The 62,465-nt window shown below is 46.7% G+C and overlaps 1 protein-coding gene across 1 annotated transcript; it reads right to left on the bottom strand.

Annotated features, from left to right (window-relative positions):
- Positions 1 to 24,611: 24,611 nt before the first annotated feature.
- LOC102104421 (heparan sulfate glucosamine 3-O-sulfotransferase 3B1) lies at positions 24,612 to 54,757 on the bottom strand. The gene is made up of 2 exons (XM_014259692.2): positions 54,179 to 54,757; positions 24,612 to 28,800 (listed from the first exon to the last, which is right to left on the bottom strand). The coding sequence occupies exons 1-2, from the start codon at positions 54,619 to 54,621 to the stop codon at positions 28,182 to 28,184; spliced, it is 1,062 nt and encodes a 353-aa protein (XP_014115167.1). The 5' UTR covers positions 54,622 to 54,757; the 3' UTR covers positions 24,612 to 28,181.
- Positions 54,758 to 62,465: the final 7,708 nt, after the last annotated feature.

Here is a 62,465-nt window from a genome sequence, read left to right on the forward strand (position 1 = left end):
TTGGAGGAATTGTTGGTCTTACTGATGGTGAAAAGGTGATCTAGATCCATGGGCCCTCTGGAACAAGGCAGCAAGAGAGTGACAAGATCGTGGATGGAAGAGGAACATATTTAAATTTAGCTGCCAATAATATCCAATGGGGAACTTTTGATGTCTTTCTCCATTTCATAAGGACATATTAAAGAATGACTTGAAAAATTATCATATTCCTAATTCCTATCAAAGTTCATATGCTATCATCTCTGCTTTGCAGATAAATCTAACACATCCTAAGCCAGGGCTGTGTCTCTGACTTGACTGGAGGTGGCAGAACCAGCTCCAGAGTGTTCTTGGACTGGGTGAGGAGCATTCAGGCTCCCAGGGAGTCACACTGCTGCAGAGAAGCCCGTTCACAGTGTCTGAGCAGCATTCAGATTCTTGGGGCTTGCATTTATTAACATGTTGATTTCTTGGTTAAGATGAAGGGGGAAGGAAATCTTTCAAACAAGCTTGTAAATGGGATTTTTTTTCCTCGGTAGAATGACAGCTTTGGATGTTAAGTGTACTCCTTCTGGCTACAGTGCACACACAAGGAAATTTTGAGCAGCATAATACCATGTGTATAGGTTACTGATTTAGAAAAGACCTCTCCCCAAAACAAAGTCTAACAGCAGAGACACAACCCAAAACCTGAGCTAGCTGTAGTTAGCACACTCCTCAGTCTTCCATGGCCTTGCATTTCACCCAGCTCCTCTTAGAATCAATCCAGCAGAATGGAACAGCTTGTCCTTATGAGTGTCCATCATGGACGCATGGATTAGAGAACTTCAAAGTTACAAAAGTATTTTGTGCTCCTTTGGAGACGGTAGCCAGGACCGCAGTATCTAGTGAACAGTGTTTCTTTAGATTTTCTTTTAGATTTTAGAGTTTCTTTTCATAGTGAGTACTGGAAGAATGTATCAGTCACACAAGACCTCCCTGGCTTCCAGAGGTAGAAAAGCTCCAAGGTTTCCCAGTAATTTCCAAAAAAAAGTATTTGTCATTTTTCCAAAAGAGGTATCGTAACAGCTGGAAACAGCTGCTCCCTCCAAAAACCTGTGTTGGAGCATCCACCAGCCTCATGAGAACTTTACCAGTTACACCTAAAACTACCTCAGGACTGAAAACAGCGAAAGCAAAGAGCTGGGTCTGAAAGTTGGCTGTGACTGGGGTAGGGTAAACCAGGACATCATTACCACCCGGTTGCTGGCAGAGCTGTTCCACTGAGAACTCCATGAGCAGCTGCTCAAACCCACAGAATGCCCCAGTGCTATCTTGGGGCCAAGCCTTTCACATCACAATATCACATATCATAAGTGTCACAGCAGGGACATGTCCCCTTCTACTAACACCATTATTCACACTGTTTCTTGTCACTGAGCTCCTTTTACAGATGAAGCAATATCTGTGTCGTGAGATGAAGGGAACTTGGCTTTAGCCTCCGAGGAGCGAGGGTTGAGGGTAATCCAGGTGAGCTCAGATTGCTGGTTGCAGTGCTCTACCTCAAGCAGGATCACTTATCCAGTGAAGCCCTGTACCTTGCACTGAATGAAGGAGGCAGTCACAACACTACTGTACATTAATTTCCATGATGCATTCACTAGAAAAATCTTGAAACTTTCATGAAACTCCAAGCACAGAAAAACAAATGTGATGACAACATGATAACCCTGAAACACTTTTCAGGGTGGCTAAAAGGCTCAAATTTGGCAGTCTTCAAGTCTGCAAACATGTCTCTGCACTGTTTCTCTACACTATGTCAGAGCATTCAATGCCACCTTTACATTAATTTTGAGATTAGATCACTTTACTTATCATGATGTGATGTTTCCATAGAGAATGGAGGAGCTGACATGTCACTGACATGATGCACTGCTGAAAGCTGAAGAGATGGCGAAGAGGCATCCTGATTCAGGCAGACCTCAGGAGGAGCCAAGGAGGAACTGTCTGAATTGTAAGCCATGGTGGGAGCCCAGGGCTGTGTCTGTGAGGGAGAGCTGGCTGGTGCCCTGGTGCCCATCCATCCCTGGCCACTGACCAGGATCATACCTGACGCTGCACCAACCTCGCCATTCATTTCCTTTGCACCACGGCCCTGGCCTCCCTTCTCCTGGAGCAGCTCCAGACCCACAAGGTTGTTTGTTCCCACATTCAGCAAGCAGGAATGTGATGCTTCACAGCAAAGCATCTCATTTTCACCTAAGATTTCTCCCAAGCAGCAAGGAGAGGTCTGGATATCCCCATCAGCAGTGGGATGACCATGTCCTCTTAGCTGGGCAGAGGAGCACAGGAACACCTCAGGGACACCAGAAGAAGTACAGCAGACACCAGTGGTGGCAACCACTGTGACCAAGAGACACTCATAGGATGTGCTGTGGTGACCACACACCTCTGGCCTTACCTGCCAGCACAAAAGCCACTGGAATCTACTGTCTTGTGTTTCCTATTGATAGGCCTTAAACCTTGGGAGTCAACTGAGCAGCAGGAAACATGGGGTTCAGACATGTCACAGTGATTCAGACTACCTTAAAATGTCCCTATATCTTCATGTCTTGGCCAGTTTTATGGTGTCAACTGCTCCAGCACTTCAGAAGATTCCAACACCCCAAGGCTGGGAGCTGGACCAGTTTGCTGAGAGCTCACAGACATGAGATTAAAACCTAAACCATTAAGAACCTTCTGGGGGTTGAGTTTTCCCCCACTTCTCTCACGGGAATCAGGAAGTGCAAAGAAGCAACTGTGGAAATAAAACTTAATTTATTTTCATAAAGTTACTTGAACTTTTGAAACATTATGTTCATTCCCATTGAGGGCAAAGATCCAAGATAGCTGTTCCCGTGCTTTAAACCAGGTTCAGTCATCCTTAGTAATTAAGGGCTCTAGATCAAAAATTAAATTTATTGTACCAATAGCACAACCACAATGGATCTTCATAAAATTTAACCACAGAGAAGTGGGTTGCCTGAGATCTGCCATTCAAGCAGGCTTTATTGCATTTAAATATAGAATCATAAAAAATAAATTAAGAATGAGGATGACCCTTTGTCTACCTAGAGGCCCAGGAAAGATGTTTGTCTCTGATACAGTTTGCAAATTAGCATTTTATAGGGCCTGGGATGCTGCATGACACACAAAATACTTTAAAATTCTGTAAATAATGTAAGTAAATTAACAAGAGATAGTGACTGCAATGAATAAAACATAAGTTAAGTACCTTTCCATTTCCTCTGAACCCTAGAGGAAAAAAGTGACTAGATTCAGCTCTTTGGGGGAAAAAAAGTGCAAGTACTTGCAATGTTTGATAAGAACATACAGATAATTCAGAGAAACACTGAAAAGTCAGTCTGAAGCATCTTCTATTTAACTAGGGAAAAGCCAGGGGTCTGTGGCAAAGACGAGTCCCTTGGGTTGAGTTTTAGCCTTGTCCAGGCAGTCCAACCCTCATCAAGTGCTTGGGAAAATCATCAGGGATCAATTTTTCTCCTTTCTTGCTTCCTCTGCGCTGCCTTCACTCACCAGATTCCTCAGAGAAGGCTGGTCATGGGCACAGCTCAGGGGCTTTGTCCTTCTAGCAGGGGCTACAGAGCCCAGTCAAAAACCACACTGCTCTTTGCAAAGCAAGTCAGAGCCCAGAGAGATGAGGAAGAACAAGGAAATCCAAGTCTGAAGCTGTGAATTGTGGATGCAGTATGAAGTGCATGAACATCACCAGCCCCAAACAATTCCTACATTAGCACAGGGTTCTCCCTTCTTCCTTAAGCCCATCTGGAAGCCTATTGCACAGCTGAAATGTCCTAGCATGGCTTTGTCAACAAGGTAGCATGTGGCTGTCAGGTAGATTTGTCTGGGGACAGAAGTGAGCTTGGACCTCCTTTAGATCAACTGTTATTGCTCTGTTCCTTGCATAGCCTTTAAAACAGAGAAGACTGCCATGAGGATTTGACAGGACACTGGACAAGAAAATAAGTTGTCCATCCGTGGAAAAAGCACATGTCCCAAAGGTGAGTTCTTAGGTCAAAGGCTCATAACCAGTGAGGCATTTGGTCGACAAAACCTCTATTTTTCTATTACAGTTTGGATCTGGCTTCGAAGTCCTAAGCCGGCTAGGGCAGAGTGGGAGTCTTGCAGCAGCATGCCGGAGTGAAGGCAAGAGTCTTATCAGATGGGCTGGAAATATGACAGCAAGAGCATCTCCCAGGATGTTTTGGCTTGTGATCCAGGATGAACACCTGGAAGCCAAGAGGATCCTGGAACAGATTGTGTTGGACAGACTTTCTCATCTTGTTAACATGCTGCAGGCTTCATCTGTGCTTTGGGCAGGGATTCAGAGTGATTCTTTATTTGTTTCAAACCAGATAGTCCATCACAAATCCCAAACTCCTGCTCATATCAGCACCCAGACACCGTCTCTGCAGAAAGCAGTCTTTGTGACAAGAGACAAAGTCAAACAGCACACACACATTGGGGTTTGGTTGCAGACAAAATTTAGCACATTTAAAATTTAGAGTCACTTTGTCTCTCCTTTTCCACCTTTCATCCCCCCTTTTCACTCCACTACATTTAGTTTCACTGCCCCAGATCACAGGAAGATTCAAACCATGCATCAGGAAGTTTGGCTGCCAGCTCTACAAGGACAAATACCTTCTTGAAGAACCCGACCCAGTGCCACAACACATGCCATGGCCAGGATGTGGCTGGGACATTGCGTCCCACCAGCCCATAAGTAAGCTTCTCTTACTTTTCCTTCTGAACAATGTTTTTCTCTCAAATGCATGGAATAGACTCCAAAGTCTTATAGAGGTCATGTTTCTGTAACCATCTCATGCCTTCAGGATATGTGGGGCCAGGACAAGTTGGCCCAGATGACACCAGTGAGGGGACACACACCCACCCACCCACCAAGCCACAGCACTGTCCTCTGACCCACATCCCTATTTCACCCAGCACTCATTAAAACTTTCTCTCAGGGAATACAGTGTCCCATAAGATAGAAATTAATTTAAATTTAGCCGAGCAGCAATATTCAACTAAGAATAGCATAATGTGGTGGGGACCCAAGACAGCAAGACCACAGGCATGAAAAAAGGTCTCTATGCTGTACCTAAACCAAGTGGTTTCTGACCAGGGAAGTCCCAGTATGACTGTTTGCATTTACAGGTAGCAAATAAAAGCCAGATTCTTCAAGACAAAGGCAGCTTTTGCCCCTTCTCCTGCCATAGACCCAAAATCTCATCAATCATTTCCACGTTTCACACTGATGCTCCATGCAAGCATGAAACTGATGACATCAATTACCAAACCAAGAAAATTGAAGGATTTTATCAAGTACTGTTACTGCCAGATCTGCTTGTGTGTAAGGCATTCCAGTGGTGATATAAATCAGTAGCTAAATGGCACAAAGTGAGCTGTATGGCCCTGCTGCTAGAAAAAGGCTTGGCTCATAGGTGAAGGAAATAGTTCTGACCTGCTTCCAGGGAAGCCCTCTTGAGTCTCTGCACAGCCAGCTTGAACCAGGGAAAAAATGTGTTCTTCCCCAAATGTTGTAATTTATCCATTTTATGGATAAATGGGGCAAGGTACAGCCCCATTTTTGCCTCAGTTTCTCTAATTCAGTGAAAGTGAACACAGCCAGCTTCTGAGAACTGCTTTAATGCTCATGGGGAAATAAAAGAAAAAAACAAAAACATTAAACCCTCCCCCAAACAAAAAAGAAAACTAACCCCAAAAAAGCCAAGCAAAGGTTTTACAGGCTCATCTGTATGAGGAACCAACAATTGTTTTTTCCCTTTGCAAAACCAGAGATCTATAAAGATTCATACAGGCTCTTGCAGGTGGTAATGGGAGCACACAAGAAATGCAGGTTTCCCTGTTTAATGATTTTGGTCAAAGTTGTCCCTGCCTTGGGGCTTTTCACTTAGAAGACACAAGGATTTCAAATTCATTGTTTAACAAGCAAACAGAATGGGTTTGTTGTTGTTAAAATCATTTTCCATTGAGAACTGCCCAAATAATTTCCCTTCTCTCTCCTCCTTCCCTGTTCCCCAACCCTTGTATACCAGCACTACAATTTGAGCTCTAGCTTAGCTTAAATGCCATTGAAAGTCAGCAGGAAAACTGTCAGAATTATGTCTGTCAATGTTTCTGGAAAGGCCAGTTTTCTTGTTTTCTTTTGGATCAGGAGAGCAGCTCACAGTTCACTGAACCAGGAAACCTGGGGCTGCTCCTGAGTTCTCATTTAGCATTTCATTATTTGGGAGAGTATTTGTATCCAGGGAAGCTTCTGACATGATCATGGTGCTTTTCTGGAGGACAGAGAGGTCTATTGAACCTCAGACACAGAATCCCAGAATGGTTTGGGTTGGAAAGGGCCCTAATGACCATCTCATTCCAACTCTGCCATGGGCAGGGACACCTCCCACTAGACCAGGTTGCTCAAATTTATGTGTGAATTCCTGGGACAGTTCTTTGAGGAAAATTGCCATTAATTCCCATCCAAAGCTGGCTATTTCAGACTCAGGGACACTTGGACAGTGTCTGGGCAGCCCCAGGCTAGCTGCTGACATTCACATTGCTGCTCCAAGGAATACAGAGCTCAAGGGGGCTGCTCAGCAAAGTCTTCCATATTTTGTTATTCCTGAAGCACAATCAGCCCAGTTGACACCCCGAGCTGCTCCTGGAGGAGATCTTGATTTCAGATGTATCTGAGAAGTGCCCAATGCTGCAGGAGGGGCTGCAGGAGCTGTGCAGCAAACCCCAAGTACAAGATGATGCATGGGACAGAATTAATCAGTCTGCTCTGAAAAAGAAATTCTCCTTGCTAGGGAAGGAAACAGCTTTGCCTGATGAAAAATTGAAGAACACATGACCTGTTGGTTTCCTCCTGGGGTGAGTTAAAGCAGCAGCCTGAAGAAAGAGGCAAACCTTTCCCCTTACATATTAACTGCAGATACACTGCCTACCTCAGAGAGCTTCCTCTACAAATTGGCCTCCTTGTTCCCCTAAAATCCAGGGGGATGTTCATCCCTGCCCTTCTCCAGAACAGAAACAACTAAAAGAGGAATAAATGTCAGTTAATTTTCAGTTAATATTTTTCTGAGACTGAGTTCTTGGAGCTGCACCACCCCAGACTGTGCCAACTCAGCATCTCCCTCCTGCAGCACAAACATTTGCCAACCTGATTTTGGAGGGAAGAGTTTTATGTGGACATTTACTGCTGACTGACCAAGGTTACTCTGTAGTTACTGAGAAGAGAAGCAGCTCCTTTGGGATTTCACCCTTTCCCCAGGAGCAAGGGGGTGGAAGCATTGCCCTCCTCATGACTCAGCTCTCCCAGGAGTAGAACAGGGATGATGGAGACATTGCCCAGATGCAGCACTCATGGCTGGCACCCCACAAGCAGAGCAGTGGCTGTGCTCTCCTAGCCCTCTGTCCCTTCCCAGTGGGAGACCCAGCTGATCTCTCTGCCATCACAGCATATGGAGAGGTCAGGGAGAAAACTTGGCATGAGGGTCTGACTGTCCTTGCTCCATTAACCACCACTAAGCCCCTGAGTAAGCCCAATGGGGCTCCAGCAAATAGGGCAGCAGAGGTGCCTGAAGAACAAGGGAGGCTTTATACAAGCACCCGCAGTTCTGCTCCCAAACAAAAACAAAGGCACGAGTTTTTGGTTTTCTTCTTTTATTACCCACCTTAAAAAAAATAAAACACCACCCCAGCCAGCCACGGGATTCCTGTTTTTATGGAGCCCATCCTGCTGCTGCTGCTCCACAAGGACATTACAAATGCCATTTAGAGGTCAGGTCAAAAACGAACCCTGGCGACTCTGTGAGCAAGGGCTGTGGAGGAGTCATTTCAAAGCTGATCCCCAGCAAAACCTAGATCTGCCTGGCCACATGCTGGTGAGGCCAAAACAGCAATCACTCTGCATCCTGGCCATAAAATCAAATTAAATAAAAGATCCCATTTCACCAAGGGCCTAATACTAATTTGTGTAACATTTCCATTATACAGTGCTGCCTACAGAAAACATACACTAAAGCACTTTGACAATTTAACAGGGAACATTCCAACAGGAAACATTATTAGATTTTCCTATTAAGTTGCTCAGGGCACACACTCTCTTAATAGATGTTAATCACATTAGCAAGGCTGCAAATTCAGTCCTTGTGGAATCCAAGTGACTTTTACAAAATTGACTCAGTCCTGAAATTTCTGTAGGGACACAAGCAAAAACAAAAAACAGATAGAAAATTGGAACAAAGCCACTATGTCACCACTTTCTCAGCAGTGGCTTTAAAACACTTTAATGTACTGGCATGTTTTGCTTTCACATTTCCAGAGTGGAATTTTCACAAATTTCCCAGCTTGGCAAAATAATTGGAGACAGCTCATTATACTAGAATAATGGATTTTTTTTTTTTCTTGCCAGTGGAAAGAAAGGTTGAAACACCAAAAAGGCTGAGTATTTCAGTTCAGTCTTTTTGTGAAAATATTTCATATTTCCTCGGCATGTGCTTGTGCCCTATTACATTCAATGGGGCTTTAAATACACACTTTGAATTAACAAGACATATCCTGATTAGTCTAAATCAAGATCTAATTACAGAAGATTGTTGACAAATCATTTCAGACAACATGTAAATGCAAGCAAAACAGAGTATTGCTTACACCCAACAGAATTACTCTTTTCTAGACGATTAACTTTGGCCTGAACGTATGAGAGCCAATATTTAGGGCTCTGCTTCCACAGACAGCTCACCTGGACCATAGTTTGGGAGTATTCCCAGTTTTCTGCTGACTGCTGAGGGAGCCTACACATGGATTTGAGATTCCACAGCTATAGAAATTTATTTCTGGATCTGTTATTGATATTTCGAAAGTACACTTCCTCTTCAGTTGTGCTGCCCACCCCTATACACAACTCTATTTCCTAGGAAGATGCAAGAACCTTTAACAGCTCGGTGACAGCCTAGAAAATTACCCCCACTTGCAGGCAGGGAATGATAACCCCTGTGCCAAGGGCAGCGGCAGAACGGGGACTCCAGTGTGCTCCCAGGGATGCCAGCCCTTCCTCAGGAAGAGCAGCTGGTCCTGGCTCAGGGAGTGGCACAGACCCAGTGACACACAGGCTGGGCAGGTGAGACTCATCTCTGGGGTTGGGGCCCTTCCTCCTATGTGCAAGCACAGGTAGAACACTATTATATATAGTGCAAGCTCCTAAATCTTATTAGTCACACTGTGTCTTAAATTTAGCAAAGAGCTGATGACTTAGGGTTCTGGGCAAATTTTTCTGTTCATTGAAAGATTTCAGTGTTAGAAATGCTAAGTACAGGAACTTGAAGCATATCCCAAATCCTACCTTATCCCTTACTCCAAGCTGACATGATTTCCAGCAGATGTGTTGCATTAAAAATTAAGATAAATTTAAAGGAAGATCAGGCCTGGATGCAAGTTTCTGGAGAAGTGGAAGGTTACAGAACTCATCACAGTAGCACAGGAATGTTGGACTTGATGATCTTGGTGGTCTTTTCCACTTTTAATGATTCTATGATTCCAAGGTAAAGGACCCACTTGAGCCCATTTGTCACTGTCAGGCTGGGGAACACCAGTTTTATCTCTCCAAGACTTCAGTGCTGTCATTCCCAACTGCTGGGTTATAACCTTGGTGGAGTTTTATCAGCTTTAAGAGGGGGAAATCAGCCCTGAGGTTCCCATTCACTCTCACTTCTGCAGTGCTTGGTAGCTGAAACAGGACTCTCTGGTGCTGAGTCCTGCTTTCTGTTTCTCATCAAAGGGACACAGTGTGTGACATCTTTCTTCCAAAACTGGTGACTACACTGTGGGTGAGCATCCTGAAGAAATGTTTGCGTTCCCTCATAGACTGGTGAACCTCCACAGCTCATTATTTTGAATTAAACACAGCATGGATATACATCTTGGCCTGACTTACCTCCATACACAGTGTAGATGGAGCACCTGGAGCTACTCTGATGCTCCTCCCATCAGTCTGGCAAAACCAAGATCAGTGTTTTCCTCAGATGTCCATCCTTAAGACTTGGAACTCCCAGAGCTTCTCATCTCAGCAGCCAGGGGAGACCTGCTCTCCCAGGACCCCCAGTCCTGCTCCACTCATGGGCTATAACCCACGTCACCTCATTTTGACCTCTTCCAGTGACAAACCAGCAAGGATAAACATCTGAGGAGGAATTTGATCCCTGTGTGCTCTGCCCAGTGAGGCTGTCTCCTGGTGCTCTCCACCACCTGGGCTGAGTGAAGGTAGGAAAAAATGGAAAGGGCAGGTATTTCACCCTGATGTTACTGAGCAGACCCTGAATTTGAATGGGCTTGTGTAACACTGCTCAGCCCCTTGGATCTTTCCCTGACCCTTCACCAGCTGCAGGCCGAGGGCTCTGGCTGTGTTTCCATCCCTGGGGCAGGGATGTGCCTGCACCTCCCGGGACACTCCAGAGAGGAACAGCCATTTCCCAACATCACCCTGAAGAGGCAAATCCAAGAAGCTGCTTGTCTCAACACCAGACTCCTGTCAGCGTTTAGACAGGCTGGCACTGAAAGGCACCATTAGCAACACATGTCCCAGGCAATTGCTCAAGTTCTGTCCTTTGGGCTAAAGTGTCATTTAGACTAACTGGCCTTTTCCAGAGGCCAAATACTACTTGTGAACCCTCCCTTAGAACTACATGAAGCCAATGACATCCCCAGTGTGAAGTCACCTGGGTTCAAAACATCTAAGTACATGATAACATCAACACAACTTCTGCTCCACTCCAGGAGTTGTCATCACAGAGTACTACTGTTTCCTGCAGTTTTTATTAGGAAATCCATTATATTTGGCACTTTCTTCAGTCCCTGCCACAAGGATGCACACTGTTACAATGCAACTCTCAGCTTTCTAATGTAACTCTATTTCTACCAGTAATACTTGGAAGGAAAAAATAAAAAGGTCTCTAGAAATTACTCTAATTTAGGTCTCAGAAGTAGAAGCTAATTCAAAGCAAAACAGGCCACCCTCTCACTGTCATTGTGTCCTCATTTGCAATGTCAGAGCTGGACTTAGAAGCACTTAAGATATTACTCAGCTCAAGTAATGTGTCAGGAAGGCACCTCTAGCTGCAAATAATCCACTGAAATCAGCACTAAACCCCTCAAAGCACAGAGGGACCTTGGACCCTTTCCAACCTCCCACAGGGTGCTGTGACAGCTCAAGGCGCTGAGCTTGGCTTGACAAGACAAAATTGTTTCTTCACAAAAACAGTGTTCCACCAAAGAGAGTGAATGAGTGTAATTATGCCAGGTGTTTTATCCAAAAATAAGCATCATATGGGAAACACAGAGCCTCACTCAGTGCCAGAAAGTCCAAGGGCTGGAAAGAAGAGATAACCAGATAGGAAACCAGCGGTTTCTGGGCTAAGCCCAGTCAATGCTACCTTTCTGGCAAGTTTTCCCAGTGTCCTTTTGCAATGGGAAAGAAATTGTGGATTTGAGGAGCTGATAGCACTAAGGATGGCAAAAAGGCAAATCTCTTTGAAGTGTGGCTCAGCAGCAATGGGCTCTTCTCAGCCCAGGACAGCCAAGCCAGCCAGTCAGTGAGCACTGTGGGGGACAGGGGAGAGACATTCCAGTCTGAAGGACATACTCTGTCTGGGAGAAAAGATTTGTTTCATCCCCCAGCTGAAACCCAGATGCTGTTTTTCACATGGCAAGGGGCCTGCTTTGCTCACAAGGTGCAAAGGGGTGATTGATTGACAGCCGTGGGCCTCCTCCACTGGGCAGCTCCACAGTTCTAATGGCACTGAAGGCACAGCTGAGCCTACTTCTAGGAGGGAGGGGTAAAACTGAAGAAAACCAACATCTCCACCTCAAGAAATGTCTTTGCATCTATTCATATCTATGGTCTAGATAGGAAAACTTAGTTCTCAGAACCAAAACCTCTCCTGCTACAGAAATTAAATGGAATCAGCGCCACATCTGGTCATCTCACGGACTGCTCTCACTGCCAAAGCCTCACTGACATCAGTCAGCACCATGTGAATCTGCTTCATCACTGTGAAAGCATGCCTTTTCTTTCCTGTTTTTTTGCTTTTTATTAAAACTCTTCTGAAATCTTTGGTTCCTTCCTGTGAATAGCTCCAATCAATATTTGTTTGAGTTCTTATGCTCTTTGCTTGCCAAGAAGCAAGTCAGGTGCCCTTCTGACATTCAGCATCACATAAAAACATGAATATATCACAATATTCAGGAACCATCTCTAGCCAGAAGCTTTTCCTTGTCCATGGGCAGCATACACCTGATTTTGTTAGTGTCACACAAAATCACACACCGATTTTGTCAGTGGGTCCAGCATTTCAAGATGATCATCCTAGGAAGGTTGGTGGTCTGCCTGACATTGCCTCTGCTCTCAGGAAGGGCAGGTGCCAGTGAAGAAGCCTACAGGTACCAGCGCACAGCTCCAATAGCACTGCAGACCCATGCTGACCCTCATCCAAAAGCTGAACTTGGCTGACCTTGCTTGGCTGATGATATCACAGCCCAGGAAGGGACAGTTGCAGGCCAGTGAGAAAACAGATGTTTGCCATAGACGCCACTCATCGATACTTTCTTCACATTTTTTATTTAATACACACTGTGTATCGCTCAGGTTTCTGTTCTTATGAACTCTGTACTAACATTTTTGTAAGCGAAATCTGAGAATAACTGGAGACACAAAACCTCTGCGGTTCATGGAAGAGAAAGATTGTCTCGGTGATGCTTTTTTATTTCCCCACTCCTGCTTTGTGCTGTGTTTGTTTAGGCTGACGAAGAGGACGCTGAGGGGAGACCTCAGAGAAGCCCCAGGTCTCCCTCCCAAGGAACAGCAGAGGGACAGTCTGATCTCTGCTCTCTGTGATCAGGGACAGAACCTCAGGGAATGGCTGGAGCTGTCTCAGGGAAGGTTTAGGCTGGATATTGGAAACAGGCACTCACCTCAGAGGCACTGACCAGGCTCTCCAGGGAACAGGCACCACCCCAAGTCTGCCAGAGCTCTAGAAATGTTTGGACAATGCTCCCAGGGATGCCCAGGGTAGGATTGTTGAGGTGTTTGTGCAGGAACAGGAGGTGTACCTGATGATCCTTGTGGGTCCCTTCCAGCTCAGGATATTCTGTGATTCTGTGATGGAGAATTTCCTATCCTCTGGTAGGAAACACTTCAAAAGTTTATTGGGTGAGCAGCTCAGCATCTTCGCCAGCCCACTGACACCTTCCCTGAGTCAGAGTTCCATGTGAGCCCAACCTCCAGGATCTAGAGAAGTTTACAGACAGATGAACTTCTCCAGTACCAGTTTTCCTGGCACTGCACAAGGCTACTCCAAGCAGAGACAGCCACAAGACACTTCAGATGGTTTGCAACTATTTCTAACCCAGCCCTGCCACCTTTATGCAGATTTCACAAACAAGATTTCTTCAATTACAATTAAGGGACATGGGACAAAAAAATAAAATATATGATGAAAGAAATCATTGTACACTTTTTCATCACAAAACAGCTCAGTGAAGAAATTGACCTGTGAATATCAATACAATTGGGGGTGAAAATGGAAGGGAAAAAATCCTCAATCCATGGGAGCAGGGGAGATTTCTACCACTGTTGAGAGCCACTTCCTGGGAAAAAGCAGGCTGGAGACTAAATGAGAGGGAGAGGGAGATGTTGCATTGGCTGTGGTCCTCTGCTGAACAGAGAAATGGCTGCTCATGGACAGGCATCAGCGCAGCTCAAGTTACTGCTGATTTGCTGCAGAGAAAACATCCTCTGCCCAGTTTATCAGATCTGCCCAGGAGTAGAGATCAGCCCAGTGCTTGTTTTGGTCCAGACTCACCTCAACCCCACAAGGTGCCCATTCAGAGATATAACTGACCCAGATCCCTTCCACCCTTATGAGTCAGAACAAGGAACTGGACTTATCTACACCCATTTCATTTGCTGGGGAGGTCTAGGTGTGAGGATACAGGGGGCATTTTATTCTCCTTGTGCTTCAGGGCAGCACAGGAACATAACCAAACCCACCATGATCTGTAGCACCTTCTGAACAATCCCCTGTGGAAACCAAAACTCAGTACAGGTGTGTCTCAGATCCTTCCCTAGCATGGCATTCTAGGGGTAAGGGTGCAGCCTAAGGAAACAAAGCCAAGGAGACATTATCAAATCACTTTTTCCTTTATCCAGTGATAATTGATGATCAGGCAGTTAGAACTGAGATTAATGTCAGAGAGTCACAGAAGATAGGCTAGAAGGGACCTTGAGGTCATCTAAATCCATCCAACCCCTCCTCAAAACACTAATTTCTGGCAGATATTTGATCTCTTTGGAATAAGAGGAAAGTTTCTGACCAATATTTTAAACAAAAAATTTTCTTTGTCTAACTAAAAATAATTGATTCATTTCTCTTATATATTAAAAATATCTGAAGGCATTTTTCTTCAGGTAATTTCCAAGTGGAATCAAAGCCTTGATGAAAAGAGGTACTTCTGAACTTCTGCATTGTTTTTATCAATAATTCATCTTGGAGCAACAAAAACTCCAGGGGCTCATTCTTCTCTTGTTTTTAACCTTTGTGGTCAGCCAAGTTATTGTTGTTTTCATTTAAAAATATTTTGAGTTTCCAGCAAAAATAAATGATTCCTACTTCCACGTGTGATTCCAGATGTGACATACTGGGGAGCAGTAAGGGCACAAGGGATTTGCTCTGAAGAGTTTTGGTGCAATGAACTCTTTCCACATTTTTCCCTCCCCTGGTTTCCTCCTGAGTTCTTGCTTGTGTTGAACCAGGATAGGGGGGCCGGTAGGAAGGGAATAGGGGAAGGAAGCATCTTCACTAAATACTTCAGTGAACTTGTCTGAGAGTTGCCAGCAAAGCGTGAAGCTCTGGGGTGACTGATATGGAAGTGTTATGCCATGTTTCCCTCCCATAATTACAATTTCACTATGTAATAATAAAAGATTGTGATTGACTGTGATCCTTCACTACTGCAGGACATTGGTCATTAGGAAGAACTGATTGATCACTGGAGCTGTCATTTGACCTTGCAGACCCCTTCCACCAGTTTTTAGAAGGAGAATGAAAGTATTTTTAAACAAAAAAGACTTTAAAAGATTCCAGGTCCCTCTCAGGAGACTCCAAGACCTATCCTACCCTCATTGTGCCAGAGGGCAGAGCAGGTGCTTGCTAAACAGCTGTTTCAAAAGGCATCATATGGGTACTGTAAACCATCAGAAATCCTTCCTCACCTTAGCCCCTCTCTAGGTGGGGAGGCACTGGTGAAGGACAGCAGGGATCACCCCTTCAACCTCCTTAATGAGAATTTCAGTTGGTGGCTCTGACACCAGGACACTTTCTGCTCTCTAATCTCTCTGGAGAGCAGGTACAAATCCCCTCAGATGGGATTTGTATCTGCTTAAATGCTTTAAAGAACTGTGGGCTGAGAGCCAGGAATCCACCTTTGGTTGCAAGCACTGCCACAGGCTCCCTGCCCATCCTTGGGTAAATCCCTTTGAGCTCCTGATGCAGGGGTGAAATTTCTCCTGTCTGAATGGCAATGTTTTTGGAGACAAGGACTGACCATTCCACAGGGAAGCTGTCCTTCCATCCCAATGGGATTCAAAGTGACGAAAGACCTCTTGGAAATTCCCACAACAGCCACAAGGACCTCACACTCCAGGCTTCACCTCTTTCCATCCCTGTGAGAAGCTCAGCAACTTCCCAGGTGACTTTAGGCACTGCTTGATGTCATTACATTAATAAACAGAGATCTCTCTGACAGAGGGAAGACACAGCCCTGCACTCTGCCAGAAGTGTTGTCAAGCAGCTATAACTGCCTGTAATTGAGCTCCCAGAAGTATCTGTCCTGAGGTGAGCCAAGGAGGAATTTTAAAAATGAAGATAGTATGTCTCTCTCTCACACACACATACACAGAGCTATGATCACTCACTTAATAATTCCACCTTCAGCAGTGGATGCAACAGCTTTGTCCTCCACAGCTGAATTGGCATCTCTCTGGCAGCATTTATGCCTCAGCAAGCAGAGCAGAGCTGCTTCTTGCCCTGCACTGAGCCATGCTTGGAGCAGGTCACAGTAATCCATGTAACAACATTTTTATCCCACAAATATTCATAAATTTCTAAAGATTTCCAGACAGGATTCATTATCTGCAGGCATTCACCAGAACATCTGGAGAAACAGGGCCAGCCACGTTGTTAACATCAATCAATTCTGCTCCCTTGAAGTCATCACAGCTATGCCAGCTTGCCCTTGACAAGAATTAGTCAATCTTTTCTAAACTATAAGCTTGTTCCCGAATATACTGTTTATTCCCAGGTTACATCATTATTTAAACTTTAAAACAGGAAAGTGAAGGTGATGAACGGCAAAAAATATATGTGTGGATCCATCCGTACTATCCAAATGCTGCTTCAGAATTAACAATTCTCTCAGGGTAGGGTAAGGAAAATTTGGGACCTCTGATTTCAGGATGGAAACAGCACAAAGGTGGTCTGGCAGGGTAAGCACCTTGCCAAAAACCCTCCATCAAAACAATCCAGGAGTATAAAGGAAGCCTTCCAAAACATAGAACTTTATTTTAGCTTTTCAGATAACCTCCTAAAAGGGTTGTGAACCTCTGAAGAGCCACTGAAACTGCCTGACCATCTGGGACTGAAGTGTTTTGAGGTAATTTCAGAAATCATTGGTCCTGAGGCCCAGATTCTAAATAGGCTTCTAACTAACACTGTAAGCAAATTGCCTCTATATTTTTAAGCTAGAGGTCATAGAAAACTAGTCCTCATCAGTATTTCATAGAAAAATGACTGCCAAGGGACCGAGCTGCTATTGAAAATAGGATTTACAGAATAAGAAAAGTTGCTCATTGTAAATCTTTTGGAGTATCTGCAAAATGCCAAGAAACGCCCAGAAGATCAAAGTCTCCCACCATTATCGTTGGGAGGGCAGAAAGTGGAGTCCCTGAAACAGTCAGGACTTCTGGAGGTGAGCTTCTGCAATGACCCCATGGTTTGGTCTGTGCAGACACAAATAGGTTTTTCTTCAGCATCATCTTTAAAGAGCTGAACACAAGCACAAGGGCTGATCCCTTTCACAGGCAGTGTGGGCTCTGCCACAAATGGCAACGCAGACACCAATAAATGTTTTATAGACTCCCGTTCCACAGATATTGTAGCCTTTGTGTCCCAAATCCCAGCATCTTGACCTCCTTACTCTAAGATATCCTGCCCAGGACCCCTCACCCTGCATCCCTCACAGAGCTGTCCTATTGGAATTGCACCCCTGACTGCTGCTTTTCACTGCTGGTATATAAACACTGCATTTTCCAGCACAATTCTTGACCAATCAAGTTGCCAAACATTCTCTTAAACAAAGAGGCATAAAGCAAATATACACAGAGGAGTGTAATGAGATCCAAGCACTGTTCCCCCTCCAGGGATGAATAACGCCAGCCCAAGACATGACATATGAATTTCCTGAGGACTGACATCCAGCTGGATTTCTTGTACAGTTCTATCACTTCATGCATCCATGGCCTTGTCAAGGTAGCCAATCTGCATCAATAGCACAGGGCCACCCAGGAGAGAGCTGAGGACCGGCTGTCCAGGTGTTTGCTGCTGCTGTGTTTTGGGCTTAGAATATATATTTTATATATATATGTGTGTGTGTGTGTACATATATATGTATGTATATATATACCCATATGCAATAAATGCTTCCTAAATGCAGGTCCCACCAGATGCCATAAACCTATCAGGAACCACTGAAATCACTTGGACAACTTAAGGTGCAGCATGTGAAATAGGTCTGCTTTATACCAAACTGAGAACTTGGCCCTCCACATTGGAATTTGATAAAACAGCTTGAAAAAGAATGAGTACAGTATTGTTCTGTGTCCCTGTCTGAGGATCACCTGAGCAGACCACAGCCCATGCTGCAGATGGGGAAGCAACATGTAGAATCATGGAATGTTTTGGATTGGAAGGGGCCTTAAGGATCACCTAGCTCCAAACTCCCTGTCATGGGCAGACACAACTTCCACCAGACCAGCCTGTGCAGAGCCCCATCCAACCTGGTCTTGGACATTTCCAGGGATGGGGCAGTTACAGTTTCTCTGGGCAACCTGTGCCAGGGCCTCACCTCTCTCATGAGGAAGAATTTCTTCCTAATGCTTAGTGTAAACTTGCCCTCCTTCACTTTGAAGCCATTCCCTCTTGCCCACATGACTGTGACCCCAGCTTTTGTGCAGGCGTCTGCTAAATTCCACACTACACTTAAGCAGGGATGCCATCCCTGGTGATGGCTTTCCTTGGTGCTGAAGGGCCCCAGGAAATTTGTGCTTTGGAGCTTCCCCCTGGCAGAGTAGTAACTGGCCTGAAGTTCACTCTTTCCATCATTCTTGTGACCAAAGAAGGCCAAGGGTTTTCAAGGACCGTTCCTCAGCCGATCCTGTTTTAGCCCATAACTGAGCAGCACTTCAGGTGGATTTGGATACCAGTGCAGCCCAGTGGCTTCAGCACATTTCCCTGTCTGCCTGATAGAATTCACCTGCAGGTCTGCTCAGATGTCAGCTGGGATATTGGGCTTTTACCTGGCTCCTGCTGCAGAGACTCAGCCGTCAAGGTCCTCACCCCCCGGTCCCCACTGTCCCATCTGCCTGCCTTCTGCTGGGCCAGAATTAGCACAAGTGTTAGTGCCACTCCATTTTACTAAAAATGTTTTCATAGTTTTTAACTACATGGAAGTTTCTGCAAAGCAGGCTTTTGTGGGTGAAGTGGATTTTCCATAGGAAATAATGAAAATCTGGAAAGGAGAAATGAGTCAAAAACTTGTTTGGATTTTAGAGGCATTTTCCTTGTTTGGCTTTTTGATTTTCAAGTTTTGTTTTGGCTTAGGAAGAGGGGAGAGGAGATGTAGAGCAGTTCATCTCCTACAGCAGGATATAAACAACATGGTCTGTCCTTTGGCCACTGAAATGTGGAATCCTGAACTGAGAGCACGTTTGCCAGAGCCTCTCCCAATCCTCAGTAGAGACAGATCATGGAGAAACCAGAGTCCTCCAGCCTTGTGGGCTGCAACCACATGAATTAGATTTACCTGCTCACTTTCCCCTTGTTCCTCCCTGAGCTCAGCTTTAGAAATTCAGCAGTGGAACCTGGTCATCCAGGAAGGCGCAGGTGAAAAAATATGCTGGTTTGGGCTGGGATAGAGTTAATTTTCTTCATAGTAGCTGTTACAGGGCTGTGATTGGGATTTGTACGGGAAGCACTGATGACCAAGGAATGCTTCCCCTACTGCTGAGCAGGGTTGGCACAAAGTCAGGGCCTTTTCTGCTGTCCACCCCACTCCATCCCACCACTTAGGAGGCTGAGGGGGCACAAAGAGTTGGGAGGAGACACAGCCAGGGCAGCTGATTCAAGGGATATTCCAGACCATATGGCATCATGTTCAGCATATAGACCTGAGGAAAAATGAGAAAAGGAGGACATTTGGAGGGATGGTGCTTGTCTTCCCGAGTCACTGTTCTGTCTGATGGAGCCCTGCTGTCCTAGGGATGGCTGAGCACCTGCCTGCCATGGGAAGTGGGAAATGCATAACTGGTTTTGATCTCCTTGCTAACATGCCTTTTGCTTTACTTATTGAAGTGTCTTTATCTCAACCCACAGTTTTTTTCAGATTTACTCTTCTAATTGTCTTTCATCCCAACAGGGGACAGTGAGTGAGTGGGGCTGACATCCTGGCTGGTGCTGAACCATGTCAGAGAAGAAGACAATGGTAAATCCAAGCCTGCTGTAACCAAATAGTCCTTGAAAGCACCAGGGAAATGCTGAACTGTAGGTGACTCAGCACAGTTTCACTCCTAGTGTGAGTTCCACAACCTGTGGCCAGTCAGCCATATTCATCTTAAATTACACATCCATTGTCAAGGTGGGCATGACCCACTGAGTTTCTGAAATACCCTTACATATAAGGTACCTCTAAGCAGCCCCAGCCCACGCAAAGGACACAGAAAAGCAATATTTGTCCCTGTGCACTGCTCCCTTTGCTACTCTCCACACCACCCTCCAACCATCTGTTCACTGCCTGCAGCTCCCTCCCAGCTTGCCCTTTGAAGGCAGTGGATCTCTGCCAGCTGAGACTCTGCCTGCCTGGCATTCCTGGCTGTGCTCCTTCCCCAGGGAACTGCAGCAGTTCTTGCTGTCTCTCCCTGGGTCACCTGCTAGCCAGGTTACCTTACAGCAACCCAGGCTGGCTGGAAGTGGCAGTTCCTCCCATGGGACAAACAGAGCTTTTGATGGCTGAAGGTAGCAGGCTCTGCTTCTGAAGTACTTGGAAATAAGGGGATTTTTTTGGAGTCAGGCCACTATATGTAAAGCACCCAACACTTTCTTGCCTTTCTAAATCACGAGTTACTTTGCTCTACAGCTGGGACTGGCCCTTTCATACAAAGGGTATTTGCTGATGTCTTTAGATTATGCTCAAGGGCTATGCTGCTACAGAAACTCCAGCAGAGCACAGAATACCTCAAAGTACAACAAACTACAGATTCACCCCTGTTCACCAATGAGCAGCAGAAAACAAAGGCTCATCTCCTTGCCCTTGGAGCTATCTGGGATCAGAGGTGGGGTACTGGATGAAAAAACCAGTCCTGGTTGGGAGCATCCTCAGGGCTTTGCACCAGGGACTTAGAAACAAGTTGAATTTGAGATAACGATCATTAGTAAAAACCAACACATGAACCAAAGCAGTAAAGCAGAAACATGAACACTTCCAATAACCGGGGCACGCATGCCTGGGACAGACCGTGGATGATCCAAGTGAAGGAACCAAATCTTAAACCTCAGCAACAACATGTATCTATGAGAAAAGCCAGTGATGCTCAGTGAAAAGCACTTGAAAAAAATTCTCTGAGAACTGCAGGAAAAGGCCTCTTTTTTGACAGAATAAAAGCCCAAACCAGAACCTGAATATGCAGTGTGGTACTGCAAGGAATCTCAGGGAGTAAGGATAAGCTGAATTCCTGGGTAAGACCTGGTTTAGAGCCCACCATAGTTTCTGGGAAGGGAGACTGGAGTTGTTCCATGAAACCTGAGCTACACTCCCTGCCCCCTTGCAAGGGTGATGCAGAATTATGTAGGGATTCTCTCCTTATTAAAAAGAAAAAAAATTCTTTGCTTCAATGCCAAAAAGTTAAATAAAAATAATTCATGGCCGGATTAATGAGAGAAATCAAAAATGAGATAATTCTGTTGTAGACATGAGTGATGGTGAGAAATAAATTATATTTAGCTGACACTACTTAATTAGCTGGAATCATAGTGCTTTCTAAATTTTTTAAATTTTCTTTGGTAAAGCTCTTAAGGTTTTGACACATCAATTCCCAGCTAAATAACCCCAATGTCAAAGCAGCCAGTTGCATATTCTCTGCCAAGACATTTTTGGAGCATATTATTTTGAAACTTCATCCCTTTGTTTAGGATTTTGGTGGCTACCAGCACATGGTCTGTAATTTCTGGCAAAATCCAGATTCTTCTTGGGGGTAGCTGATACCAATATTCTCCCTATGAGTCCCCAGTGGGATGGGGAAAAGACCAAGGCAAGAAAAATGGTGATGCCTTCACTGCTGCGAGCAGTTCAAATAGCCAGGAACACTTAGCACTGCTGCAGTGATGCTCATCAAGCATCTCAGAGGACTTAATGAGCATGAATTAAGCCTCACAATTAGAGCTGACTGTATAAATAGTTACAAATAATATTCCTGGAGGACGATGCTCTCCAGTTCTTAAGCAAATTGTTTCAGTGAGAGTGGCTGATTCTTGCAATCTTATTTGTAAGCCCCTTCTCAGGGGGAAAGGGTAAACTGCAGAGGCAGAAGTCAAGATCTAGAAGTCCTGCAGGACTGAATCATGGTCTGCTGGGAAATACAGGGAAGCAGCAGGAGAGAAAAGAGAGTAAACAGCTTGGTGAGAAGAGCTCCGAGACAGCGAGACCAGCCAACCTAGTGTGTTTGGGACCACCTGCTCTCCCAGTGAATTAGGCTGTAGGACCCTGCAACAATCAGATATTTTAAATAAATTTATTTTAATCTGCAAATTAGGGGGGGGGGGGGGGGGCAGATCCTGATTTCCCAGACAGGAAGGTCTGAGGACTTGCAATGGCCATAAGGCATTATCCCAGCTGAAGGTACCAGCACTAACATTTGACACAGGAATTCCTCTAATAAAAAAGCCATTTAAGAGGGTGCTAAAAAATTGCCTTACATGGAAACATTTGAATGATTTATAACCAATTAGTCACTACCATTTCTAAATATATGCATTAGGAAAAGTTTTAACACCATAATTCTTAAGCATAGAGAGAAATTGGAGAATGATAGTTTAGCTTCAAATAAAGCAATTTACAGACAGATCTAGTGGCTAGGTGACATTTTTGAAGGGGAGAAAAAAATAACAAAACTTGCATTACCCTGATTGCTGGGGATCTGGGACTGCCAGCAGCACAAATTCCCAATCATTTGAACACCAGGCACAAGGAAAATACACATATATAATAAAGACACCTTCCTGAAAACAGGCCCTAGTAAAAATCTTCTCAAACTTCAAGGTGCTTTTAAATGAATAATTTTTCCAAGGCCCCAAGCTCAATAAATGTGGTTCTACCTATGAAATCTACCAACTTTTTCAATGCCTTTGTTAGCATGGACTCAACTCCAAGATTTACCAGCACTTCTTGCCCTCACAGATCCTCCCCAGACCTTTCCCTTGTGCTTACAGGCTCTCCAGATTACCCTTTCTCATTTCAACTTTCCCTCATCTTCCTCAGGGAGGTCTCAACACTCTCTGAGCGCCACATAAAGATGCTCCTGACAGAAGCTCATACCCTTTCATGTGGATTCCTCCCTGCTCTGTGTATTCTCATCCCTGCAAGGTGATGCTTCTATGGGATGCTGCCATCAGCCCAAGCATGTCCCCTAGAAATGCCACACTCACTTGCACAACCTGGAGACCAGCTTGATTTCTATGTTAAAGAAATTGTTTCTTGCCTTTCTTGTATCACTCAAGAGAAAAAGTAAATCCACCTTGGATATCACCATGTTTAGCAGCAGCATTTCAACAGTCTCACCTACCTCTTCATCAATCCGTTTGCCTTCAGGGACTTCCTCCTTCAGCTGAGGGTCCCAGATCTACACGATGACCCTTCAGCCCATCTTCTTCAGAGCAAACCCTTCTCTGTATCCAGGGCCCCATGAACCACAGACATCCTTATCTTTGTCTTCTAGATGCTCTTGCCAAAACAGCACCTCAGAATGGTCCCCAAACCAAACTGGAGAATGAATCCCCAATATCCACAAGCCCAGGTACAACTGGGAATAGTTTCCAGGGACATAGAGAGGACAGGGCAGATGCTGAACCCCACAAGGACTCCCCTTCCCTTTCCTCTGCAGCACCAATCCCTCTGTGAAGGAAAAGCATCCACGCTCTTTCCAACCCAGAACTGAGCATCTCATATAAAATACAGAAATAAGGGACAGGGGTCCACAAGCTGCTGTAAAACCAGGGTGAACTCAGATTCAGGCTGCCTCCAAGACTGACATCTGCTGAGGCATTCACACCTGGTTTGGAACAAAATCAAGGGGAGGTGAGAATGAGGTAAGGAGCGGCTCAGCTCCATCAAACTGAGGTCATCCAGCTGTGCTGCTAGAAAGTTACATGGGAATGTTAAAATAAAATCTACATATTTTAAAAATGAGACACCTATAGAGTTTAAGCATTGCCAGAGTTTGGGAGCAGCAAATTACAGCCCTGACTAGCTGGAGGTTTCCTGGTTAAATTCTGCTTAAACTGCTAAATTAAATCTAGTGCTCTGTTCTGACACCTCCTCTAGAAGGTCTCTGAAAAATGGACAATCTGAAAAAGTACCATCAATTACTCTGCACTGGATGCTAGGCTTGCAAAGAAAAATGAAATTATTTAAATTAATTTTTAGTGTTATTTGGTACATTACAGAAATCGTTATAATTCTTCAGGTGTTGTGTTGTATAGCACTAACCCAGGACTCTTCTGAATGTAGTGATAATGGAGTTTTGACAAAAAATGCTGAGTGTGTAAGGAGCAACAGCAACCACTGGATTGAGATCACTACAGTAAGAGCAAAGCTTTGGAAAAGTAACTTGGCACTGGAGACATTCTCCACTGCAGCTGAAAAGGACTGAGTTTGCCCTGGAGCATCCCTGAGCCCACCCAATTTTTGCAGCAAGGCCAAGGGTAACCCCTCAGATCTCTTCCCCGACCTGGTGCTGGATGCAGGCATGTACAGCGTGACAGAGCTGCCCCCACATCACTGACCAAGCAGCACTCAGACACCTCCGCCCCGCAAAGCCTGGGAGCAGCTCTGGGAGCTCTGGAGCCTGTGCTCAGGATCGTGTCCCTCTGGCCTCAGCACAGACTCCTGGGCTTTGCTGCCGGGCCAGCGCAGCTGCACGGACAGTCCTGGGATGGACAGCACATCCAGCCCTCCCGAATGAACACAGCTGTGCCTGTTGCTTCATAAAATAGAGTTTTTATTTGTTCATACAAATAGTATGAATTATCAGAATTTAATTTTCCTAGAAACATCTTTCTCTGTGTAAAATTAATTTGTGTTGTACATACCACAAAATACTCCATATATTTTTTTTTTTAGATTTTCTTTTTTGTGGCTTTTTCTTGGTTTGTTTTTCTTTCTGTTTTGTTATTTTTTTTACAAATTGGCTACTACGCTATAGAACCATGTTACAGACAACACGTCACTAATAGCTATACTGCACTTCTGAATACAGGACTGAATGAAACTCAGCCATAAATTAATGTTACAATGTGAAAAAAGAATCAACCAACCAAACTTCTAATCACACCTCCAAGCTTAATTTTAAAAATAAGGGGGGGGTATTTAAAAAAAAATGCACTGATTCCAATATTAGCAACCAGATGAACACCACAGAGAATTCACCTTCATTGTCATACTTGTTACTTGTTAGGTAAGGCTTTTTTACATCAAAAAAGTCTAGTGCAGACTTCATTATGAAGGATATTGAATCAGGACTAATAATTTGCTTATGATTAGAAGAGTTATTCCTCACTCTCTGTATTTCCATTCTCCAACAAGTTTGCTTCACAAGACTTCTTCACAGCAGAGCTTGATTATACAAATTAAGCCCACACTCTGATGTACAGCTGAGGAAGGCATTGGGATATTAAAAACTTGTTTCCAGGAAAGCGAGGAAGACATAGGGGATTCCAAACTCTTCCAGCACTGAGCAGCTGGCACACACGCTGGAGGGAAGTGCCTGGAAAGGAGCCCGTGCCAACACACGGTCCTGGAGGCTCCACCAGTAAAACACTCTCAGAAGTGGCACAGCCAAGGCTGGGAGCTCACCCAAGGGCCTAGTGGAGAGGTCAGGCTTCTTTCCATGCATTGCATAAGCTGCTAGAAGGAAGACTGAAGTTTTGAGAACCAAAAATCACTTGTTTTTCCACCATGAAGTATTTTCTTCTCAGTGCCTGCAGCTCCTTCACCTCAGTTACCCAACAGTGGCAGGGTCTGGGATAAAACAGATACACTCCTGCATTCATCACCTACCCTGGCAGCAGGACACAGAGTCAGGGACCTGGCTGGAGTTGAAGCCAAACCCCTCAAAAGTGCATAGATCCACCCAACTGCTCAGGCCTGCAGCTCGATTTTGCAGGACAGGAAAAAAGCAGGGGCTGTCAGCCTGCACAGCCCAGCAGGTCCCACATCCCACCTGTAGCCCCTGATGTCAGACTGCATTGGCTCAAAGTGTCATTTCTTCACTAGAAATGGCTCAGGGCAAGAAGAACTTCCATGTTTGTGGGAAGTTGTGTTTGGAGGCCAGTCCCAAGGAGGGATTTGCATCCTGCTCCCAGCAGCTTTGTAGGCAGCTCAGCCTGATGATGTTACGCATAAAATCTCCCTTTCCTTGAGGTCACCCACGTACACTGCAACCCAAGTGTGAACCTAGACACGGTGGTGCAAGTCCCTAAATCCCTTTGGAGGTGTGACACTGCTGAGCCAAGCCAAAAACCTTCAGCTTTAAACAAAGCTCCTAAGAGCAGCTCCCTGGCACCAGCAGCAGACCCCAAGCCAAGGCTGCTCTGCTCTGTCTGCCAGAGCAGGACTAGATCAGACCCAAACAGAGCAGCCCAGGCTCTGAGGAATGTTTTCATCACCCACAGCAGAGAGATTGAAGGGGCAGGCAGGAGTGAGGAGGCTGCAAAAGTAAAACAAACATTTGGGAAACACCACTGTATGGGCCCCACCACAGCTGGACACAGCTCAGCAATGGGCAGCTCCAGGGGGGAGCTATGGGTAACTGCAGAGGCACAGGGCATGGATTTCTGTAGGCAATAGAGAAATATTAGGCATATGAAATTAGGTGTTCTGTTCATTGGTGCTTTTGTTGTTTCCAGTTTCACTCACATTGCATATGGAAGCACTCCCATGGCAACACCAGGAGATACTGGGTGCAGTGCATTATTTCAGCACTGCAGTTGAGGTGTGGGGAGTTTTGCTGCCCAACAACATGATATCTTTGTTTCTGTTAAGAATTGAATGAGAAAATCACTTCTGCTGCCACCTTGCTCTGAAAGTGTTCCAGTCAAGCTGGAAGAATTTCTGACAGCAATGATAAGGCATCGGACACACACAGTGCTTATCAGCACCTCCTGAGCTCACAAAACACTGGCAGAGCTCTCAGGACAGCCCACCTAATCTGGCCTGGAGTCCCACAGCAACTGGTTACACACAAGGAGAAGGATTTCATTCCGGTTAAAGGTCTGGAGCCTCCTGTCCTGCCTGGCTGCCACCCCTGTGCTCAGCCAGGGCACCCAGGGACTGCCAGGAATATCCCAACACCAGCATGCCCAGGTTGCCCCCTGCCTTCCTACAGATTCACCCTTGCTGGTAAAGCAGCACTTCTTCTTGGCTCTAAGCAAATAATGCTCCTTGGGATATACCATGGGTGGGTGGTGGACCAAAAAGTGATGGGAATTAATAGGGCTAAGGGTGATGTTCCCCAGTCTCATGCACTGGGAGGTGCTGCGGTGGCTGTGGGGCTGGAGGTAACAGTGCCTGTGCCATGTCCTGGGACATGCTCTATGCTGGGATGATGCCAGGCAGACACCTGGGGTTTTCCCAGTGGTTCTCCTGGTGTCTTTGGTGGGTGGAGGTTGCTCCACGGGCTGCAGGCATTGCCATTTCCCAGCAGTGCCTGGCGTGCGTGGATATTTTTGGAATGACACTTTCTGCAGGTCCCTCTGACCACACGTCACACACAGACACAGCATTTTAGATTTGTCCTGCAGTAAAAATTTTAAATGCATAGAGGGATTATGGGAAAGAACACCCTGGACAAAAAGCAGGAAGGAAAACCGTACTGAGAAGAGCTCTGCCCATGAAACAGGCTCTGCAGCTTCTCTGCCAGAAAAAGAGCACATTGCTCTCCTGGCAATCCTGAGCAGGAGCCCTAGGGCTTGGGGTTCCCACGCTTACAGCCACTGGCAAAACCTGCTGCTGCTCAGCAGAGGTATGTGGGGTGCAGGGATGCCCAGCCTTCCTCCCACCAACCCCAGAGAAATCCCCCAGGGCCATGGAACTAACCAGAAAACTGTGGGATGAGGAACTACAACAGTGGAGCAGAGACTGGGACACCGGAATAGGGAAAGCAAGTGTTTATAAAGGCCAGATACCCGTAACAAAAATAAACTTGTGCTTTCCCTCCCTCCCTTCCCTCCCTTGCTTCTTTAGATTTTTAAATACAAATTTTTTTTTTAGGAAAAGTGGAAGCACTGTCTGTTACAAACCAAACCAAAGAGAAAGCAGAAGGGGAAAAAAACAAGGAAAGGACAGACATTAGAATTAAACAGTGTGGAATGTTAAACAGGTTACAGGCTACCATTCTAGCCAGTGCGGTTAGGCAGCTTAGTGAATTAATTGCTTAGGAATTAAAAATAAATTATTATAAAATAGATTTCTGTACATTTTACATACATATATATCTCTTTATATAAGCAAACCGTGCTGGGCAAATAAAAACAGAGGGCTTTCTCATGCCAGGCTCAGTCCCAGCCGAAGTCCTGCCCTGTCATCTGGTAGAACTTCATGTTGAAGGGCCGGTAGAAGTCCCGCAGCCTCTGCACCACCTCCTGGTCTATGTCAGGGTGGGTCCTGCCTTTGGTCTTCCCCAGGCAGTGGGGTTTGCTGCTGCCCTCCGCCTTCTTCAGGCACGGGAAGCCCTTGGTTTTGTTGAAGTAGAAGTGTTTGTCAGTGATGATCCTCTTGAGGCCCAGAAAGTCCTGGACCCTGCCCAGCTCCCCTGCGGGGTCGCTGATGAGCCTCTCTCCGCTGACAAAGAGGATCTGCCCGATGGGGAAGTAGAGGAGCCAGTTCTCCAGGTGCTTGGCATAGATGCCAATCTGGATGGCGCTCCATGAGGTGTCAATCAGGCCTGTAGTCCTGTTTTTGAAGGTCAGGCTCTCAAAGGTGGGGATGTCAGGCTTCTTGGAGAGCGTCTGGGTGTAGTCCGAGATGGCTCTGGTCACGGGGTCCCGCACCACCACGATGAGCTTGGTGCCCTTGGACATGGAGGAGATGCGGGCTGGGGCCTCCTTGGTCACAAAGTAGCTGGGGGTCTTCTCCATGGTGATCTGTCCCTCCAGTGTCTTGGGCATCAGGTCCCTGCCAGCAAAACACATAGACATGTGTCAGAAAGGCAAGGAAGAGGAACAAAAATATCCATATGCATTCACATGTATGTTCACACATATATACACAAGAATTCTTCTCCCTAAAATGCCTTCACAGGCCATTTGGATCATACAGAGAAATTAAATTCACATTGATTTAGGGATTGGGGAGGGATTATTATTAAAGGCCACTGTATTAGAAATCCAGCTGAGTAATCTCCCAGTTATCCGTGAGTGGATTAGCTGAGCTACACTTAGGGCCTGGACCATGGCAGCAGGTACCACACCAGCTCCAGACTGGTCAGGATGAGTCCTGAGCTGCACCAAGTGGCTGCTCTGGCTCATGTCTCTCTCACCCCTGAGACCTCAGCCCAAATCCAATGCTCCTTTCCCCACAGGAATGAGAGGATGGTACAGCAGAAAAGCAGGATATCACTAGAGCACATCCACCTCACTTTCCCTCAGCATCCCAAATGCAAAGCTTTTCCCAATTCAGGCACAAGGGTGCAATTTTCCCTGGCTTGCAAACAGCAGGACTTCACTGACAGGTGTCCTTTTGCACCCAGTTTCACCCCCTAAGCAGAACTGCTTTACTATTCCCTATCACTTGCTTCCTCACATGAACTAGAAGGGGCATCAAGAGCTGCCCATGGCATCTTTGGCACAGTCCAGGAGACAATGAGGACAACCTCACCCCAGCACTACCCCACAGGTTACAGCAGGTCAAGATATGGGACACAACTGTGGAGAACACAACCTTGTTGCAGGACAATGCATAGGCAGGACATACCTTCACAAAGTACTTTTAAAACTTCAAGCATTCAGCAATTCCACCTTATTCCCTGGCTATTTCTAATTAACCACATGGGGAAAGAGTAGGGAGCTTGCAGAAATGATGGAAGTGACACAAAGCAGGAAGAGTAATTTTTTCCTATCATTCACTAGGCAAGTTAAAATATTTTAGACCATTTGCCAGTTCTTTTCCTTTATAGCCCAAACGGACTCATTTGCTCTGGGTTGTGAGACAGTTGATAAGAAAAGGCAAAAGGGGAGTCAGGCACGAAATTAAAGCTATAAAACTTGATTAAGTTTTCAAAGCATCCACTAAGCACAGAGAAATAAGCAGCCAGTGTGTGATCTGCGAGCCTGAAGCTGTGCTTCCCTCAGCCATATGACACCGTACAGAGGCTGTTCCCAGCAGCCATCTCCTCCCTCACTGCTTTTATGCTTCCACAGCAAAGATCACCAGGGCTCTTGCTATTAAAACAGCCACGGATAATTTGTGCTAAAGCCAATGGCTGCCCTGATTAAGAACTCAAGGGAAGAAAACTGACCAATCTGTTCTGAGGGCAAATAACAGGGGATCCAGGAATAAGAGGTCTGTTTGCATTGAAAATCATCCCATTTCTTTGAAATTTGGCCAGTAGCTATTTATGCAACTACTGGTGAGCTCATGCTGTACCTGGCATTTTACTTCATCAGCTTCTGGCATTACCTTTGTGCAATCTGTTTACTGGCAAGGGGCACCCAGTGGCTGCGTCTCCATCCTCCTCCCTGTGAGCTGTGCCTAGAGGCTGCCTGTAAAGCCCCTTCTCCATAGTCCCAAGGTGGGAGACAGTCCCTGTGCCAAATCTGCATGGCACTCTGGGAGAAGTGGTGATGGAAAAGCTGAACTGGGGAGGAAGAGGATATCAGTTTGTGAAAATCTCCAGCCATGGCCAGAGGTGGTGGCAACCCTGAAGGCTGGGATTTCAAGTCCACACAAGTGGAGTTTCACATGCAGATAAAAATCATGCTGGTCTACCAAATACCTGGGATGTGAGAGCTTCTGGAAGGCAGGAGCCAGCATGTGTGCCAAAAACAGCAACCAGAATAAACCTCTGACTAATCCTTCACCTTTCTGGCCAACTCTGCAACCCCATAATGCTGTCACAGAATAGGGCCAGTCAATAATGCTCAGAGCAACTCTTAAATTTGTCATGGGCTGATGTAGATTTTGACATTTACTCATTAAGTGGAATCTCCTTTTATGGCCACATTAAACCCAAGTTCTACATCCTGCACTGACCACCAACTGCTTTTCAGCGCGATTGACGAGGTTGTTTTCCACCCATGAAGTCTTTAATGGCCTGAGGCCTGCCTAGAGAGGAAAGGTTCCCAAAACATTCTCAGGTTGCCCATGTTGCACTGAAGCCCTTCAGCTTTAGGTCAGGTTCATCGGATTGCTGGTTGTATGGGGCCCTGCATTTTGGGACTGATTTGTCCTCCAGGACTACTACAGCCACTATTTATCAGTCTCATGGGAATGATGCAAGGTTTATTATTCCACTCCTTACACAAGAAAAGGCATTGGGTAGGGTTAGGCTGTGAAACAGGAGGAAATTGCTGGGGATGGAGTGCCAAGTCAGTTGATTCAGTTGGGAAACACAGGATTCTAATTAGCATTTCAGCAAATATAGAGGAGCACACCATAAGTGGAAGAAAGCAGGGAGTAACTCTTTACCTAAGAGGCATCCATTGGCCTGGTGTTCATCCCTTTGCAGAGCAGTGCATCTCCTGAACCCACACTGCAGTTGTGGCTGAAAACACTCAGTTCTGAGCAACCTCCCAGATTGTTATTTTTGGAGAGGGCCTGAATTCTTGGCAACTTAAGAACATTTTTCTGGTGACCCATCACAGCAAGCAAAGCACAAAAAGGCACATTGACACACCTACTGCCTTCAGGTTGGCCAACACAGACGGAGGTGAGCAGAGGTAGAAACAGAACCTTCAACCCATGTACAAGACCTGGATCCACAAAAAACAGCCCTCAGGCTCTTGGTCCTGTACTCCCTTCAATGTACCTGCATAGGTGCCAGGCATAGCCCAAAACTGACCCTCAAGATTGTCTCAGACTCTGCTTTGTTTGTACAGTGGCTGCATGAAAGGAAGACAGCTGCAAGTGAAGCCAAATATTATGGTCCATGGATGCAGTTTGAACTTCTGACAACACCATATCCAGGAAAGCAAGGTTTTATTGCATGGGCATGTCAATTGTGAGGAGCTTTCCCATTGTTTCCATAACCTCCCACAGAGGCACCATCCATCATACTGGCAGCCAGAGACAGCAGAGCCTTGGGAACAGAAGGAACTGGTACACTGGCTGGTCTGAACTCAGAGTGGTGGAAAAATCACCAAGAAGAATTTATTCCCATTCAAGCCACAGCTGGAGAAGGGCAACTTGGCCCAGCAGAACACTGCAGCTCCAACACAACACACTGGACATACGTTTTGGTGGAAGGAGGACCAGATCCAGACCCAAACATATCTGTTCCTGGGGCTCCAAGACAGCAAGGGCCATGCTAAATTGCTGCTGCTTTGGGAGGGGAAAGAGGACCTGTGATGGTGAGAAGCCATGATGCCCTGGCACATGCAGCTCCTTGTGAGAAAGGAGTAGGGTCTAGCAGAAACCCACTTTCAGCTCAGGGGTGGATACAGATCACCCTGGGGCAGCTTGTGACCACTGGGGAGCCTCTGTCTCCAGGGAGCATTCTCACAGCACCACAGAGACATGGGCAGCTCCTGCCAGTACTGTCTGACATAAGGTGAGAAAGGCAGAGGTACAGCTACCACTGCTGTTTATATGGGAGAGCAAAAGGAGATGACAGAGGGAATCAAGCTATGGGAAACAGGGAGCTCAGCTGAGCCCCAGGGCTGGATAGAGACACCACTGAGGACCATAGCAGGAACTGTAGAAAATATAGTACAAAAACCTTGGCAAGCCATCCCTCCCTGCCTTGTTATCCTCCTGCCTTCTGGCAACCTAGAGTTCAAAGACCTCTGGAGACAGCATTTGCATCCAAATCATCCCATTTCATAGTGATTGTGAACTGTCTAATCCTTTCAAACCCACGAATACTTCTGGCCTTGAGAACATCCCACAGCAGAGAGTCCCAGCACCAAAGCACTGCCTCTACCTCCCATTTCAACTCCATCCACACTTCCCTACTTGGGAAGGGATGAGCACCTGCTTACTGAGTATGGAAGAAGGAAATGAGGATGAGGAGCACCAGCAGACTCCCAGAATCCTTTATTCCCCACCAAGCCCAGCCAGCAAAGCACAAGTGGGGCTCAGCACTGATGACTAGGGCAGAGCTGCCAGAAATTGGGTCCCAGAGAGGAGAGGAAGTTGCTTTGTGAGCACAGCTATGAATTTTGCACAGCTATGAATTTTGCACAGGCAAAGAGCAAGCCCCTAACCCTGAGCTATTAACATGTCAAGAGGAACAGAGGAAAAGCTTTTCCTTTAATGAACATTTCCTCAGAGAAGTCTGCACCCTTCGTAGGTGAAGTGATAGGCTTAGTCTAAAGATGGATTGGCCTACTTTACCTATTAACCACTTAAACTAATGTAATGAAGGCTCTCTTCATTCAAACAGTCCTAATCCCCAGCCCCATGCAGCTCTGAAGCCTGAAATAAGAAAGATACTAAGATGAACTCAGCCAGGCTGTTGCTTGGAGAGGCACCAGGCAGGGGATTTTATGGGGGTTTTTTAAGTGCAAACTTTTCCAATGTGAAAACTGGACCCAGAGCGAGATAAATTTACAAAGTGGGAATGACAGGTGGCCACATAGTAATCCAATCCTGAAGTCTAATGCCCTTTGTGGCAGCTTTTGTCTGCACAGAGGGGCTCCAGGCTAATCTGCTGCTACTTCTCAAGGAGGAACAGGCCAGGGGGGCAAGGGGACCCCCACAACCTGTTGCTGCATTGTTTGCCACAGGTAGGACAGAGCAGTGCAGGGCAGGGCACAGCAGTGGTGTCTGTTTTTATCCCTGGGGATGTCTGTTGGTCCTCCCATGCACCTCCTGCCATGGCAAACACCTGCTGGGATAAACCTCCCACTCTGCCAGAGCCAGGAGCCCACAGCAGGGCTGAGCCTGGGGGGCTGCAGACACAACCAGCTGCCTGCGGGCGGGGGTCACCGTCAGGCTGCATGCTCAGGTGTCCTGCTGCCCAACAGAAGCCCCAGAGCTGAGCTGGTGAGCTTTCCTTTCCAAGGAAGGTTTCATACTGGGTATATTCCTATCCAGCATCTGGAGCCACCCAGCATCACTCTGGGAGATGTTCCGCCTGTTCCAACAAATCCAAGTAATTAGTCCCATGGGTAAATCTTAAAATCGAGTTGTCCTGTTATGCAGCTGCAGCAATGGCACCTTCCAGTCTCAAACCCCTCTGCTCCACACCACCACACTTCCTCAATTTCCCTTGGCAAATGTGACAAAACTCTCCCAGAGGAGACGGACAAGGTGTCCGGACAAGGTGTAAGGGGTGTTGAAAAAGCAGAAGTGCTGTTATGGTCAGGATAAAACACCACAGCACCTAGATGCAGCTATGAGATGCAGGCTGGGGAGCACTCACAGCAGTCCCCACAGCAGCTCTGCCAACAAACACAGCAAGAAACATCTTCAGTGTAGAATTTTTAGACTTTCTCCCCATGATTGTTCCCTAGAAGCAAGGAAAACAAGGGGAATGGGAGGAAAAGCAAGTCAAACGATTTTAGACATCAGCCATATTCATGCCAAACTCAGGTCTGTAACCCAGAACCATTTGCTTTGCAGCCCAGCACTCCATACACAGAGCATCCAACCTATTGCTGGCTAGTTTCTACCCCATTCCTCACTGATGTTTCAAGAAGACAAAAAGTGATTCCTTTCCAGAAAACCAAATTTTGACAAATCTGATTTTTTTTCTGGGGAAAGTGCCCCCCAAATCCTCCCAAGAGGCTGTCCAAGAAACTGCATAAGTTAGATTGAAAAGTTATGGTGAGAAGGTGAATAGAAATTCAAAGGGTAAACACCAAAGTTCTTCTCCAAGCCTAGGGGGAAATAGATTTTTAGCCTCCAGAGTAATGACAGAGGGTTTGAAAACCGAAGATGACACCAAGTTAAAGTACAGCCAGAACAACCCAGAACATGGTAGAATTCAATGCACGTGATGAATTTAAGATTTTTGCTGCATTTTTAATTTACAGGTTGGAAAGCAGACAGGCCCAGTGGTACCTGTTTGGAACAGTTCTGAGGAACCAAGTGCAGAAGATGAGAGAGATTAAAGCTGTATCCCCTCAGAAGTTGATGCTTTCCAGCCTATTGCATCTCCCTCTGTCTTGTCCCCATCCCAAGGGCAGTTTGGTACCCCATTCCCATCTGGGCATGGTCCTGTTCAGCTTTGCTCCAGTCGGGATCCTACCAAAGCCAAAGGGTTCATTTCACACCACAGTCTGTCAATCTGCCACCTTAAGACATTTTTGAAGAGGGCTCTACTGCAACAGCCAGTTCTGACTCTAATTCCTGCTGCTTCTCTGCCTTTTCTCTCCTCCCCATCTCAATAAATAAATTTAGGCAAGTGAGCTAATTATAATATATTGAAAAAGAGCTGTAGACACCCAGGGAAAAATGGGGTGGTACCTCCATTGGTGGTAGCTTTGCCTTACAGCTTATCCTTTCTGCCAAGGTGATTCCTAGTTGTTCCCAGTTTCCAAGGCAGCATATTGCTGTCAGAAAGCAGGGAAAATCTACAGTGCTGGTAAGAGCATCCAGGGCCTGGATTAAAACCATGCACCTGCAGCCCCATACTGCCACCTGACCATGAAGAGCTCAGAGATGCTCTGGTAATCAAAACCCCACAGCATCGCCAGCTCAGCTCCCGAGGCCACCACACTGGTCCCATCCTGACCCTACCAGGCCCTTTTCCCTGCATGGCTGATCACAAAACTGTTGAATCTTTAAAAGCAAGAACCTGACTAGCTGTGGGAAAGACTGTTAAAGTAATACAGCATTTTAATTGCATCACAAACCCTGCCACCTGCACACAGGTCAATGCGCTTCAAAATTACCTTCTTGGCTTTGACTCTGCTTTCTGGTGCCAGCAATGGGATGAGGGAATGAGGGAGATGGAGGAAGAGGAAGAAATAGAGAGAGAAGAAACAATAGAAATTTCCTCTTTGGGGGTGTAAGTGCTTACTGCTTTATTATTTGGTGCATTGTCTTACCAAAATTTTCCTTGGCTTCAGCTGCTGTTGCACCACAGACCTGCACAGTAGCAGGCAGTCTCTCTTCTTTTTATGACCAGTGGCAAGAGCAACATGTGTGCTTTTGTTTCAAGCAGGACTCTGTTGTTTGGGTTGGCAAATTATACAACAATAAAAGAGAATGGCTGGGAACCAGCCTCTGCCTTTTTGTAATGGATGTAACCCTATCCAGCTCTGTCAAACATTCGCCACAATGATTACACAAACTGGATGATGGGAATTAATGAACTTTGGGAGTAAGGAAGGAGTAGGTGAAGAAGAGGGAAAGCAGGAAAAAAATATATTAGCCTGAAATTAATGTTTTTCTCACCCTCCTTGCCCCCGACCCCAAATCTGCTTGGTGCTCTTCACTTACTGGGGAATTTTGGGGATTAAAGAAGGGAGAGGGCAGTAATGGTGTGTGAAGAGTACCCATCAAGAAGGTGCTCTAGGACTTCAATGGGAAAAGAGCTGGTGCCCACGGGTGGCATCACCATGTACCCCACAGGAACAGCCTCTGACCTGGCTGTGGAGTCTGATCTAAGCTCCTTTGATGCAGATAAAAAGCCTCAATCAAAGGTTTGGGGACTGGGGAGACAGATGGCCCTTTCGTCCCCCACTCCATGCGGCACAGCCGGGATGCACCAAACGGCCCTGGTAAATCAAAGCAAGCAGTGCCCCAAGGAGGGGGCAGCACACTGTGACAAATATCAGGGTTTAGGATATTTTTGGGGTTTAGGGGCTAACTTTTTTTTTTAATAAAAGACTTTATCCACCTCTTCAAAAGTCACTGCATTCAAATCAGACCTAGGAGCCACCGCAGAGGCTTGTCCCTCTCTCTGTGCTGGGACATGGGGAGCTAACCCAGCCACAGAGCTGAACAGACAGTTTGCAGCAGCATCCAAGCACCAACCTGGACAAAGAAGGACCTGATCCATGTACAAACCCTGGAGGGTTTGTGCCTCTGGGAACAGAAATGGGTGTAATGAGTTCCACCAGCCTCTGCTGCAAAGGCAGACTCCCACCCTGTGCCAGCTTGTGCCATCTCTCACACAAATTCCTCCCCTACTGCATGAGACTAAATGGGTTATTTAGAAGCAGTCGCATAACCAAGACAGGAGATGCTATCCCTCACAGGGCTGCTGTCTTCTGTATCAAAGTGCCATCGATGGTGTAACATATAGCTGTAACCTAGAGGGGAGGAATAACTTAGATCAGCAGAAACACCTGATGGGAGTCTTGTCTGCATAGGACAGGCTTATGCTTTCACCAGACAGCACAATAGAGAAGCCCAGGTTCCACAAAGACTCCTGGGAGGCTGATGGGTGCTGTCACCATCACTCCTGGGACATGCCCATTCCTTGGCAAAGGATGCAAAGGCATAAAGGTGGTCTTGGAAGTGGCTGATTGGAGCAATCCCCCTTCCTACCTGAGCCCATGCTCCATGCAGGGCAGACTCTGGGAGGAAAGGTTCAAGGAGCCAAGATCATCCTGGAAACTTGGAAGAAGTGCATCCTCCTTGCAGACACTCACATGAATGCGCCCACAGGCTGCTGTCCTCTCCTTGTGGCCCTCTCCTCTCCTGTGGCCTGGGGATCTCCAGCCCTGGCCAGAGGAGGGAAAGGGCAGAATGAGAATGGGCCAAGCAGCACACTGTCCTCTGCTGCTTTCCCAGCCTCCTCCCAAATTCAGCTCCAGAGGCCTTCTTTTGCCTAATGCACTTTGTCCACCTAATAGTCTTCAGTCAATCTCTCTTCCAACCCCTTGTGTAGGTAACTGCCCCATTCTTGTAAGTGTTCAAGGCCAGGTTGGATGGCCTGAGAAATCTGGTCTAGTGGGTGGTATCCCTGCAGGGGGCTGACATGAGAGGGATATTCAAGGTCCCTTCCAACCCAGGCCATTCTGTGATTCCTCCTGAACCTCTGCATGCACAGCCCATCCAAGGAAAGGCTCTTTGCTTTGCTCATTTTCACAAGCCTTACACCATAGCCCCAGTCCTTGCACCATCACACCAGTCCATCCCTCCCTCCATCTCCAGCCTAGCTCCAAGTCTGGCGAGTACCATACCTTCCCCCAGTAAATCTTTTTGGCAGCCTGAACACTCCCAGGCTACTTGGTCATTCCTCAAATAGAAACTCCTCCAGCCTACAGAATGAACTCAGAATGTTGCCACTGTCACTAGGTAGATCAGACACCAACTGAACACAGACTGCAAGGATGTGGAGCTTTCTTTGGATTAGGAAGGGACAAATTTCCAATTATTTTTTCACCTCTTCTCCAAGTAACAGTGAGAGATATTATTAAGACAAACTGCTAAGCAAGAACTTTTCCTCCTCCTTTTCTGGAGCCAGGCAAGATATCCATCAATGTCCCCAGTTCATTACACAAGCCCTCCTCTTCTCTTTATGTAAACATGGAAGCCTCTTTCTACTCCCCACCATACTTAGAAGCTCTGAACTTCCACTAAATAATTATCTTCACTGGGGGGAGAGGAGCAGCACTTTACATATCAAAGGGCTGCTTTGGAGGGATTTACAATAATTTAAGATGAAATGGTAAATATTCTATTCACTCCAGTTCATCCCCAGTAATAATTATAATCCTATTAGCAAGGTCCCAAGAAAGTGATTGCATTATCATCTAGCGAGCATCTATGTGGATTTCTTGGAGGGGTGGGATGGGGGAGGCCATATGCAAGTAAAGAAGGAAAAGCAACAAAAGATGCAGTTGCCAGCATCTCCCTTCCCCCAGCAGGATTTGGGCTCCATTGTCCCGATGCTTCAATAGTGCTTTGCTCTGAAAATAAGAGCTTTTGAGCGCAGTAAGGGGGTGGGGCTGAAATGAGCATCTTATTCCTCTTGGTCACCGCTGCTCCCCTTTCATGGCTGAGGGTCCCCCCTTGATGCCGCTCTGGCGACAAAGAGCACCCGGTGCTGCTCCTGCAGCCCCGGGCCTGCGGCAGTGCCACAATTAAAAGCTAATTGCTGTTTATGGGTGACTTCTTTAGAATATTGCCCAGCATCACTGGGCTATGCTGCCCACTGGTCAAGTCACGTGAGATTACTCTAATCTGTCTCTATTTCCCCCAAAAAGGACAAAAAGACTGGTTTTGTTTAAAAGTAGAGCAGGGAGAGGAAAGTTCTGTGAAACTCATGATTTAAGGGGGAAAAATCCCCTGAACTCAGCAGGAAATATGACTGAGCCAACTGGCAAACTGGGACTAAAGCCCCTTTATCAGCAGATCGCGGCACCAACTGTCTACAACAAACTGTGTTTTATTCCTGCTCCATGACACCTCTTTGTACACCCCGTTAGAGTGTTTAACTGGAATTTATCCTTGCAGGACTGCCCCAGTCACACCAGTGTAATTCTCTTCCCTCTCTTCTGGCACCTGGAGGCACCAGTGTGAGTCCCCAGCACTTCCATCAGAAGCAGGCAGCTCAGCTCTGCTTGCTCTGAGAAATCAGCAACTACTCCAGAGCTGCACCATTTGCAGGCTTGTAACAAGCCAAGATAACTGTCACAGTGTGCAAGAGTTTATTGCAAAGCTGTAGAAACATTTTTCTCAATAAAGAAATAGACAACAGTCTGAAAGGAAGGAAAGAGGAAGAATTTTAGGTATCCAGAGAGATTTCAGTGCTTACAACTCATTCCTGATTAAAAAAAAAAATTCTCTGGACTGCCTCTTACTGTTTTGCAACCAGAAAAGCCAGCAACTTCTCCCTCAAGAATTTATAGCCTAGTGTTAGCATTATGTGTACTAACCTCCTACTATGCAAAGATTTGATAGATTCACTTATGGATCCATTGCAAGACAAAGCTCTGCTCTTGAAGAATGCTAGCTCAACACATCCTTCCACCAGAGATATGAATTCTTGAATTCAGCTTTACTTAGGTAGCACAAATCCTGCCCTCATAGGAAGCTGAAACCAGCATCTGGACTGGGTCACCACCTGCAAGCACAGAATGTCCTTGTCCAGAAAAAAAGCCAGGAAAACAAGAGAGTCAGGGTCTGGAGTTATTGGCTTAATTAACAAATAAAAAAGACAAAAACCCCACAGCTCTTGCAAGGCTTTTGTTAGCTCAGAGTAGGCCTGTGCAGAGGAAGCCTGGCTTGGAAGAGGCTTAAAAGCAGACAAAGAAATCATAATGGTAGGACATCCAAAACACATCCATCGTACCCAGGTGATAGGAGGGTCTCCTGCAGCAGAGGATGTGGGACTGACAAAGTCCACACTAACTCAGAGACTCTGATCTCGGGTTTGGCTTTAACTCCATCAGGAGAACAACTGGGCTGTTCCCACAAGTCCCATCCAAAATCCAACTCCTTCCTGTCAGCTTTCTTGCCCTGCAGCAGCCACTCAGTCACATCCAAGAGGCACCAATGCCCACTGCTCATGCCACAGCCCCTTCCCTCTCACCCCTTCCCTGCCACCAAGGCTCAGGCACAAACCCCAGTGTGGCAGGAGCACCAGCCACTGCTGGTGGTACCTTCAGCCACAGAGTCCATAGCCCCAAACATCTCCCACACCCACCAATTTGCTCTTAATTGTAGCAACAGCACTAATCCTCTCAAAGATGTTAAACCACCCCAGGCACTGCTCCTCACAGGTCTTCAAGACATCTCTCTTCCTCCTAAGTCCTGGGAAAATGCTTTCTTGCAGTAAAGGGAGCAATATAATCAGGTTAAGCCCCAGAGATGTGAGGATCCGGGATCTGTGGGCTGCAGAAGTGGGTATTGAGACACACAGAGCTGGTACTGCAGAAAGAATACAGCCTGTTGGCATTCTGCTGCTGTCCCAGGAGCACTAGCTGTTTCAGGAATTAGATGCCCAAACCAAGTAGCACCACAACTCATCCATGGGTGGGTTGAACTACCTGCCACTGCACATGGAGCAGAACATCCTCCTGGCTCATCCCACCTGTGATACCAGAGCACCGTGGGGCTCTTGCCCCTGGCTAGGACACCAGGAAGTATTTCTAATCCAGGTAGCCCACAGGAGGTTATCCCACCAGCCTCATCCCTAAAGTACCTCCTCTTCCAGGCTCTGCTCCAGTGACTTGTTTTGCTGTATGCTGGAGGTGGTGAGCTAGCAAGCAGGGTACACCTCAATTTGGACCCAAAGGGCACATCTGGTGTAATCAATGCAGGGGAGATGGTCACATCTTGTACCCTGCAATCACCCGTATGGAAGCAACAGCCTGTGATACTGTTTCTATAGCTGTGCAGCAATAGGGAAGTTTCCCAGATTCCCAGAGAAGGAGTCCATTCAAGAGAAAAACCTCTGGTTTGGGCCATTCTAGGGTGAGGGTCCATACCAGTTATATGGATATAGATATTTATGGCACACACTCATAAATTAACTTTCTGGTTAAGTAATCATGTAGTGACCATGGCAGTAGCCACTACCCAGCCACCAAAAAGCAGCTGAATGTCAGTGGCCAACCCTGTTCCACCACAGCTGACATTCAGAAACACCTGACAAATTTCTACCCAGGAGAGCACAAGGAGATGAACTTCCCAGGCTTTTCCTCTCCTCTGGGGCACTGCCAAGCCACCACATATCACCTGCTCCAACTTTACTAGAAGGTAGGAAAAAAAGAAATCCAACCCACATAGCAAAGATCCAGCCCCAAAAGGAAATAAAAGTCAACTGCCACTCCAGCAAGATATGTTCCCCTAATGCAATATTCATAAATCACAGCCCTGCTGAGAGGTCTTTTATGTTTTCCCCAACACAGAAACAAATGCCCTAATCTGTGTGCCTGCATGGGCAGGTAATGAGTTCACTGATAATGTTGTCCCTTGTTAAACAACTGCATGAGTGGCCCAGCATTTGCACAGGGAGGACTTTGTTTGCCACCTTGACACACATTTCTCCTAATTAAGCCCAGCCTTCCTGCTCTGGGTCTGGTCTTTACAGCCATGATAAGAGAAAAAAGCCTCCCAAAAAGCTTTGGAGACCTGAGCGATACCCCAGCTCTCACTCTTTGGATCATAACCCATGCTGGGGGAGCATCCCCAGTGACTTGTCTACCCTTGGGGTAAGACGTGCCAAAGTCAGGCTTGAGCCACTGTGCTGAGTTAGAGCCCCAAAAAGGTACTAGTGGCAGCTCTGTTTCTCTTCCTCAGCATGGACATAACAAAGCAGGGAGGGGAGCAGGGACACTATTCACCAGCAGCACTTTCCTCTGTGCACTGACATGCCCTGGAACATCTTCCATATCACATCTGAACCAGAGACCACTAGCTCTTCCACAGCACTTGAGAAGGGATCTCACAGGATGGCCAGGGCCAGACCAGGCTTGAAACGAACCTTGAGACATATTTACATCTATGGTTTTAAAAAAAAGCTATGTAGGATCTCCAGGAATTCACTTTCTGCACCTAAAGGGATCCAATGGGCATCCAGCACCACCTGAACAGCAAAGACCTTCAAAACAACAGCTCAGAAAAAAATCAGCTTTCCATTTTCATGATGAAAAAATAAAGTTATGGATTTTTTTTGCCCTTTCTGATCATGTACATGTGTTCCACAGGCCAAGTAATGCCAACAAGGTGCAACCTCCACTTGCCTCTTCAGCAACACCCAAACCAGCCTTGAAACTGTGCAGCACTGAGGCTTCTCCTCAACTGTGGTAAAGGGAAGGGGATGCCCCTCTGACCATCAGAAGATCTTCCCCGTGGCCTGTAACAGCAGGGAAGAACAAACCCATCAGAGGAAAACAGGGAGGGTGCTCAACCAACAAAGCATGTACTCACCAGCTGCTCATTACCATCAGCATTTCATTGAGTGGGTCAAGAATTTAAAATTGGTTTAGATTTTATTCCAGCTGAGACAATTAACTTCTAAAAGTCTCCTGCTTCCTTCTCAGAAGGGAGAGGTGGCACCAACCACAACCTGAACCATCAGTAGTCTGGGCACTGGCCCGGTCAGCGTGACCCTCACTGGAATGAGCTAACTTTGCCACCCACTGGAACAAAGGCCTGGCAAATTAATACATTGGTGATCCTCTCAGTACTGATCCCTAAATGCATTTTAACACAAATGGGATTGTTACCTCAACTCATTTGTTAATGGATTTGTGATTTGCTCTCATAAAGGAGTAGCACTGAAAATCAAGATCTCTCCATGATAAACAGGCCAGGGCAGTGAGACATTTGTCCAGAATGAGATTTTTTTCTGCCAACATCTCTACTCAGGCCAGGGTTAATCTCCTGACTCTCCCCTCCTTTTGATGCCTCACATCAAGCATCAAAGACAGAAAATACAATAATTTCCAGGACAAAAACCCAGCATGCCCATTGAGGCAATCAGGCTAGAAGTTTGGGGTGCCACAACATTCCTGGGTTCCCAGTGACACTGCAGGACTTGGGGTAAAGCAGAAGGAAACTAAACCAGCCTTGGGAAGGAGAGAAATTCCCAGTGAAGGAGGGAGACAGGTGCCAATTAGGGAAACATGAAGGAGCAGGTCTGTCTGCAGACTGCCTTTCTGCCTAGTCATTACCTGGGATCATGGTGTGGTCATAAACAGTCAATGACACCCAGCCAAGAGATCTTTAAAGAGCAGGCTCAGCTGGTGGAGATGCTCTGCTGCAAGTACAACAGATGCAAAATACTGCTTCTCATTAAAAAGGTATTCACATAATCAAAGACTTCCCATGGCCATACCAATGATTAGATCTAGTCCAGAGCACTCAGGCAGTATTTAAGAGGGCCTGCTTCCCTTTTCTGATGGCTTGGCTTGTCTTCCTGTGTAACCCTGCCATCTCCTCACACCCCACACAATGTGATGGCAGGTCCATGCCTGTGGTGACAACCAGGAAGGACCTTATAAGCAAAACTATATGTGCCAAAGCTCACCAGCATCCTCCAGCATTCCACCCTGCTTTCATTCAGAACCAATTTCCTTCCAGAGCCAGCCATTGGGCTGAAATATCCCCAAATCCTTCAAGCCCTTGTACATAAAGAGCACTGTGGGCCAGTTTGACAAGGCCTTAGAGCACAACCCAAGTGAAATGACTTTTCACTGAACACTGAGGACTCTGAATGACAGCTATTATTATTCAGATGAAACCAAGTGTCAGATTAACAAATCAATAGGCGTAAGAGATATTAAATGGGTGACCATTGAAGCTTTTCAAATACTTAAACATATGGATGAACCAAATGTGAATTGTAATTGACTCACCCACACCTTTGATCTCTACACTCTTGGGTTCTCAAAGAGACAGCCCAACCCCTCCAACCCAGCTGAACTGATCTGGGACTCCATTGTGAGCCTCACAAAGTCCTTTCTCTCTGCCTCCATCCCCTGGATGTAGATGCAGCCTGGTGCTTGAAAAGTGAGAAAAGCCAGCTGTGACTTGGAGAGCCAGGGAGCTGGAGATGGACAACCTACACTACCAAAACACAAACTCTCATATGGAGCCCATGACCCTGGGCATCTCCTCCACCAGTCCTCACCCTTGTTGGTGGCCCTCAGTCAACTAGACATGGATGAGGAGATGGCCTAGGAAGCAGGAGTGAGCACAGGCAGTGGCAATGCTCATTCCCCCACTGCTCCTGGAGCTGATGTGGGGTCTTTTTGGTTTTCAAGGATTTCCCTATGAAAACCAAGGATCAGACTTTGCTGATGGGTTCAGGGCATGTACATGTGCCTGCTGTAAAATCTGGGCTGGTCTGCAAGAGCTGGAAGCTGCTCTGCCCTTCTCCAACTGCCTTGACAGCACATAATCACTTCTTCTTGATTAAGAAGGCTGCTTTTTAGTTTTCCTTAAGATGTTTCTGCAGCTATATTGAAAATAACACAGAATTTAAATAAATATTCTCCCTAAATTTTTACATTTGGAGAGAGTTTTGACCAGGTTTAGATAGACACATGAGAAAATAAATAAAAGGGCATTATCAATTTTGGTACCATACAAACCTCATCTCTCCAGGAGTCACAAGTCAAGCAATTGTTGGTGTTTAGTTTCAAGCCTCATTACCAACTTAAGTTTCTGTATCTCTTCCGGGAAGAATAAGTCCAGCTTATTCTTCCCTCTCCATTCTGGAAATGCCACAGAAACATGCCTTCAGGGAGGTTTTGAGCCCCACACTGAAGCTTCCCCATGTTCCCCATGATGGGGAACAAGCTGTCCATCTTAGCTCTTGCTACACTGAGTCTCAAAGCAACAGGAGCTTTGGAATGCCTGTTACTGAAGGCAAATGCCAGCAGCTATTCCCAGCACAGGGCTATTCCCAGCATCAGGCATCACCACCGAGTAAATCGATTCACTCTGGGAAGGCAGAGACTTGGCATGTGCCCTGTCCTCCAGCACCAGGAGTGGGTTTGATGAGGGAACTGGGTGAGGCAGAATAGGCATTGCTCTGCCCCTATCATTTCTGGGCTCCGACCCAGCTGTGCAGCTGCTTAACCCAAGTGGTGAGCCCTGCTGGAACAGCCGAGCCTGCGACAACTGCAGGGTTCACCCGCAGAGGAGCCCCAGAAGAGGAAGACTGTGGGGAGGAAGGCAGAGAAGAGGAAAGTCACAGGCTCCTAATCTACTTTAGGCCCACATGAACTTTCTGTTTATATATAGCCTAATTAATTATTACACTGCATTGAGCAGTTTGACCTTGAAATCATCTCCAGGGGGAGGCAGCAGTGGCAGCACAGCTAGGGCAGCGGGCCAAGGCTCCGGTGTGTGCCCAGACACGGCGCAGGGCCGATGGCTCCTCCTGCGCGCCCGGCTGTCCCAGCACCAGCCTGTAATTACCAGGCTTTGGAGCAGACAGCAGCTCCCAGCCCCCTCAGCTTGCAGCAAACCCAGGTTGAAACCCTAACCGGCTATTCCACTTCTGCTTTGGCAAGGCTGATATCTCCTCTCAAGGTTTTCTTCCCTGCTCAACACCCCATATTAGCTATTCCCTCTGCTTTTCCAAATGCCATGCAGACAGCCCAAGGCTCATTAGTTACCGGACGAGCTGAAGAGGGAAATTAAAAGGGATAAAAAAGATATTACAAGCTTTGTGTTAAGTTGCAAAAAGTTCAGTGTACTGCACTGGGAAAAAGGAAGATGGGCTTTGCTAAGCATCTCCTCGACAAGGAGCAATGTCCAACTGCCTGGCTTTTTGCAGCTCATTTTGGTTGGTCCAGGGATAGTAAAGTCAGAGCAGGAGCCAGGGATGCTCAGAGTCACCCAGACATCTACTACTGCTCTGCTGGTCCTAGGTGAGACCCTCATGAGCTTGCTCCATTCCAGCCCACTTGCAGAAGATGGGAACCCCCTAGCACTCAGGAGATTGGATCCAATCTGGCACAATTCCCTAAACGTGGCACCAGAGGTGTGTGCAGGAAGCTCAGAGCAGAGGCATAACACCTCAATGTCAGGCAGCATGTTTGTTCCAACACACAGAGACACAGGGCACAGCACAGTCATAGGGTCCCTCTGCAATTCATGTTTAGCAACAGTGTTCCCAGTCCTGTGTACAAACTAGCTGAGGGCTATGTACAGCCACTCCAGGACAGAAGAACTGGGACACACCTTCTGTTTACTCCAACACCTCCTGATTTCCTTCCAAGTCTAATACACCTTTAGAAAAACAAACCAAAGGCATGCCAAAGCTGCAGGCCTTGCCAGTTTTTAAACAAATATTTAATAGCTCAGTGAAGCAGCAAAGCACTTTATAAGGAAGATGCTGGGGTTTTGTCCTCCCCCTAGTGACAGAAGGATCCCTGCTCTGAGCCTGCTTAGTCACTGCAGCCCCTGGACCCCATCCCAAATCAAAAGTGCTACTGCAGCTTAACCCCAGTGCAATTGCCCTTTCACTAAATGAGCACTTTTTCAAAGATTTCCTATGCCTCTCTGTGCCATTCACCCACACTTGAAGTTTTAAGTTTTCAAGTTGCGAGGCTTTCAAGCTTTAATGCAAGTTTGCATTTGATAATCAAAAAAGGCTGAAAGTTGGGGGTTTAATATAAAGCTTGTCAAGCTGCTTTACTGAAGTTAAGAATTGTAATGGACTTTGTGTTCTGTGGGGATGTGTTCTGCACATTCACATGGATATATGCTGAGGGTCTGATCTAGGAGCCCTTTGCTAAGCAGGGTTCTGGACTGCATTCCACACAGTCATATCGGGGACCTGGTTCAGCCTCTGTCACCACACACTGCTGAGGACTCATCTCCTCATCAGAGCCAACCTCCCACATGAAAAAGTGTATTTTTTAAAGGGAATTGGTGTAGCAGAATACAGTCATACTCAGTACTGTTAGACCATGTTTGTGGCAATGCAATTTGGCCTTGTGCTCACTCTTAGGAAGGATCTATCAAATGTGCACATCCAGCTGTAATGCTGTACATTGGCATATAAAATGAAAGCCCCCACACAGTAATTCTCTCTTTATTCTGGAAGAGCTGCCTGCTGCACTGACAGGAATGCAAAGTCTGTGCCAGTTCCAGGGAAAGGTTACAACTGCTCACTTTTACTACAAACCAGCCACCTTGTGGATTCGCAGAAATCCCCAGCAGCACCAGCAGAGAAGACTGGCCAAATTTCAATTTTGACTTGTGGAATTTTATCAGTACAACACTCACAAGAAGACCAGGACAAGGGAGGATGACACCCACCAGCACAGGGATAGCAAAGCCAGGCTCTATGTGTGATACTGTACAAGACACATCAAGGGCAAGGTCAGTCAGCCATGCAGCTCTGCATCCCAGACAGGCTGCAAATTAAACTCTGTGTCAGACCTGCTGCCAAAGAGAGACATGACTCCCTTGATGCCAGGGCTAGGTCACAGCATCCCTCTGTACAGATGTTCTTCCTCCCTCCCTTTTCTGTAAGGAGGGGAGAAAACAAAATTGCTTTGCTTTCGAAGCAGGCTAGTTCCAGGGTGTTTCCAAGGAGGTTAACGTAGATGTAAAGCATTTAGAAGAACCTGGAATTATTTTTCTCTAAATAAAGCTTCCCTAGCCACCATGTGGCAGGGAACTGCCATGCTCACATATCTTGATGGAAAAATTTTTAAAATTGAATTACCCATTTACCAGAAATCAGTGTGAGATCTGCCAGAAGCACCTGTACACCTATTTTCCTCTAACATTCCCACCAACATCATCTAAAATCCTAAACACACAAGTTTCTGGTCTTCTCTGAATGATTCCTGTGGCCACAGGGCCAGGAAGACAGGTCAGGCAGCCAAGCAAGCCAGCTCACAGCTCCCAAAACTCCCTCCTCACCTCTGGACCCTCCCAGTACAAGGGCACCACATGCTAAATCATCATCACTGAGTTCATTTTCCTCCTCCTTCGGTGCTATTCCTAAGAGGAAAACCACTATGGGAAATGCTCAAGCCAGCATGGCACCAGGAGAGATTGTCCCCATTGGATCACGATTATGAAGGAACTAAGGTACACTGCACATCCCAGCCAAGTAGACCATGCTCTCCCTAGATGGAGACAGAGGGACTGTGCTCCTGACCCCCATTTCTTCCCCTCAACTGACCCATGGCACAATGTGATGCCCTTCCTCATTTGTCTCTGCACCCCTTCTCACCTCCTTCAGACTGGGAGAAACTCCCTGATGGCAAAGTTACACCACCACAAATGCCTGTCCTGAATTCCCCCCACCTTTCCTCCAAGCCTGCTGATAATCAGTATCTTTCATCACAGGACCCCTGGTTTCCATTAAGAAAGCTAAGGTCCATTTACTCTGTTGCCTTCTGTCTGCTGTTGGGCTGAGCACCTTTAGAAAGCACATGGTGTTTCTTGCAAGCTAATTAAAGACACAGCAAGCTGCTGAAAGACCTGGAATTGCAACAGTTAGGGCAAGACCCGATAGAGTCAGCAGCAGCAAGTCAGAACCCAGCACAGCACTTAGTCATTTCCCACAAACCAAGGAAGAAGCCTCTCCAGCCCATCCTCACACACCACATGGGGACAACAGGTAGTAGCTGATAGCCTCTGACCCACCATTTATGCCACTGAGACACTGTGCCCCACTATTTGTTGTTCTTTGAACCCATAGGTTACCCATCCCACATGGCCCTGGCCCATTCATTATCACCTGAACCCATTGGTCACCCATGGTCACACCACCAGGAAGCATGAATCCCGCGTTGAACGATCACTAAATTAGACTTCTTCCAAGTTGGGATGGGTAAATAGCCCCAAACCCAGACTCAAGTGAACAGAGCAGCTCAACAAGAGAGGCCCAAATACAGGACATTCCTATCATCAGATAGATTGCAAATACACCTCCAAAGAACAGGGGTTTGGGTAGAGTTTCTATAGCCACTGCGCCCAGAGCTTGCTGGATGCTTTTAAAAACAAAGCCTTGCCTGGAAGTGCCTTGAGATATCCAACACTTGCTGTGTGTTACAGACACCTGCCATGGCCCACTTGAAAAGAAAAAAAATAATAAATCCCAAACCCAGAGCTGAGCCCATGGGTTTTCATTCCCATCATTTTCATGCCACGGAGCACAATGCTCCCAGCAGGCCACACGGTCTTGCGCTAACACGGTTAGCCAGGCAGATCCACCATCCTCATCCGTCACCCCCAATGCTTGGTCAACTTTGAAAAGTTCAGCAGCTCAACAGGTGAGGCTATGAAACCTGATCACAACAGACAATGTCATTCCCCCCAGAGTCGTGCTGGGAAGAACTTGTCACGTGCGTCATATCGGGCAACATGCTTGAAACAGAGCAGTGCACTGAAACCCCAGCAACACGAATAATCTTTGCCATCTGTTTGAACAACTCAACCCTCCTCAGATCTAAAGGAATGATCCCATGCAAACACAAGGGCCTTGCTGACTGATTATAGCAGCCCAGCCCTTCTTTTTGGGGGCCATTTTCCTCCCAGTGTTACACAGCAGTTCTGGAAGTGTAGGGAGCCACTGCAGTGGCCAAGGGGGCACTCAACTCCATGCACATTCTGAGGGGACCATTAAAAGTCCCCACTTGCTTAAGTACAACACAATGCAAGGTCAAGAGTTGAGTTTTAATTTTTTTTTTCACATCAAGAAAAGTAAATACCAAAATCATTTAGCAAAACCTTCCCAGAGAACACAACTGTCCTTTAGGATATGTTTGTTCTGACCCAGCACAACTCATGGGAATACAGTGGAGGAACCTGTCTTTGCTCAGATGCAGTCATTTGCACCCAAATTCCAGTTGGGAGTATCAGGACTGCTCCCAAACTTCCTGGGGCAAATAAACCATGTAACAGTTGGTAGAAACCAACCACAGTTCTTTCTGCGCTGCCAGGTCCATGCCTCACCGGGAAAGCAATTAAGCAGGAGGTATAAAACCTTCACTAAAGCTGAGCTTATAGAGAATGGCCAAACACAAGGGCAAAATCCTGCCTTGCTCAAGATTCAGTTCATCAGGGCTTTCACCCCAAATTTGACCGTAATTTCCTTTTTCTTCCCTTGCTCCCAGCCTGGCTGATTGTAAGCACCAGCTTGTACCCCCACACATTCCTTGGGGGAAAAAAAGGAGGCTTATGGGGAAAAATAAGAAAAAAAAATAAGGAAGTTTCTCCCAATTCAGGAATTGCTGACAAGCATCACTTTGCACAAAGTTCAAGCAATTTGGGAGTCTAAGAAATGCATATTTGAAATAGCTTATCACACACCACCAGACCACAGGGCATGATCTTGCTGATACAAATCACCCATTCTCAGCAAGGAGAATGAACTAAGGCAACTTAGGAGTAGTGGGAAGACAAAGCACCAGCATTTTAAGAATATTCCATAAGAGAAAAGAAGAAAAAATGACAAGAGGTTTCCCTGGTGCTAGAGGCAGAGGAGATCAGCCTAGTCCTGCTGTTGCAGTTACAGCCGGCACAGCCACGGCACAGGGGCTCCTAGCAGAGAGCTGCAGACTTGAAATATAAATCAGTGACATTGAGTAGGGCTGGCAATGCCCAGCCCAAGGCAGGAGGGACTAGGCATTACAGCCCACTGGGCTGAAAATAATAATAAAAAAAGGAACAACCCAAAGCATGTAACACTAATGACAATCATTTTCTTACATTAATTATAAGACAACAGGCTTTCAAGTGCCTAGGATATTTCAAAATGCATCATTGCATTTGCTCAATCAAATGAAGAAAATAAAAGAAATTCAACAACTGATTTTCTAGGCTTACAAGAAGCATTTCTTTCCTCCCCACCAAGCTCTACAGTAAACCCCAGAGAGAACAACATCCCTACAGACCACTCAGCCAGACACAGGCTGTGGAGCTGAACTCCCTACTGCCACAAAGAGAGAGCTTCTCTACTATCCAAAAATTCAAGGCACTTCATAAAATTAGTTTGTAATAGTGGCTGGATCCCATTTATCCTCTGTCATGGTATGTATTTTCAGTAGAAGCAGTTAACATACTGTATTCATTATTAGGGTGGGGGGGAAAAATCCTGCAATGTGCCTACATAAGTTATTTCCATTAAATTTTAGTTACCTCACTATTGATAAGAAGCATTTAATTTTTCCTGTTTTCCCTCTGCTTCTCAGGAATGATACTTGGCACCACTTGATGGTGTTCTGCATTCCACACTACAGCAACAAACCAACATATTTCATTTCACTTGACAGAAAATGGAGCAAGTTTGTGTTCCCTCCTTCTAAAATTATTTTCAATAGATGAAAACTTCAGACAGAAATAAGTAGTTAAACAGGATTAATCAGAGTCGCCTCCAAAAATAAGAATTCATCAAGCTAAACAAGTAAATTTGATGCCTCTGTATCTTGAAAATCTGAAAAAAGAGATTTTGGATGGTAGGAACAACTTAAACAAAAACTCCTAACAAATACAAACAAATTTAGCCAGTTAGCTAAAACACAGTTCAAATGAGACACGAGTCAAAAATTCCATCTTCATCTTTTCAAACCTAGCCAATTGGATTTACACTGCACTCTGGGTGCTGAGGACACAGTAACTCCCCTAGTTCCAAAGTTCAGCTGATTTGAGCAAAAACATCTGAAAAATAGAGATGAGGCTTGCCCAGCTCACTGTGTGATGCTGACACCATGCACCTTTCATAGCATCATTAATCCTGTACTGAACTGTACTGAACCAGTAACAAGAAAATATAAACACATCTCCTTATTAATACTAAGATAATAAATAAAAGCCTCATTTATGTCTGGGAGAAATAAACATTTTCTTGAGAAGTACTGAGAAGCCAAGATTCATTGAAATCAGCAAGAGCTTGGAGTTACTACTGTATAGGATCTGACTTCCAATGACAAAATTTATAGGAACAAACTTTTGCATTTAATTCTAATTAAGTTAGAAATAATGCACAATATATAACAACTTGTCTGGTTTTCATCTTCCCCAAAGTATTCTGCATTATTTAGTCCCCTTTAACTGACCTAGGTCTGAATCCCACAGACAACCAGACACACTCACATCTTCGGGATGAAACACACACGACTGATTCCAAGACTTCCAGCATAACTTACTCTTGCTGCTTAAGAGCATCACCATCCAGACCTCAAGATTTATCAGATTTCAGCTAAAACAGCCCCTTTGCAAAGATACTAATGAAAAACTACAGTGTATTTGCAGGGACAGGGCCCGCACTGCTTAAAATTCAGCAGCTGATAAGGTAAAGCCTTAGGAAGTTAAACACAACTTTGATACCTGTTCTCCAAATTTAAAAATAATGTGTATCCTTTAAATATTGGCTTTCACCCACTACATTTGGGATAACAAATGAACTCAATCATAAGCATTATTCTCTCCTTCTCCCCTCCACCTCCTACTTGTAAAAGATTAATCAACCATTTTATGGTCTAATTTAGGTGCCTAATTAAAAACAGAGTTCAACACATACAACACCATTTTGCTAATAAATCCTGACAGGTTTTCTGCTCTGTTATATGCAAGTTCTCCTTCAAAATGCGAGATGAATACTTTTTAAAACTCAGTTGAATTTACAAAGGTTTCATTTGGGCTGCTGTGGGATAACACACCACATCCTACACCGAAACGACAGAATTTCTTAAAACGAAACAGCTTTCAAAAATTACTTCCTCCTCATCAGATCTTATCCTGCACTCATTTCACTAACTGTGAGGGATGGCAACATTAAAAAAAGAGACATAAACCTAATTGGACTTGCCTGGTGGGAGTTTCAAGACTACAAAGAGGTTACAATTCGTAACTTCACAGCTGCCATCTAGCTTCAAAGTTTCCATCTCTGCTCCTTTAGCATTCCTGTAAACACTCAGTAGAAAAACATATTCAAAGTACTCCTGATAAGGAACTTCAATCGGAAAAGGCCGGGAAAGGCACCGAAACCGGAGTCGCCCCTCGCTCGGTGTCCGATCGCTCTTCTCCTCCGCACCCACCGCCGCCCGCTCCGCCGAGCCCACCCGCACGCAGACATCCCGGACCGGGCTGCTCCTCGCAAAAAACACTTAGAATTACAACCATCCTTACAAGATGCTAGCCAGAAATTTATAATTTTCTCCCAATCCAAAGGGTTCATCCCGTTCCCGACGCGCCCGTTTCCCACTACACCCCACACCGCTCCCGCCGTCCAGCGCCGGGCTGGCGATCGCGACCTCGGGCAATCGATCAGCTCCAGAGATGAGTACGGGGTAGGAGAAAGTTAACGGAGACTAAACGCAGGGAGCGAATGAGGAAGTTTTAGCTGAAACTGCCGCCTGCCAGTCCCAGGCAGCGCTACAGGAACGGGTCAAACCCTCTCCAAAAGTGTCAAAAAATTCCCAAACGGGTAAACCCTCCCCACCTCGCCTCCCCCATACAGAAAAGGGGAAAAAAGATAACGTGTCAAATCCCACTCCAATGGTTTAAAAAAAAAACAAACCAAACGGGTCAAAATACCCGCAAACGTGCGGTCGTTGAGTGCACCGCCCGCCAGCCGATGCAGACCCGGGAGACACACCAGTCATCCCGCAGCTGCACCTTGAGCTGGAGCAAAAATACTCTCCAGCAAAAGACCTGGAAGCACAGCGAAATAAGAGTGTTTCAAATTATTAAATTAATATTTAATCTTTATACAGAGATTAAATACGGTTTGGCTAGCGGAAAACCTGCAGACGCCCCGCCGCCGCCTGGGCTAACGGGGACCGCAAGTTGTGCTCTGGGTTTATTGTATTTTTAGGGGTTGCTTTTTCGGGGGTAAGCATTTAGTGGAATCATAGCTAAACTCATCGCCCCTGGCGCTCCCCAACCTGCTGCTCCGGAGCCCGAGACGGCCGCATCCCCGCACCGGGACGGCGAGCGCAGGACGGCGGGGACACCGCTCAGCCCCGTCCCGCCGCGGGGCCGCTGCCCGCCCTGGCCCGGCCCGTACCTGTACCAGGCGAGTCCCCGCTCGTAGTTGCGGTCGAAGAAGTGAGGCTCGGCCCCGACGGCGCGTACGTCGGGGTGCACCCGTAGGAACTCCAGCAGCGCCCGCGTCCCCCCCTTCTTCACGCCGATGATGATGGCCTGCGGCAGCCGCTTGGTACCGGAGCCGTTAAAGAAGCTGGAGATGGGGCTGCCGGCGTCGGGAGCTGCCCGCTGCTCCTCCAGGCTGCTCTCCTCGCCCGGCTCTCCCGGCAGCAGCGGGAACAGCGGTGGGGCGACGCGGGGCGGTGCGGGTGACCCGCGGGTCGTTAGCCCGGCGCAGGAGCCGGCGCACGAGTAGAACATATAGAGCCAGAGGAAGAGCATGATGAAGAGCAGCAGTAGCCTCCGCCTCAGCGGCGGCAACGCAACGGGGACATCGAGGCAGCGGTTCAAGCGCTGCCCCATGTGCCCGCGGGCGGACCGGGAAGCATGGCTGGAGCCCGCCCGGCTCGGCTCGGCTCTGCCCGGCGCCTCATGGGCACCCGCGGAGCCTCAGCACGGCCCCATCGCCGCCGCCCGCCCAGCGCCGTCTCCCGCCGCCGGCAGCGCAGGCAGAGGCAGCGGCGGGGCGGGGCGCGAGCCCGGGGGACGGGCGGAGCCCTCAGCCAATCACAGCCGAGGGTTCTCGCATAATAAGGAGGGGCGGGGCGAAGATAGCATAGGACGCGCTTATTGGCTGATGGCGGGGGCGTGGCCCCGTCGGGGCGGGGCCTCGTCGCCCGCCGTCGTGGCGAGGTTGCCGCGGGCCCGCTGGGCACTCCCGGGGCCGCTCCCGTAGGGGTCCGGGGGCTGCAAATCCGCTGCCATGCAGGGGTGTCCCGTGCCTTGTGCCCCCACGGCTGCAGGGAATCGCCAGCTGGGGGTCAGGCACTGGAGGCATTATGGTGTTGGGGGCATGTCGCTCCTTTCTCCTCCTTACCCCCAAACATTAGGATAGCAAGGTTTCCAGGGAGACTTTATTGTGGTCTTTTAGTACCTAAGGGGGGGGTTATAAAAAAGGTGGGGACAAACCGTTTACCACAGTCAAGGGATAATGGTTTTAAACTGACAGGGGGAAGGGTTAGATTAGATATTAGGGAGAATTTTTTTTACAACGAGGGTGATAGAACACTTGCTGAAGTTGCCCAGAAAAGCTGTGGATGGCCCATCCTTGGAAACATTCAAGGCCAGGGTGGAAGGGGCTTGGAGCAACCTGGTCCAGCAGAAGATGTCCCCACCTATGGTAGGGGCTGGGCTATGTGACCTTTAATGGTCCCTTCCAGCACAAACTATTCTGTGATACTATGATTTGCCTATTCTTTTGATGAGTTGGCTTTTCAACCAGCTGCACTTTCTGTCATGCTGTATTTTCTGAAATTCATGCCTGTGAAAATTCCTGGTGAGATTTGCCATAGTCCACATTATGGGAGTAACACAGAAACCGAAGCCAGCAGAACAGGTCCTGAAAGGCAAACTAAGAGCATCTGTCTGAGGAGATACTTCCCGCAATACCATTAGCTGTGGGACCCTCCTTTCCAGAATCAGAACACTCTGGCATTCTCCAAGTATGGGGGTTTTGCACATTCCATAGAAGTGCTTTAGCCAGTATTCTCACAGCAATCACACAGCTTACAGCTCCAATGCATTTGTGCAGCTTTTCTATCATGTTTTTATTAAAAGATTCATAAACATTTGTACAGACTTTGCTGTTTTCAGAGCACTTAGAGTAAGGTTTTGCTGAAACCTCTTTATTTTATTTTTAAATTCTCTCCCAAACAAGAGAAGAATCTTTTCATCATGAAGATCCTTTATTTTATGTGTCAGAAGCAGCAGTATTATCCTGACTTATTCATATAATCAAGTGTACATCAATTCCTGAATTGTTGTGCAAAAGTGAACTGTTTCCATCACACTGGCTGTGGTGTGAGAATCTTGTAAAATAATCTGAAACTACAAACTGGAGTTTACAAACTAATTAAACCAAGCAGATTGAAGAGGAGAAATAAGATCCTGAGAGGTGTATGACTTTCTAAAAGCTGCTCAGTGGGTTAATGCAGAGCTTGGGCCACCCAAATCTCCATCAGTACCAGTGTCATTCATCCTCATTCTCCCCAGGACCAGGTATTTGCAAAGCAGATTTTTGGGATGACACAAGGAGAACTTTTGTACTTCAGCTACATCGTCAACAGCAAACAATTCCAATGTTTCTCTGCAGTGAGATAAAATAGGTGGCACTGCTGGGCTCTGTGGTATGAAGGGTGATGCCAAACCAAGCAGAGATGGAGGTGCCAAGCTGTGGCAGGAGGAAGGAGGAATTGCTTTTCAGTTTCCCTCTGTGTGCTGGCAAAGCTCTGCCAGCTGGCCCAGGTGGGTAATTATGAAGGGAATTAAAGAGGACAGTTCCCAGCAATGCATGAATCACAGCTGTGGACAGCCATCATTCCATGCGTGCCTCTCCTGCACCCAGGTTTACTCACCTCTGCATTTGGTGTTTCGTACAATTTCAAATAGAAAATCTGCTGCTTCCACACATGGGTTGCTCCACTGCACATTCCCACACACATAAGCTAACAGGGAAACCATTCAGATGGAATAATTCTCCTTGTTCCTTACATCCCCCAGCACCAGCCAGGATAACGTCAACAAAATGTCACAGAAAATTGGTTTAAGCCTTAAATATTTGTCAGCTGTAGCTTGTAAAAGTTGGATTGGCTTTTTAAGAAAAATAGCCCCAAGACAGGTTTTACTGGAATTGTATCTTCAACAGTTGGATGTCAGGAGTTTTCCCCCTGGGAACTGCAAATGGGTAAGTGATCGGAAAGAGCATCCATGCAGAGGTACATCAGGAGGAGGGCTGGGCTCTGCCTGGAACACAGAGTGTGGGTGAGAGAGGTTTTGTCCACTGGGTTGGGAGCCAGTTGTGGCTCTACCCTCCAGACTGACCCACTGCCTGCAGCAGGAGCCTGCCTGCTGCTTGGCAGAACACAGGTCACCTCCACTCCTGCTGCCATCTCAAGAGCAGGGCTCCAGCTAGACTCAACACTTGCTTCTGCCTCCTGGAATTTGCTTAACATGCCTCAGGCAGCAGTTGTGGCAGAAGCATGTGTGCTGTGGCCACAGATGGGGGCATAGGGCAAGAAAAATTTTGAAGAGAGTTAGAAAGGAATGGGCACAACCAAAAATTCACAGCTGGGTTTGCTCCGTGCCCTAGAATCAGAGTGGTGGTTGTCTTGCTGGCTGGTTAATCAATAACTAATTGAGCTGCATCAGTACAGTTTCCATATCCTATTTCTCGACGATTATTGATTAGACAGGTGGCACTGAGAAGGTGCAGCTCCTGACGAGGGTAGCACTTACTGGAGCACTGTTGAGATGGGCCTGGAGAGTGCCCAGCTCTGTAAAATGCACTTGTTAAACCAGGGCAGAAAGCAGAGAACCCATCAGGCCTTCAAACCAAGATGATGGCTGCCCAGAGAAGCTGTGGATATCCCAGTCCTGGAAGTGTTCAAGGCTGGACGGGGCTTGGAGCAACCTGGTCTAGTGGAAGATGTCCCTGCCCATGGCAGGGGGCTGGAATGAGATGATCTTTAATGTCTTTTCCAGTCCAAACTGTTCTGTGATTCTGTGATCAAATCCACAGTGATGAGAGAGGAAGGGTGAGGTCTGTTGGCTTACCTAACCAACATCCACCCTGGGGGATTCTTCCCAGGCCATGTGTCCTACAGATACAGCCATGTTCTTTCCAGCATTTTCCTAGAGTCTGACACAAGGAAGCAGATTCCAGCACTTCTCCTGTCCTGACTGGATACTGAGTTTCACCCTGTTGCTTTACCTCTTCCCAGTCAGAAAATCTGTATGTCCTTGTAGCAAATATTATTTTTCTAATACTGAAGAGGCCATTTCTGAAATGCTCTGGAATGCTCCTTCTTCTGAAAGATTGAAGGTGTCACACACTTCAGAGTTCTGCAGGAACAAGCCCTGATGATGTGATAAACAGGAGCAGGTACCCAAAATCAAGTCAGTGTGTTCTTGGTCCTAATCCATACAGGGTGCAGTTTTCCTTACATGGTTAAAGTTCTGTTTTGAGAAAAGAAGTTCACCATTTCATGATGCTAATCAAGTGCATGATCATGGGAAAATAAGACATTCTAGACCATGTAACCCTGGCGTGCTCTGCTGTACAGTGACCTGGCCAGGGAGGAGTGACCAGCAAACACCACCCCCTTTTTGGGAACACACAGCACCCAGGACACTGAGGTGCAGGGCTTTGGTATGAGACTTCTACATTCCTCATCCATCCTTATGTATCTATAATGGGATTTTGTCCTTATTGCAATACTCTGAGATGTTCCTCAGTCACAGAACCATCTCAGCCCTCTCCCTCTTGCAGAGTCCCAGGAAGAGAAGTCCTGCACTTCTTTATTCCACTTTTTCCCACACTAGTAAATCCTTATTGCTGTCTCCTCCCTACGCCTCTGCCACACACGTTCCGTGCAGTGCACCCTGTGCTGTTACAGAGCACACAGGAGCTGAGGATCACTGATGGATAAATCTTGTGTGTCTGTCAACAGCCTTCTCTCCACCACTGCACACATCTGCTGGACTTATCCTAACATCACAATAGTGACGTAAGAACTGGGGGGAAGGCATGAGGCCATTTGGGATTTTGTCCTGAAAAACACATGTGCTTTAACACATAGAGGCACAGTTTGCAGTGAGTGTTCTTGGATCAGGATTTCTGGACCAGCAGGCAGTGGCCATCCCAGCTGGGGGAGACAGGCCATAGGGTGACTGTGGGTACTATCACTGGGACTCAAAACAGCTCAGCCACTGGCAAGGCAGGTGCCCAGGGCTTTATGCAACCCCTCTGCACCCAAGTCCAAGCTCCACATAATGCCTTAGAGCCCTCAACTTTGGCTTTGTAACATCCTAGGGAGACCCCAGAGACATTGTTGCCTCTCACAGTGTCCCGCTGTGTTGTCCTGGGCATGGTCCCACCAGGGCCATGGGCAGCACTGCTCTATAGCAGTGTAAGAGATCTTGTTTCTCTTAACCTGAAACCATTTCCTTTCCCTCACTGCCCTTCCTCCCCTTGCTCCCTAATTTGTCCCTAGGGTTTTAATATCTATTTCTCCAAGTGCCACGAGCCAAATTTACTGCTCGCATAACTGCACTGACTTCAATGGAGAAGAGTGTTTAGGGTGCTCCAAGGAGGCATAAGTAGGAGTGATGTGGTAGAACTGAGTAAAGGAAAATATAGTCTGACTGCCAAAAAGAGTTTCCTACCAGTGAAATCTATAGACTGTGGAAGTTTCCCATGGGAACGGGCAGAAACCAAGTTGCTGAAGTCATTTTACCAGCACGAGAGAATAGGAAATCAGCCCAGTAACTGGCCAGAAGGAAAGGAGAGATGACATAATGCTACTTCTCCATCTCTAATTTCTGTGGCTGCATTGCTTTGTCTATGAAATTATTTTAACACAACTGGATTTCTCCTTTTGGGTGATGATGGCACTTGCTGCTTTGGAGAAGTTTCAATTCCTCTGCCCTGGATTAAATTCTGCCCTGGATTAAAGCAATACCCACTGCAGCTCCCATTAGTCTTCCTCTTATTTCTGCTGCCTGCAAACCTCTTCTGGGATGGATCTTCTCAGGCTTCTTCCCTGACTTACCTGAACCTCTGGCTCCAGTCCTGTACTTACAGAGCTATATAGAGTGGACCAGCCATTGGGAATAGTGGTAGGGCTCATCCAAACCAGCAATGTCATGTGGGGCTATGGAAGGTACCAGACATGGAAGTGTAACTCACTGGCAAGCAGGAGAAAACCCACAGATGGAAATTTTCCTGCCTTCAGGGATTCTTCAGGTAGATTCCTTGCAGATAATTTGCTGGAAAATCATAAAGGAATGATTTTCAACACTACATATTTTCATCATTCTGTATTTTCATCACAAAGGAATGATTTTCATCAAGGCATGTAGGGAAATGATGTTTTCCCTGGTGACCTCTGGCTCTGGTAACCCCTGCATGCCTAATTTGGGCTCCATGGATAAAACCAGGGCTGCAGATGCAGTGGTCATGCCCTGCAACCCAGTGGCTTTGGCAACCTCTTGCCCATGGAACTTTCTGTCTTTATGAATGACTTAACATTTGCTCACTGTCTCAACAAAGCTCTAGTGTGATCAACCTCCTACCTCACACAGTTCCCAGATAATTACAGATTAGAACCAGCTAATTTTTATTTTTGTAAAGCTGTCAGAGATCTATGTTTGTTATTATTGTCTCCTAGGTTGCCAGTTGCATAAATACATATGTAAAACCCACTTTGATCTCTAAGTATAATGACACAGATTTATCAAATGTTTGCCTTTTTCTGTCGCTTTGAAAAGGCTGATTTATGGAGTGCAGTGCCTACCTCCCTTCCTCTCTTGAAATATGAAGCGTTTGTGATCAGCGAAGGTAATATTTAATATCTTGCCAAGAATCCTTTGCACTTCCTAACAAATGAACTACAGCCTAACCAAATGGTTCACATCTGTTTAGCCTCTTCTTTTTAACTAAACAAATTAGCATTAGAATACCTGGGAGGAACACAAGGTCCCTTTCTAGATGACAGAACACAGACAATTATTAGCAAGGGGAGTAACTGTATTGAAAGGAGCAGGCAAGGACCTAGCAGATGTTTTCACATCTCCTGCAGTGTCCATGAATGACCTGCACCACAGTGGACACACTGCCATGGCCTTTTGAAGTGGATGAGGAGTCCATTCACAGTCGCCTTCTGAATGAAATTAAAGGCACCAGCCCCAGTGAGTTAAGTGTTCCATTTAAACCACTTCCAGAAAAGAAAGGTTTTGCTGGAGGGGGGAGGGGGTGGGGTGGTTTCCCCCATAAATGGCTAAAAGAAAGAGCATCACCCCACTTCTCCCCACCCACAGGCTCAGGATGCTCAGGAGCCAACAACTCCATTTTTTTTTCTGTTTTCATTAGTGCTTTCTCATCCCAAGAGCATCAAAAAACCCAGCCTCATCACCCTTCCTCGCTGGGAAATAAGGTGTGATGGGTTATTTGGGGTTTAGAATGCAAGACCCCAATGAACATCTGTAGCATATAGCTGGGATTATTACAGCCTCCTACAGTCTGCACATGGGCACTTACAAGCTCACACCCCTCCAACCACATGCTGCTTTTCAAGCACCCTTATTCCCACGGGGGTCCCAAACACCTTTTAATCAGAGGTTCAGGAGAGGCTCTGGGGTGGAGGCGGGACAGGACGGGGTGAGAAGGGCTCTCCACTGAGCACTCAGTTAATTGGATTCATCACTGGAGGAGGTAGCCAAAGGAAACACGTGTTATTAGGGCTAATACTTAGCTTTTATTGTAAATGTTTTGAAAAAGAAAACATTCTAAAGCTTCACAGAGATACTGCTATTAATATATCATCCAAATAACAAGTGATTAAAACCAACAACAGCTACTATGAAAATGTGGCTTTGCAGCACTGGACTGCATGGGATGGAGCCAGGAAAATCATTATGAACAGACCAGCGGGGTGCAATTATAAATAAAAACAGCTCTGCAAAGGCTACAAAAGCAGCAATAATCAGCCTGGTCTGTGCTTTAGCGAGGGCTACAGACATCACAGAAGGTGCTATTTATTACCAGAGCCAGGGGACACCGCTGGATGAAGGGATGCAACTTCGGGAGAAGTCAACAGAGGGAGTTGCCGCCACCGCGGCCAAGCGCTACTGGGTCCGCACGTCCCGGCAGCTGCGCGGAGCAATCCCTGTCCCTCTGTCCCTCTGTCCCTCTGTCCCTCTGTCCCTCCGGCCGTCTGTCCAGCGCGGCCGTCCTGCAGCCCCCACCGTGACAAAGGCGCACAGGCGGCGCCGGGCCGTCCCCAGAGCTCTGAGCTGGGCAGTCCGACGGCGGATCTGGCACGGCCACGGCTCCAGAGACAGACCCCCGCAAGGCTCAGGTTTGCAGGTACCTCGTTCAGCTGCACCTCTTCCAGCCTGGTGGCTTCTCACCTCACCCACGGAGCAAGCCCTGCAGGAAGCCTGGCGATGCTGCTCCCGGCAGGAGAGTGGGACGCAGCGCTGGGTGACTCCAGGTGACCAGAGCTGCCGTGCAGCAGTGACACCACAGAAGACAGATCCCCTCCTACCCCAAAACAAAAGCATTTGTCATCAACTGGCAGCCCTGGAGGCACTGCCTGGCCTGGCCAAGGTCCACTGGGCCCCAGAGGGGGGTGTAGGACCGACCTACA

Source organism: Pseudopodoces humilis, chromosome 21 (genome assembly GCF_049639895.1).
Source record: "Pseudopodoces humilis isolate 2021_Gansu_Grassland_sample_001 chromosome 21, ASM4963989v1, whole genome shotgun sequence".
Taxonomy (NCBI): Eukaryota; Metazoa; Chordata; class Aves; order Passeriformes; family Paridae; genus Pseudopodoces; species Pseudopodoces humilis.

Excerpts from the sequence above, each read along its gene's own strand:
- LOC102104421 (XM_014259692.2), bottom strand. The coding sequence starts at position 54,621 with ATGGGGCAGCGCTTGAACCGCTGCCTCGATGTCCCCGTTGCGTTGCCG. Across the intron at positions 28,801-54,178 it reads CGGGGACTCGCCTGGTACAG|GGACCTGATGCCCAAGACAC; the intron begins GTACGGGCCGGG and ends TTTTGCTGGCAG.